The sequence below is a fragment of the Lepeophtheirus salmonis genome, chromosome 1 (assembly GCF_016086655.4).
Source record: "Lepeophtheirus salmonis chromosome 1, UVic_Lsal_1.4, whole genome shotgun sequence".
In the NCBI taxonomy this organism is placed as follows: domain Eukaryota; kingdom Metazoa; phylum Arthropoda; class Copepoda; order Siphonostomatoida; family Caligidae; genus Lepeophtheirus; species Lepeophtheirus salmonis.
Genome location: NC_052131.2, coordinates 39,697,716 through 39,769,804, shown reverse-complemented (window position 1 = coordinate 39,769,804; position 72,089 = coordinate 39,697,716). Strand labels below are relative to the sequence as shown.

The following is a 72,089-nucleotide window of genomic DNA, read 5'->3' as shown; positions in this document are numbered from 1 at the left end:
TCTTACCTGATACGCTTAAAGATATGGTTAAGCAAATAAGTAAGATACAAAAACAATCCATTCTTCGATCTCAAAAGACGCCGAGTGACAAAGTTTCACAATACACTGTTCAACTATTGGAGTTCAATTATTTCTAAATTGACTATTATTTTAAGTCAATCTTTACATGAGTCGAATGAGTCCTAACAATAACTTTCATCAACTCTCCAATCAAACAATATTAATAGGTCCATCAAATTCGATAGAATGAAGCTTATTTGATTTATGATGAATGACCACAAACAGGGTCCATAAAAAATTTGTAAGCATTCAATATGTTTAGAGCTCCATAATTAGAAATACAATAGCTATAATCCATAGATAAAATATTAGTTCTAATGTTGTCATGCTTTTATTGATGCAATTTCTGCCGAATTGTTTGATCCCACATTAAATCCAACGAAAAACTTTTTTTTACATAAAATTGTCGATGGCAGTTTTTTTGGATTTAGGGTTCAGTTTCTGAAGAATCTGGATTTTATACAGTTTCTGACAGGCCATGCGACAGAACTGATAAAAATAATTGGTCGAGTGGCACGAGGGTGTAGGATATCCTATGTCATTTTTCTTCCCTCGCTCTGGAGTGCAACAACATTTGATTTTTCTCATTTAATTATATCATATTTATATTATTGTCATAAAAATTAGAGATATTGACATTTCCGTAAAGGTCTTAAAAATGTATGTTTTTGCAGAATATCTACGAATAAAATGAAGCACCTTTAGCATATTCCACTATTTTAGAGTTTGCTAATAACACCAAATCATATGATACAATTTAAGCTCTCTATCCCTCTCAGTTCTTGAGTTATTACGCTCCAAAGATATTTCAAAATTCAAAACTTACCATATTCTAAATATTTATTTTTTAGTAAAATTATACTAATCTTCATATTAGATCTCATGATTAAGAATATGATTCCTAATTTGATTTCCAAAATCAATAAATCATAAATCTCAATTTATGGCTAGAAAGCAATATTTTAAGACTTGATGCTCCCTGAATTTCTTGATTTGATTAATTTTAGATACTATGAAAAATGCAAAATATCATTCTACACCAAAGTTTGTTGAATTACAAAAGTTTGTATTCATCTTATTGATGCAAAATGTTAAAATTGGTCTCGTAGTTATTTTTATGAATTTCAGATATATTGTTGTCACTATGAAGAATGGAAAATGTATTTTGTCTGGTCGAGCTATGAAGTGCACAGGTTTAATTTGTATCATGATATATCTTTTGATATAAAATTATACCAGGAATTATAAAACTCGAGGAAAATGCTTTTAAATCAAATGCAGATTATTGTGACTGAAATTTGGTAAGAATAATATGTATGTGTATCTAGAAGTATAAAACTTATTTTATGACATAAACCCTGCATCAAAGAAGAGGGCCTCTCATTCCAACCAAAGTGCGAATATTTGTTAAAATCTTCAGTTCAGAGTAAATATTTTGCCTATGATTAAAAATACGCTACATAGTTTATAAAATAGAAGGTCAATTCTGTGATTTTATAACAGGGTTGTCTCTCAGATCAGTCTATGCTTATCTTACATAGTTCTAGGACAATATTATATATTCCTATTACAAATTTAAGTTTAAAATATTCAAAAATTGATAAATACTTTTCGTAATTTTCATTCACTCTTTAGATGTGTTTATTGTTGAGTGAGTCCTTAATTATCCGATGCAGTTCAGTCTTAGGACTGGTCTTGTCACTTATACAACTGATAAAATAAGTTGAGTAACGTCATAAAGTATCGAACTTAGTAATTTTAAGGAATGAACTGGACTGCAGTCTTCAGTCCTAAATAAGGACCTACACCATGGGCAACAGAAGTGTGTGGGAAGGGGCAAGGGATGAATAACTAATAATAATTTAAAAAATAGGATTTGTATCAAAATGACAAATTTATGTCGATCAAATGATAACTAAAGATGACTTCAGATCCTATCATCATTTCAAGTCATATATAAATATATTATGTATTCACATTATAAGCTTAAGACTTTTAATTTAGAATTTGCGATTATAATTGAAAAGTTTGATTTGAAGCCTATAAAGATTTCTTCCTCTCTTATAAGATAGAAACTCAAATACAAAAAGAAAAAAAGAGAGAGGACTTCTTGAGCCGAATCATATTAATGAGAATTGTATCATTCGAATGAGATACACAAATAATAGTTTTTTCGAATAAAAAGGGGGAAGTTGTTAAATTGTGAACTCCAAACCTAATGGAAGAACCTTTCAGTACTTTATTTTATTCTTTATATTAAGGGAGGCCCCTGATTAATTTTTTTAATAACTTTAAAATTTAGAATCCTTTATTTATAAAACAATCGAGGCGAGACGTTCTTATTTATGAATGAGCCTATCATGGGCTGAGATATATTTTGAATCACATTTTTGTTATCACAGAGTTCGCTTTTAGGATATCGTCTGAATATATGTATGTAAATGTTTGATTTTCCTGTAATTGTCTTGTATCCCTCAAGTCCAGCAGTTCCCAACCTGTGGGTTACAACCCCAACTGGGGTCGCCTAAGTGATAATGAATCATGAGATGCAGCAAATTGTTCTCAGTTACTGGTTTATGAATGCGATTTCAACGATGTTTTTTTTTTAACTACTTGAAATTATATTTACGTAAGTCAGTTTTTCCAGAGACGATGTTTTAAAACGTACTTTTGATCTTCGTGATGTATTAAAACATTTATGAATTAAAGTTCTAAGCCACAGTTTTGAATCACTTTTCGGGGGGACTTAACAAAATTGTTTACTTTGATGATATCTTTGCAATTTTAAATGAATTAATTTTGTCCCTCAAAGGAAAAATGTATCCGAGCATTCCATTTGAAACTTTAACATTGGCAAAAAAAAAAGAAGGTAAAAATAAAATTTAGATGAGGAAAATGATATGGAATAGGAAACAATTCATGGAACAATAATTTCTTTCAAAGAACATCAAAAATTATTGAAGAATTAATTTCATGATATTTTCTTAATTTACCTGACATACTATTTGCCGTTACTAGAAGCCCATTCACCTCAAGAGTTGTATTTTTTCTTGAGCATGCATAAGAGGAGTTCATTGACCTTATTACCAGCGATGTAGGAAAAAATGATTTCTCTTCAATCCTAATTATCAAAGTTTGGATTAAGAATTTGCAGTCATTTCCTTGCTCCGGATTATTCCTCTCCAACAACATACTTTTTGGTTTCGCAATTTGAACTGTTTTGTAGTTGGAATATAAAAATATGATGTTGTGTCGATAAAAATTATTAACATACAATTATTGAAATTTTCAAATAAAAACATTTTGCCAAAAAAATTTCAGATATTTATAGGTCACATTTAATATATAAAGTGTTATGCCATGCCCCTCTAATAAGAAATGGCTGTCTTCGGGCTGATCAGAAGCAAGAGTCAGATAAAAATTGTATATTTTTAATCCTTCTTTAGAGTAACGACTCTGAAGTAGGTTCCAATTAGCTATATGGTGGAAGAATTAAATCTGATGACTCATTAAGAAAGTGCTCCAGGTCTTCTTACAAACAATCCTAATGTTGATCTATAGAAATTGGTGAAATATAATGGATTCTGATTATTTTTTGTATCTTTGAGAGTAGGATTGTTATCTATCAATTTGGCAATACATAATATAAAATAAGGATAACCACGTCTTTTTTAACGCACTTGATCAAACATTATAATAAAAAAAAGGAAAACAGCAATAGTAAATAATATATTTTAGGCCTGAGTTTGTAGAAATAAAAGAAAATATGTAGAACTGCTCTGTCTTCCTTTTAGTTGTTTTAGGTCATTCGAACATAATAAGTAAAATATGTTTAGTAGGATTATCAGAACAAGAGTATGTTAACATGAGTTATTATCTTAAAAATTAAACATTTAGACAAAAACATTCGAGTAGATGGAGAGACAGATTTTAATTTGCTTATATTAATTTTCATTCATTAAAGACTTTCATGTTCTCTAAGAATTAGAACAAAAGAAGTCATGATAATCTTGTCTGGGTATTACTTCTACAAGCTAAGTATATTGCCAAAAAGTATTTTCCTGTAAATTTCACCGTATCATTTTTATCTTGTTCTTAATTTTGAAAAGTGAATACCTACATTTTGTTAGGTATAGGTTCGTAGCTTTTGAATAAGTAATCCAAAAAAACTGTTGATGCTCATAAATACTTAATTAATATATATTTAAATTATACATTATGGATAAGTATGATTTACATGGATGATGCCGTGTATCAATATAATATAGCGAACAAAAATTAAGATTCAATTAAGTATGAAAAACTCATTTGAATATTATGTACATATATAGAGAGAGAGAGAAGTGAGTTACTTAGCAACAGCAAAGAAGAATTATGAATGAACAAGGCTGGGCACAGCATTAATCCGTGAGCCCTGATCGTTTTCTCATGTTATGTCGAAGATCATTCATACCAATCATTTTTTCTGAAAAACCATCTGCTGAACCCTTTCCTTGGATTGAAGAACATGCATGCGACTCTCAGAGCATTGAACAAGTTGTGTCCGCTGAGTACCATTTTTTCATTTCTTTTGACTCTTCTCTGCTCAGAGTATCCTGCCATACTATGAATTCTATCCATCAAATCCATCTATTTATCACTCTCAAAATCTGACCAGGAGAATGATACTTCCAGAGTCATGGAGAGGAGAAGACAAAGGAAAGACGCAATGTAGTGCTTGTTCGACATTCTAATGATTAAATCAAACTTGGGTATAAGCTGCAATGAATTTGGAGACTAATTGTGTACGACTGACGTATGGTTCAAATGTTTTAGAGGCTTTTATATATGTAGAAAATTAGTTTTTATTGTTGATGATCATTCATTGACACAAACACTTAAATTCACCTTCATAATTGTTTTTCCCAAAAATAAAGAATTCTTTAATACACATGTTTTTCACTTTTATTTTTCAAACTTTAATTTCACATCCTTGAACGTAATTGTTTTTTTTCAATAATTTGTGTAGTTGAAATTACGTCAAATTAGAAAACATATGTTTGGAAAAATGTGTGAAAAATTACCAAAATTATCATACGTGAACTTAATTTAGATCAATCTAATCAGTGTTTCATGAAGCGTATGTTAATTTTCATGGTTATTAAAGCATCTCTTTGAAAGAATTTAAAAGTCCAATTTTAACACTACATTTATTCACCCCAAAGACAGAAACATTCTTGTAATGCATTATGGGTAGCATATTTTTGTGCCGCCTTCTTTGATTAGTAAATTCTTGATTTATCATATACTTTATTTGTTTCTGTCTTATTAACAAATTCTGGAATTAATTATTATCAAGGTTTCAATGATTTTTTTTTTTTTTGTGTGTGTGTTCATATTATTTATCTGATTTAACAAGGAATAAGAAAAAGGGTGATCGTGAAGGAAGATTGGTGGATGTTTTATTCTGCATATAACTTTTTTTTTAAATGTATGTATATTAAAAGTTATAACAGTTATTTTTGATTTAAAAAATAACAATGTAGTCATACTAATGAAGTGTCTGCAGGCTTTTTGCCCGTAGCATCGAACATGTGTAGCTCATCATTCATAAAGTAATTAATTATTATTCTTTTTCTCCAAGTTTAAAAAAAAAATTTTTTTTTACTATTAAACGCCTTAAAGGATAGTTCCACCTACTCCTAAAGCCACGAAAACCCCAATTAAATGTGGCAACCCGTGTAACATGTACCCTTAAGACTGGGATATATTTTCATAAACTAAAATCACATCTTTTACAACAAAAATTTATTAAACCAAAACAAGGTGCTAAAGCAGTCTATAAAAATGACAACAACGATTTAGAAAACGTCATTCAAATAGCACGTCTTCTTAACGGCTTCAATGTAGAGTAAAATTTATTTTTATTAGGCCGAGTCTTTGATATTTCCCTCCTCATACTCTCCAGGGCATCACACTCTACCCATAAATAAATTGGAGTCTCAGTTGTATCTCCACACAATCACCATGATGCATTTTCCAACATCCCCATGACCTTTACATGCTTCCTTTAGGGAATATACCCTGTAATGAAGCCAATTATAATGTTTATAGATTTCTCATATTTTTACAAGGTTCCATTCCGAACTAGGCCCCTCAAAAAAGAAATTTGCTTGTCGCCACGCCTTCTATCCATTCCCGTTTCCATGTTTTCCTTATGTACTTATTTATCTCGTACATAACTACATTTATAGGGAACTTCCACTTCCGATTCTTCTTCAATAGTTCCACCATTCTTGGCAAACATATCTGCATATTCATTTCCTGTATAATCCCAATGACCTTTTATCCATGTTATTTTCACATTCCTTTTCAAACACTTTATTTCTTCTATCGCCCTAACTTGTAGACCTGTGAAGAAGCCTTCATTTTTAGCTATAGAAATAATAACAGCTGAACTGATCAGGAAAATTTTGATAGGCATTTGAACGAACTTTTCCATACTATTGAGAGCACGTAATGTCTTTAAAATACCCTCCAGTTCTGCTTAAAAAGCAGTGTTGTACCATTTTAAGTTGCCACAGCCTTCCATGATACAAGTATCTTCATAAGTTATACACCAGCCATATCCAAGTTTGTCATCGATTTTTGAACCATCTGTATAAACGTTGAGAAATTTTGAAGAAATCCTTCCATCTTGCTTTTCTACTTCAAGTGAAATATTACGCGATTTTTTTCTCAGTAACCTCTAATGGTGCTTCAAAGATATTTAAAATTGAGTTCAACTCTTTTTGCATCAGCCAAGCCCCTCCATTGGTTTTTACTTATAGGGATCCAAGTTATACTAACGTCTTCTTCTATTCTCCTACGGGTTGCTAGTGCTCGTCGTTTTATACTTAGGTGTAAAGGTATGACATTGAGCAAGATTTCCATAGCTCTAGTTGATGTAGATCTCATCACACTACAAAACAGTAGGCATGCTAATCCATTTATTCTTCTCAACCTCTCAATCTGGAAATCCTTCTTTATTATATGCAGTGCCCATATTCCTACTCTGTAAGTCAAAATCGATTCGACATAGGCCTTACGTATCCATTTAGCATATATTGTTTTTAAACTCCATTGGGTCCCAATCATTTTATAGGTAGAGAATAAATACCTTTTTTAGCCTTTTGATAATGTGATCCAAATGCACTTTCCCATTCAATCTTCCGTCGGTAACTAAACCAAGATACTTATATTTGCTTACCCATTTTATAATTGTTCCTTTCATATGCAATATCGTTGTATTCACTTTGTGAGACCAAGTGTATAACATTGCATTGGTTTTATTCCCACTAAACTTAAGACCAAACTTTTCCACAGATCTGTTTATTTCATTCACCCTTTTTTGTAGATTAGAACCCAATGTTGCCATATCTATTCAAGTCATTATCACGGCTATATCATCTGCAAATCCAACTGTCTATATTGGTCCAGGCTTAGGCAGAATTATATGCTGAATGGAACAGTTCCACACAAATGGGGATAAATTTTCCCCTTGCGGACATCCTTTTGTTGGAATAAATGAGACTTTACATTCTTGTTGAGAACATTCAAGCCTTCCATTTTTCAAAAAGTACCATTTGTTTGTACAATCATCAATGCCAAACTTAACAAAATGGAAGATTATCAAAAGCTATGTCAAATACACTATTATGGCATGTTTTTTTCGAAAAAACACGCTTTCAGCCTTATTAGCCTTTTCTTATCGCCGAGTCTGTGGACTTTCCTTTTAGAAATCAAAAATTGATTTATCATAGAAACGTTCAACTACAGGGACTTCATATGCCAATAAATTCCTCTCTCAATTCCTTTTAATATAGCATTTGTTAGTGGGATTGATATATATGCTTTTGAAACACTGTAGTTAATTTTATTAAGATTTGGTAGAAAAATTACCCGAGCATTACTCCAGATTTTTGGTGCAAACAAGAATCTAATTGATAATTTATACAACAAAGGAATTTTTTCATAATACTCATTTTGTAAATTTTGGATAACTACAGGGGCAAGTGCATCAGGTCCAGCTTTTTTTAAACTTTTGAACGATTTAAAACCATTCCAAATCAAAGGAACAGTTATATCCATTTGGTGTTAATGTTTTCAAGCAAAAAAAAATCGGACTTCCTTCTTCATATATTTAATTTGACCCATTATAATTAAGTCAAAAAAATGTTCCCTCACTAAATCATTTAAGCCATTCATTGCCTAAATTATGACTATTTTGTCGTTTTATTACAGGTGATATTGCTGGATAAGAATCCAACTCCATGCATCTCTCCCTCCAATGCCTTTGTCTCTCCAGTTCGATTACCCTCATATATTCTGTTTTATATTTATAATAGTCAACTCTATCGTTACTCTATTAGGTTTTCCCTATTCTACGCTCAGCTCTCTTAGTTTCATTTCTCAATCTTGTCAGTTCTTCTGTTCACCATGGTGTAACTCGTTTATATTTTTTTGTATGCAGTAGTGCCAATTCATTTAGAGCTTCGACGAGTGAACTCGTATATTCGGTAGCTAGATTACCTTCACATTTATCTTGTTTTCTAATCCAGTTGTAGCAATCTTTTTCAGTGGACGCAGCTTTTTATTATACTCTTGCCATTTGATTGACCTTAGATTCCTGCATAATACGGGTTATGTTTCAATTTCAAGTTTAAACATCAAATATTTATCGCCAGACATTGATTGTTTTTTGGAAACACCCCACAAAGAGACATTGGGAACATGTAGTCGTTGATGAAGGTTACATCTATAATCGAAGAACCTTTTCCTCCTACAAATGTAAACTCTCTCCCTTCGTTGCATATGTTCAATTCAAGTCCTGAACACATCTCTTCTATTTGTTCACCTCTCTTATATACGTATGTAGTTTCAGAACTCCGTAATGTGCTACGTGCATTAGTATCCATACCTATCAAAATTGGTGTGCGCTCTTCTTTACACTTTTTTATCAATTTTTCAAATAATGGAAAGTCGTATTCTTACGTTATATCTGTACAATATGATACCACAACAATCCGATTTTCTTCAGCTTCAATTTTATTGTCAGCATATCTCCATTATGCTAAATCAACTAAACTCACCGCTTTTAAACATTTCAAAACTATAATACCTTTTCTTACACTCGATCTTGTGGAACATTGATGTAAAACATTATCATAACAGGAATGCCTATGGACCAAACGCCTATTTTTGTTAGGTGGCTCCGTAAGAAGTGTCATTTTGATTCTATTTTCATATATCATATTACACAGTTCGCAATCTGGAAGCGATATTTTAACCATATTTATCTGTACACAATGAGATTTGAAGCTTGTCTATATTATAGTGGAATAATTATAATCATTATAAATAGAACGTAGTATTACTCCATATTATTTGCGCTTTTAATTCGTTTCTTCTCTCCTCTAATCGTAGAATTTTGTTTAAATGATTCATAATTTCCTCTGTTTTGTTTTCCTCTATTTTTTTCCGTCCATTACTTTCCTCCCCCACAGTTTCTTCATCCATTTGAGAGTTACATTCTTCATCGTTCCTGTTCTCTTCCCCAGCAATCATCTTGTTTGATTCATTAGTCATAATCTCTGTTGATAAGTTGTCTGTAGCTTTATTTATTTTAATTCGTTGACTCGTAACTTCTTTTTCAAATCTCCTTTTTTTTCTGCTTGGTTTTGGAATTTTTTAAAAATAGCTGTTAAATAGTTAAATTTTTTGGAAAAAAAAATCCAAAATCCTCCGCTGACCACAATAAAATAAAATAAAATATAATATTAATTTTTGTATCCAAAAAATTCAAAATCCACAGATATTCACAGAAAAATACTTTTTTTTGGAATTTTGATATAGAGGGGCACGGTGTTACTTAATTTTGCCTTTAACTATTTTGTCTTAGGACATAGTTCATTATGACTTTTTTCCTTTGAGCCATTTTGCTTCAAAGAAAAATTTCGCCTTAATATATAAATAAATGAGATTAATACATCGTTTTTGTATATTTTTGGTTGAAATTGAAGTTTCCATTGAATCCTTAAACTACGATTTTCTAGGGATTGTATGATCGTATATAACATATAAGCACATAATTGAAATCAAAGTAAAATTTTGCCGAAGAAGAAATTAACTCCTTTGTGGATTTTTTTTTCTTTAACAATAGTTTACCAAACTTATAAATAAGGGTAAAAATACTCAAAAAAATTCAAATCGAAAATTCATGAAAACCAGAATTGACGCGGAAAAACTAATCACAGATTCGTGCGACAATTAATTTTATAATTAAATATGGAATATCATTTTTTTTTATCTTGACTTGTTTTATTAATTCTTTAGCGAGCCCTTCATATAGTTTTATCAAAATTCAAAACTTATTCTTTGAGGAGAAATTTGAGATCTGGTAACGCTCAGTATAAAAAGGTCAGCTGCAAAAAGCGTCTCAATTCTATTCGCAGCGTTGATTCTTAATCAAAGAAATCATGTTTGTTAGTCTAGAATTGACTTGAAGAGGGATGTGAAGTGAATTTGTCTGCTCTATAATACTAAACAATGATCTATTATATAAATCTTATTATAATTTCATTGTCTATACTACATATAATTGATCCCCTTGAAATCTCTAGTTATTTATTCATCAAAAATATTATATAGTCTAATTTTCTTAATTTCATCCTCAAGTTCAATTTTTTTTTAAAGAATATTAAACACCTTTATTCTAGTAAATTATTCCTCTAAAATATAATTTGTATGTATATTTTTTTATTATAAAGTATTTTTATTTAATTTGGACCAAGCTACAATAACTTAATACATCATTATAACAATTTTAAAATTAAAAGACATTTAGGTAAAATAGTAAAAAATAAATAAGCAAAAAACTAGAGGTAGAACTGTGTTTTTACAAAGCTAGTGCGAGTTTGTAAAATAAATAATAAAAGAAGAAAAACAAAGTGCATCAGAGAAGAGTCAAAAATCATATTAATGTAATTTAACAATGTTTTTAGTAAGGGAGGCGTGGGGCTTCCACTGCTCTGTTAATGTTAATAAATTGATAGCAGAAAATCTGTTATTATGCAATCCAACTTCATATTTTCATCCGGTCCATCATTATGAGCCAGCTGCTCTCTGAGATCATCACTCCAAAAGCACTGAACACTAAACTTTTTACTGCGTTACGGAGGGGGACCAGCCTAAAGCAACTATAGAATAGATGTTGAGAGGACTCAACTTCGATATGACAAAAGATACAATATTTATCGAGTGGGCTTATGGACTTATTATTTGTAAATGAATTTCTTGCTAATTTATAGTGAAACCACTTTTGTTTTTAGTTTGTGAAGGGATTTTGCAGAATACATTCTGCATTATTTAAAATAGGATGGTTGGGGTGACACTTAACTGATTCAGACGTCTTTTTATTCAATCTCTCGAGTTATTTTCAAGGACTCATCCAAAAACGGCTCTCCAAACTCTGCTGATGCTCAAAGTGGACAAAGCAATAATATCCAAAGTATATGATCCCAATTTCAGGTAGCCCGATGTGTTTCACGTCGTTGCTTAGAAGAGGGGGATGGGGGCATAAAAAGAAAAATTGCACGATCAATTTTCTTCTCGAAAAAAAAAATTTAAAAAGCAAAAAGTCTTAAATTTGGGGGATAAAGGATAAGTAAACAATAGAGTATTACAATATTGCTCCATCTGACCTAGGAATCTTCTTTGAAGTCCAAGAAAAAGTAGGTTTCCTTCTCTATGAACGACCATAGAACCCATTGAGTTCGAGAGAATAAATTAGCGATTAGTTGGTATTGGACGTCTAATTTATATAGACAAGAAAAATTGGATCATGGACTAGCCCAGTTACTCCAGGAAAGATCCCTACCTCCCTCAATGAGGTTCCGCTGGTCGACCGGACTAAGTTTCTAGCCTCAGCGATGGTGCTGAGAAATATGAAGAGGACCCCTTGGTATTGGTTCCGGAAAGGCCTGTGATATTCTATATAGTTACCTGTATTTTTATTTCTAACATTTTCACCCTTTACATTTTTTCCGCCTTCATTTTTTCCGCTGGTAAGTTTTCCTCGAGGAGATTTTGTTGCATGACATCTTCGCCGTCTTTTTATGTTTTTCCATTATTGGTTCGAACTTTACGGCTGTATCTCGATCAGATTAATTATATAGATAGGAAAAGAAGAAAAAAGGAATAATGATAAAGAAGTTATCTGTAATCTTGTACTGTTATATTAATAAGGGTGATAATTTTGGTAAGAATAGAAAAGCGTGCGAGGAGAAAAGAAGAATTACTTATGGCATCATTGATTAAATAATATACATCTTCTTCTATCAATCATGAACGTTATCATTCCCGCCTTTATTATTCAATATTAATATAATATGAGATGGTGATAGTCGATAGAGAACTGAATAAAATCCCCAAAATGACGTCGCCTTCTGTCTGGATTTATGAAAATGGAGGCCCAGGAATTTGGAAAATACTTACCGGATGAGAAACAGATGGTTTGTCGGATTTGTCGATATAAATGTGCCTTTAGTCCCCTGTCTAGAATTACACGCCACTCATTATCCTCATCTCATAACAAGAGTATGGATATTCATCTATAAAATCAATTTGACGATGAATACATCAAGTCAGACTTTAACTTTGATCTCACAACGATGCTTATTGCATGTAATATAACCTTATCCATTGCTAATCATCTACGTTCAAAAAATTTCTGGAGAAATACAAGGGTAAACATATCCCTTCCCGAGGAACCATCATTAAATTAATGGAGGATGTTGGTACTGATGTCATATATAGAAATACATATAAAAATGTTTTGAGTCATCCACACCAAATGATGATCAAGTTATCAGTAAAAAGTATTTACGAATATCGAAATGGAACTCTGAATTTTGTACTATCTCACAGTAAGTATTCAATTTTTTTTTAAATCTAACCATAAAATATGATTCTATTTTAGCTAAACATATCAAGAATTATGATACACAACTCAGTAAAGGGCAAAAACAACTGCTTAAATGGTCACAACAACGGGGGTAGTAGCTTTGGATGGTTTGCAACTAGTTTGTCTGAGACTACTTACTTCGCTTTAAGACTTGGGTATGATAATTAGGTTTTCCAATATTACATAGTCAATAAATATTACTTTTTTATCACTAAAGGCTTAGCTATGGTTGATGGGCTCCAAGAAATGGTGTTCAGAAAACTCATAAAAGGCAAAAACAACTGTTTAAATGGTCACAACAACGAGGGTAGTTACATTGGGTGTTGCATTATAATTAACAATTGTGTATATCCATCATGATAATAGTATGTTGTTATATAAGCATACCTAAATAACGGGGAAAATCTTTTTGATGCTCTTAATAGGGAGTAATATCGCTGGACATTACTACATAATTAGCTTTTGCTCTAAATCTTTACGATGAATTTATTTATAAAATTTTTTTATTAGTATATTTATTGTCTAATTTTATGATTTTGACATTTACTTTATTATTAATAATTAGTTAGATCTCATCGGTAGAGATATATCTATCCTGTGCACAATTGTATATAGCAACTTCCACATGAAGAAGAGGGGTGATTATCTTTTTGATTAAACTCCACGTCTCGCTTGTGTATTGCAACCTAAAGTTATGACATATTTAACTGAATTCCGATGTCAGAACAAGAAAATATTATTTGGATCAATCTATTATTTCAATATTCTGTATTTATAATTTATTATTATTAATAGTTATATGATTTTAATTGTTTAATTTTGTATATTTAACTTAAATGTTTAATGGTTTATTTTTTAGTAGGTAGATTATATTTAATTAAAGCCTTCTTTTTTAAACTTTGAGCTTCAAATATATTTCAAATACTCTACTTTGTCGTTTCATTAGCTATTATTCTGAGAATAAGGTTCATAATGAATTACAATTTCATGGAGTGTGACGTTTTCAAATCTACTGTAACGGATAAAAAACGTCGAAGTCAATTATACGTAGTATATCTTCATTAAACATTTTGCTAATAAATACATTAGTTATACCCTCAAAAATCATAATAAAGCAGGCAGATGATAATCACATCAGTATTTTAAACAATGATACCATATGTCTTTTTTCCCCCTCCTCCTCGCACGCGTTTTTCTCTACAATATTATCAACTATAGTTATATATTATTATAACTAAGGAGAAGGAGTTGGGGATTTCCAACTTGAGAGGGAAATGGAAACAAAATAAAAGAATCAGTAACAATATCGTAATAACTAATATTAATAAAATATATTACACAATGTGATAAGAATAAGACCAAGTGAAATGAATCCAAGAAAAGAGATGCACTTTTGTGAGCTATTTATTCTCTTTGATAGTACAAGTAGATAAGGTAGAGAAATAAGAGGCTACTCTACTTTCTTCGAACAAGAGCTATTATTCCGGAACAAGCACCCTACCCCCAACAAACTACTTTCCGGCCTTCTAACTACACCTCGTCCTTTAACACCCAACCATCTATCCCCTGGACCCTTTACTCCCCATCATTATTATTCAGACGTACAGTTAGTAAATGATAGAGGGTCAAAGTAATGAATGTTATGGTTGTTTCGAACGGTTGTAGAGCAATGAAACTTTCAAGTTCGAATCGGAAAGTAATTATGAGTTCTATTAATCATCAAAATTTTAATACTGAAATATAAACATTTTTAAATTGAAATAGATACTTAGCCTGATTATTTCGCTATATGCATGACATATAAGATACAATAAATATTTCGAATAATTCCTAATCAAATTTCCTTAATCCCATGAAAAAAATTGCTAAAACTTTGAGTTTTAGTACGTTATTTATATGATGAATTTAAGGATCGATTATATTGAACGAGTATGTACATGATGTTATAATAAATATTTGAGAAGGGATTTTTGGCTAACTCCTTTAGTTACAGTGAAATAGAGTCATTCATATCCAAAATAAATAGGTTAATTATATCAAATTTTTAATATTTATATTGCAAAATTACAAAAGTCAAATAAAATCACCACCAGTCTTCTCAAGTACTATCCACGGCATATTTGTAATGTAAAGTTTGATGATAACTTTTACTTGGTAAATTCAAATAAATTTTGTACCATTATAAGATTACAATATTTGGTGTAGTTGGTATTTTGTCACAATATCACGTGGTATTTTAAGCAACTATTCCATTTTTTTATATCTAATTCGTTTGAGTTAATAATTAGGGCTGATGAGTTATTTACTCACGGAGTCGGTTTAGAACACAGAAAATACGCATATTTATCATTGATTTGGAGTCGCCAATTTTGAAATACCTGCAGATTTAGAGCTAGGATCTCTAAATATGAAATTTCAACCTCAAGAAACTATTGGAATCATACTCTAGAAATTAAATATAACTTTTTAGTCCTTAAAATAATAAATCAATTTAAACAAGTTTATTAGAAATACACACATCTATTTATAAATTATTCTTAACTTATAGTTTATAATAATATTATGTTATCTTGGTTTTGAATCCCTAAATTTCAATGATGCAACTCTAAATCCATTTGACTAATTGCGCAAATATACTGACTTTATGAATTAATCACATTAGTATTAAAATATCAATCGAATAATAATATTTCGTAATAATTAGTTATTTGAATGAAACTTACTACATAATAATAATTCATTTCAATAAAAATAATATTTCACTCTCAATACAGAAATGAAATGCACATTTACTTACTACAAAATTATAGATATAATTATAATATTTAATATAATAGTTTTTGGATTTAGACACATACAACGAATTCCAGATACATTTGACAGTTCATTCACTCTTCTATTTGCTCCAGGATCACTATGTCTTTTACGTTTTTTATTTTCTTGCACATTAGCAGAGGGACTTTTTATTTATGAAATTTGATGTTTTCTAAGCTATTAATTCAATCAATTTAAAAATCCTAGTATTATTTTACTACGCACATAGCATTTAAAAACAAGGTCCATTGTATATATTAGTCTTCCTCCACCCTTATTCATGATGAAGAGCAAAATTTGCAAATTTTAACTTGTTGGTATACGAGACATTAGAAGAAATCAATTCCTCAATTTTCGTAATCATCTTTTTTGGTTCCAAATAGTCTTTCTACCTTTAAAATAAGCTATGACGTTATGAATTGTATCAACAATGTTAACTTTATTTAACCTCACAATATACAAAAGCTTTGAAACTGGAACCTTCTTATGAAAAAGTAAGCTCCTGCTCTAAAATCAATCTAAATTGGATATCTGACAAATTATTGAGTTGTTTGAATGAGTGAAACGCGTTTATTTGTTCATTTAATAATTCCAATGATTTCCTGTGTCTTGCTTCTGAAGATACCCAATTCGTATTTCACCTTTAGACAGATTATGGAGTGTATTTCGGGTACAAATATTGATGGAACTACAATATATCTTTTTTAGTTTGCTTCTTTTTATTGGTTCATGTAAAACGATATAAGTTGTTTTTGAATAGGTTCTTCTTCAAAGTCCTTATTCAAAAATGTTATGAGCCCACACTTGAATTCTAGTAGGTGTCTAATCATTTCTACGTATATCTTTACCTCATAAGTTCCAAAGATTTCTGAATGTCGTTTCCACTTCTGCAGCTTACGACACAGCATTAATCAGAGTTGAGACAAAGTCCTTATACTTTAAGTCCACGTAAAATATCAAGTCATGTGCAAGTCCTTTATCGAATCCTCAGATTTCATTCAAGCTCATTTCAAGTTTATAACAATAATACGGGGTCCATACTGTTAAGGCTTTTCTCAAGAGCACAATATACTAGCTTTGGAGTCCAGTCTAGTTGCAAGATCTAGCTATGGGGTCTAAGTCAAGTCTCCAGTCTTCAATTGTGAGATGGTCTTCAAAATATGGACTCAACTCCACGTGGAGTTGCAAGCCTTAATTCCAAGTTCCCACCTCTGGCAATAATTCAACATTTTATCTTAAATTATACATATATTATTATACTATTAATTATTATAATAACAATTAATAAACCATGAATAAATGTATAGCTAATTGAAAACTCCTCTTTAATTTTCAAGAGGTGACAGGTGATCAGGTCAAGAGAAGTCCAAAACATCACTAATACTTACGTCATTAAGATAAATTAATGAATTTAATTAATAATTACGTTTTGTATCGTTGTTAAAAGATTAAATGTTTGGTCGTATTGTTGCTATGTATTGTATAGGGGGTAAAATGCTGGGAGGTAGATGATTCAAGGAGTAGATGGCTCAGGAGTTAATTGCTAGGAGGTAATGGGGGGGGGGGTTTAAGGGAGGGGGGTAAGAGCACTAGAACCATATGATTCATCAATAAATATTCCTTTCTTTCGGAGTCAGGAGAGTTCACATTCGGAAAATTTGTATAGGGAATGTTTAATTGCATTCATTTTTATTTTTTTTAATAAATGTAAATATATATTTAAACACTATTGAAACTAACTGCCATCCGAGTAATCGATCCAAACCCAAAATGTACGTAGAAAAAGCAAATTTTAAATCCCCAAGCTCTGACTTCACAATTATCCTCGCGCATTGTTAATTGGACCAATGTCATCCAAGTTGGACAAAAAAACTCTATCATTTATGTCCAATTCATTGCATTTGGCTCGTAGCATTCGAGACTGGAGACAGTAAGTAAATCAAGCTCCTTCAATCCCTATTGGAAGGTGTGGATATTCAATTCCCCATGACTACAGATTCTTGAAAAACGGAAAACAATTTTTACAATATGATAGTAGTGAACACGATGCTAAAAGAATATTTCTTTTTGGATCTGAGGGTTCATTAGAGGATCTCGCTTCATGTAAAGATTGGCCCTCTGACTGAACATTAAAATGCTGCCCTGGAAATCTTTAGCGACTTTTTACTTTGTACATAATTCTTGAATATGCATCGGTGCCAAGATTATTTATCTTACTTCCAAATAATTATGAAGCTACATACAACAAACTGTTTACTACTTTGAAGTATCAAAAAAATTAATTAAGCCCTCAAACATTAATGATGAATTTTGAAACGTCAATTCTGAATGCCTTTGGAAATGTGTTTCCTGAAACAAACATTACGGGATGTTCATTCCATATATATAAAAATATCTACAGGCACATTGTAAACTTAAGTTGAAAATGTTATTGTTGGATTTGTCGAGCTTGCCGATGATTGTGATTTAGACCAAGAGTTGGTTTCTTATTTTGAGACGCATTACATCGGTGGTACACGAGGCCAGGGAGAAGGAAGAAGGAAAGTGACGATAATAAACATCCAAATCTTTGGAAATTGATAGATTATTTAAAAATAAAAGTAGGTTTGGCATGAAAAAAAGTGATTTAGAACGTGGCAATATTGTACCAATGAAAAGTGTTAACAAAACTCGTAATCTAAGAATGCAAGAAGTAATGGCACAATATAATCCCAATGAAAAATTAAAATTTTTGAAAGCAATATCTTGGAACTTACATTATTTTTAAATATTTAATATTATATTATAGGTATATATGCAGGGAAGATTAAGGTAGTCATGGCCCCAAGGCTATTTTTTCTCTGGGCCCCTTTATGAATCATGTTCTCCCAGAAAAAAGTAATTTAACACTCATTTACTGTAACAGCCTTTATTTGTAACAAAAATACTACAGAAAGTCAATTAAAGTACATCAACATGCTTAACAAACATTAAGCATTCTGAACCAAGACAGGCCTGCTGCAGCAGCAGCACAGACCACCTTGCACAAATCAAGCAGTGGGGCAGAGTGATACGATTTCAAGAAAAAACCTAAACAGCAGCAGAAAACCTGTCTGTGTGTGTGGCAGCAATGTAACAGAACTGCAGCACATTAAATAGACACAACTTATTTTCCCAGGGATCGCTTTCTTGTTTTCCTAGATGTGAAGTCTTTGATGAGGCTGGTAAAATACCGTTTTCTAAGAATATCACTCTCAATGTTCATCAGACAGGTGATTGAGTCTGTTTTGGCCCATTGTGGATCTCACTATATTCTTTACAAGTCTAAGTTTTGAAAATGAACGCTCCCCAGTGGCATTGGTAACAGGTAAAGTCAAAAAGCGTCTCAATGTTATATCAACATTCGGAAACACTGACTGTAGTCTCCGTCCTCTTATATGACTCAGAAGTAACCTATCTGAGGTTCATGCTGCCCTTAACGATTTCTCTGAACTGTCCAATTTGTTCCACAAAATCTTCTTCTAGATCACCTGAATATTTCCTCTGGAGATCAGGTGCTCCTGAACAGAGGTCTTGTGTGGAGATAGATGGAATGTTGTTTAGAAGTCCAAATGTGTGCTAAACATGTTTTTAGGAGTGATACCTCCGATCCATTTCAGCAAGGAGACTATCTATGGTAGCAATGAACACTGTCACTCTGAACCTGTCACGGGCCAACTGCTCACAGTCCGGTTCAGTTGCATCATCTGCTTGTTTCTTTCTTCTTCTGTATCTGTGTGTGTCCGCTGTATATTGCTTGGACACTGTCGGAGACATGTTTTTTGCTTCACTCTCAAAGTTCTCAAAATTATCACGTAATACACCTTGCCTCAAATATTTTTCGAACGGATGACCATTCTCGCATTGTCGGCCAAGCAAAAAACTAGACTCCTTTTTTAAGTACTGAATGAAACTTTCAACAAAGAGATTTCGTTGGTTTAAATGATTGAAAAGTATTCTTTTATGTTCAATAGATTGAAAAATAGATACATAACATTTCCAGGCTTCCTGAATAAATATAAATAGTTCATCTGATGGTTCTATTAAAGATCCTCTCGAGATATTTCTGATAAAATCCTTATGTTATTCAAGGGTGTGGTTATTGATTTCGTCAAACAGAGATAGCATTGAAAGGTTACATTGCGAGTTGTCCTCTTCACTTATTAAATGACCAATCTCATTTTGCTAAACTTGAAGTGAAGTGAAGATTATCGTACATATTTTTCTGTTTAGAGGAACTGCCCCACACTCGTGTAATAGTTGCATCCACTACTATATCGATAGAAACCAAACTTTCGTTCCAATGGGCCTGACTGAATTTGTCCAGTTAAAACATGACTAAAAATTTTATTGAAAATTAAATATTGAGTCAAGTGCATCATAGCAGAAGTTGTTTGGATTCATGTTAAAAATGTCTCACCACTCAAACAAATTTCTTTTGATGAGTTAGTCGAAAAAAATTCAAACAATTAATAATTTTTTGCAAAGAATTCTTTAGTTCAAAATTAAATGGTGTTATTGGTTCACGATTGGGATCTTTCTTTTTCAAAGGCATGTAGTTGAATAAATTCCACCAGCGCCTAATAAGCTTAACAAAGTTTGCTGTTGTTTGGAATTCAGGGTAACCATTCTTTGCATAAAATTCAAGACCATAAATGGTACTCTCATGGAAGAAGGCATCTGGAAGGTTAGACGATGTTTTATTTTTTTTTTTTTTTTCAATCGGGTTATGGTTAAGAACTTTGTCATTCAATTTGTGTGCATACTTCACAGGTCGAGGTTTTGTTTCCTCTAGATGAAACTCGAACTTATTTAAATGGATAAATTCAACAATAATTTCTTCACCATAAAACGAAGGGCATTTTAAAAACTTTCTTCCCAATAAGTTGTTGTATATGCTCTGAATCAGATAGCAAAAATAACTTTTTTTCACTATTACAAGGGTTGACTATATCCATATCAAATGTGCTGTTGCAAAGCTCTTGAGTGTAGAATTTTCTGTTTCCTGAATTACTTTTACAACTTAGTAATAATCTTCTCATAATTTTACAATCTAATTTTGTCAAAGGTACCATTGCAATAGTGTCTTCATATTTGTTACTTAAGCTCTTGATCATCACACAAGCTAAAGTCTGGGTTGTTGTATCCCCTCCTTGTTCAATGCCGTCAAATTCCCCTCCTGTATACTCAAAAACTTTTGGCCTGAAATGAAAAAGCTATAAATTTGGTATTGAAGTGCCTTGAATTTCTTGCAGCTTACCCATATATTTCATCCATAATAATGGTTACAATTTTTTCTCAATCGTTGAGATTATTGACTTTGTTCTCATATTTGACGGTTTGATGACTAAGTCCTGTATCGACTGAAAAGCAGCTTGAGAGCTTTGTTAACCATTGAATAGATTAATTTCGCTCTATATAAGTTTGTACAAAGATGTTGATGGCATTTTCCAAATAAGAGCCATTGCTGAAAATTAAAAGCGTTACTTAAAATTAACACATTAAATTAACAACAATATTTACCAAGCGTGCTTTGGGAGTATTTCCTATGTTCTCTTTTGAATTTACAAAATTCAATCTGCTCAGCCAAAAAAAGTAACGATGGAATCTGCTATCGATATTTTCCACAATAACCTTCAGTCAATAAGTCAATGGAATTCTCAATGATGGATCAATATCAATCATATCTGTTTCCAACATAGTGATTTAGTCTTGGAGATCAAATTGCATAACTGACTCGTTGATGTAATGATAGCCCGTAGAGCCAACTCAGAAAAATGTCTTATAACCAGAGGACTTCCATTTCAAATGAGGAGAAGGGACAATCGCAAGGGCGTAGAACATGACGGATTCTTCTTCCTATTGAATCAATATATATATATAAATCAAAAGGTAAAGACATTCCATCGATAAGACTTTTTAGCTTTAAAAAGTATTGGATTCGCTCTGCTTGAAAAAAATCACATATGCGATTTTCTAGCCCATATAGTTTATATTCAAACCTGAAAAATTGGATGGTATCGCATCGGATTTCAGTCTTTCTTGGAGTCGACGGTAGAAATAATTTTTCCGCCTCGTATTGGTCCCTGAGAAGTAACTTCATAGTTAGAGGGATTGAAATGAATTTAGCAAACTCTCTCATGTGACTTGGCTTTCAACTAGACCGTGGAATTGCTTGAGTCCATTCATGACGAATATCTTCTTTCTTCGTGAATACATGAAGAATAACTTATTACTGAATAACCCCTGGATCCTTCCCTTCATTATTATATCTTGTTTTACACCCAGGGACACAACATATTTTAGGCATTGTATTACACCAGCGGAACTCAAGAGGATACGAGACTCGATATTATTTCTGCGAAGTAGGTATTAAAAAGAAGGGAATTCAAAATACTACTGATGAAGCAGTTTAAAATTTAGCCGAAGAAGAAAACCGAACCAAACTAAGCTTCATACTAGAGTAGAGTCGACTTTTTCCTTTTGTGGGAATCTCTCCATCCATATAGAACAATGAATATATTCAACGGTTGAAACTATGACGGGATCCATTTGCTTTCATATAAAATGCTGTATATGTTAAATATATTATTAATAATTTGTTAATTAGGTACTGCAACAGTGTGAAAATATAACTATAAAACTAAAATATACTACAATTTGAAATTGAAATGCAATTTTACTTAGACAATTTTTAAAGCCTACAATCATTCTTCATTCATAAATCCCTGAAGATGTGGACTTTTTAGTTTTCCATGAATTAGGGAAAAAGGAAGATACTTCTAACTTGATCAACCATCTCAAGAGATGTTCTTAGTCTTGCTCAGAATTCCGTATTCTAAGAGGGGCGACGTGATGAATATTCCTCCAAGAAAACTACAAGGCTTTATAAGAGAGAAGAGTGGACTCCCTTCTTCGGAAAGGGGATTCCAGGATAGAAACGAGACAATGAAGAGATCCATTCATGATGAGTAGATAATTTTAATATTCAAAATATACCTAATAGTAATTAATAATTATATTATTTGAATTCGAGCGAAGCGCGGTATTAGTTATATTATGTTATGATTTTATTTATCACGGGGTATGAGGACATTGGAATCGTACACAATATACTATAATGCTACATATTTGCTTGTTCCTCCCCCTAAAAAATGGGATCACTCAAAAAATACCAAATCGAACTAAAGTCCTTGGAGATCCTTATTTTTTAAATAGGTATTTTTAAAATAAAAGATAAAATATTTTTCTATAATATGAGCTATGTTACTCCTTATCAGTATTAATGATATAATGGTCTCAAGAAGAGTGTCGTTTTTCATCCTTTTTCAGCTTAAAAATGGAAATATGAAAAGTTCAGAATAGAATTCAGAATTTAAAAAAAAAACAATTTTATAATCATAAAACATCTTTTTACATCAGTTTTATTCATCATACTTCCATTTGGTGATTGTCTTAATGATGAAAAATTTCTCTGAACGAGAATAGTCTCGAATTACTATAATCTCAAATATTCCTGAAACCTGACGACCCAGAGAAAAACTGAGATCCGTTTTAAATTTTGCCCTCAAATGTAAATTATATTCTAATCTTAATTTAATTGCTGAAAATTTGGTGTTCCCCTGTGTAATTGATGTATTTATGGAAGAAACACACTATACACAACGTAAGAGCACCTTTTCAAATTCATATTTTGACTTTTTTCAGACTTTTACGTCCAAATACATAGCAATAGTTCATTTCATTTGTTTCCTTAATATTCAAGATAAAAGGATTTTCATCACTATGTATTTGCTCTATGGTACTCCAGATAACTTTATGCATAACTTTTCCTCGTGGAGTAAACCATTCTCGAGAATTTTAAGGAAAATTTATAGAGACATCATCCTTTCTTCTAGGATAAATATTATCTAAAGTGTCAGAAAAAAGGTGTTACTTGGTAAAGCTAATGTTTTGATTCTCACTCTATGAAAAACAAACGATATAAGCTAGGGTTTAAATTTTGAAATTGTTTCTTTTTATAGGATCTTATTGGAAATTGCATAATCTACCTATCTAAATTATGCATATGCATGCATTGCTAGATATAATCAATTGTGTAACGTGTATTTTTATTCTATGTATGGATGTATCCATTCCAAAATTGTATTGAATTCATCAAGAAGTAACAAACAAAATAAATTATCCCTAACTTTAAGAAATAAAGTTTAGGTTTAAGCGTAATTTCAACTATTTTTTTAAATATGTTTCTGAAGGAAAATGTCTGTGAACCCATAAGTCTAACTACTAACTTTTAAAAAAAAATGCGGAAATATTTTATTTTTATTTAAGAGTATTTATTGCGGAAAGGGGCATTTATTTAAATATCTTACTTGAACTTCATTATTTAATGCTGATTAATTAGCAAGGGATGAAGTGTTACAATCAATGATTAATATTAACAGGCAGAGATAGGTATAATTTCGAAAATATGGACTCGATTTAAAATAACTTCGCAATTCACGAGTACATATTTTATAGGCTTGTGACTTGAAATTATTACACAATGATAGACTCGCGACTAGAAAACAAAAGTTAAGGCTCAATAATTTATAACATAACACATGTATGACTGATGTTGGACTTCCACCAAGTTTTTTAATAATGGCGACATAGAATATAAAAGGTCGCGTGCTTTGTCAATTTCTTCTCTTTTACCACCCAGCAAATTGAAAATTCTAGCAATAGTGACGTCATAAAATTGAATTGGTCGCGTGTTTTGTCAAAATCGGTATGTCTTGTCCAGCATTCGGTAAAATTCAACAAATTGAAAATTGTTGCAAGCCCGATTACATTATGGCCTAAACTTGTATTTCTATTAATCTTGATTGCAACTATATATATATATATATATATATTAGTGTATTGTACATAGCTATATATGCCTATTGGTATATACTAAATCATGTATTTATACAAATCTGATATCCTCATAAAATGTCAAATTTTATATCAATTCTTATATTATTACAGAATAAAATTTGAAAAAAATAAAATTATAATTTATAGAAAAGGAAATGAAATGAAAAATATGAATAAAAAGTCAATTTTAAAATATCTTGTACGAGAAAAACTATTGATATGTGTATTCTCGTTCAAAGGCTATAAATCTCATGAATGTGATTCGGCTCAAGGAGTCCTCTTTTTTGTTTCATATTTGATCCAATGAGCGAGGAATAAACCTTAATAAACCAAATAAAACTATTCAGTTATAATTACAAATGAAGAAACTTAAAAATATGCTTGACTGTTTAAAAACAAATAATGAACATTCATTGTACATTTATAAATATTTTTGAGTGTTGATAGGATCTGAAGACTTTTTTGTATTTAAAAATATCTATAGTAATAATATTATTTACATGAATTCGTCATTTTGATACCAAATCTAACTTTTAATTAAGCTTACATCTCATAATTAAAACTCAAAAATTTTGGAACTTTCAAAATTTATGATATGTAGAATATATTTAAGTCAAATGTTATGAAAAAAAGACATGTAAGTTTTTAAATTTTTTATAATGTTACACTTTTTTTGACAAATCAAATCAAAATTATTTCAATAGGTACTCGTCCATCTTTTCTAACTCATTTACCTTTACTCCAATTTATATTGTATTGTCATGTTCATACTTAATAATTTTGTAATGTTTGTTGTAATGTCAAATATGTATCTATATAAGAAAGAAGTTTGGTTTAGTCATAAAATTATAAGTATAAGTTTGTACAGGTAGGATAATTGATAATAATCCAATCTCCAATTTTTGGATATTTTAGTATAATATGAAGTCTAAGACTCGATCAATGGTGACTGTTTAAAACTTTTCCAAAATATAGGCAAGGGTACTAACCATAGAGCTATTATCAAGATAGAGTAACTACTACCGCTGTTGTAGCAGTAATATTACAAGTAGCTGTATACTGTAGTAAATATTCTCCCTAGATCATTAAGGTCAAATTTCTTTGTATATTTAACAAGTTTAACTTGATCTAAATAAGTCATAATGTTGTTTCTTACAGATGACTCCTCATACGATTGGAAGTTCCGTGAAGATTTAATAGATTATGTTAGTTGTTTGAGGATTATATAGCATTTGGTGATGGAGAGGGGAAGGTCAAAATGTTTTAATCTCATTTGTTTCTGCACATACACTGTCTCAACTGTAAATTTAAAAGCGGATTGCGTTTGACGTCTCATTTGGAAATTCCATTTATTCGATTAATTTATTTTATATGTTTGTTTGTGCGTGTTTCAATTGACACCAATTTTGTTCAAGTTTTTTCCAATTTCGGAATATATATTTTATATTTTCAAACCTTTGATTTTCTAGAAAATAAGATACTTATTTTGGCCATCAATTTTATTGATCTTTTTCATTAAATACATATATAAGTTTTAATGATAAGAAAGTTTTGAATGATTAGAAAATTTTATTTTTTTAATTGATTTTATTTTTTTATATATAATTTTTTTAGTTCTCAGCAAACGTCGTCGTCTTATTTCGTTTTCCATGGTCTATTAACTTAAAAATAGTATACAAGAATTACACACTCTCTGAAGTGTTCCAAATTGATCTTGATTCCCCATTAGCATTTTAAAATAGGCTAAGTTAGCTTTCTGATCTAAAGAATTTATATCACTCCTCTGACCTATAAATGATATTAATATAAATAACACAATAAGATCCCGTTTACATCATTGCAATTTAGAACTGTTTTCAATAAATGTACGATATTTTTATCATTATATATTCAACCTAATACTGTAAAAAAAATATTGCTTTTGGGATTTATATAATTTCTATAAAATATGAAATACCATATTATTGAAACGGTTGGAACAACATCACGCTTTTGACATTCTTTTTGGCTTTTGGTCATGTTCTTGGAAAATACATTTATTGTACAAAATGTGGAAAATGTAAGATAAATAACAGAGTGGCGTCGTAGAAGAAGCAACATTTTGCGAACATATATTAAAAATATTGACGATACTATTTCCTCAAGCTAAGGGTCGCGTTGTATTGGTTTCATGCTTTAATCTAATCTACAGAGAATGTACAACTTACAAGAGTTTGGGTATTTGACATAAAAGTATGCTCTATTTATTTATTTATATCCATATCAAACATTGTTGTGTATGTTGTCAATTTTAACTATTTTTTCTTGCTACCATTGTCTCTTGTCCAATTTCTGTTAAACTAAAATTGCATCATAATAGACATTGAACATTTTAAAAATTTGAATACTCAAGCCTTTCTATCTTAAAGCATAATTGGATTGTAGTTATAGGTAAGGGTGATAATTTTGGTAAGAATAGAAAAGCGTGCGAGGAGAAGAGAAGAAATACTTATGACATCATTGATTAAATAATATACATCTTCTTCTATCAATCATGAACGTTATCATTCCCGCCTTTATTATTCAATATTAATATAATATTAGATGGGGATAGTCGATAGAGAACTGAATAAAATGCAAAAAATAACGTCGCCTTCTGTCTGGATTTCTGAAAATGGAGGCCTAGGAATTTGGAAAATACTTACCGGATGAGAAACAGATGGTTTGTCGGATTTGTCGATATAAATGTGCCTTTAGTCCCCTGTCTAGAATTACGCAACACCCATTATCCTCATCTCATATCAAGAGCATGGATATTCATCTAAAAAATCAAGTTAATGATGAATACATCAAGTCAGACTTTAACTCTGATCTCACAAAGATGCTTATTGCATGTAATATAACCTTATCCATTGCTAATCATCTACGTTCAAAAAATTTATGGAGAAATACACGGGTAAACCTATCCCTTCCCGAGGAACCATCATTAAATTAATGGAGGATGTTGGTACTGATGTCATTTATAGAAATACATATAAAAATGTTTTGAGTCATCCACACCAAATGACGATCAAGTTATCAGTAAAAAGTATTTACTAATATCGAAATGGAACTCTGAATTTTGTACTATCTCACAGTAAGTATTCAATTTTTTTCAAATCTAACCCTAAAATATGATTCTATTTTAGCTAAACATATCAAGAATTACGATACACAACTCATTAAATGGCAAAAACAACTGCTTAAATGGTCACAACAACGGGGGTAGTAGCTTTGGATGGTTCGCAACTAGTTTGTCTGAGACTAATAACTTCACTTAAAAACTTAGGTATGATAATTAGGTTTTCCAATATCACATACTCAATAAATATTACTTTTTTTATCACTTAGCTATGGTTGATAGGCTCCAAGAAATGGTGTTCAGAAAACTCATAAAAGGCAAAAACAATTGCTTAAATGGTCACAACAAAGGGGGTAGTTACATTGGGTGTAGCATTATAATTAGCAATTGTGTATATCCTTCATGATAATAGTATGCTATTATAAAAGCATAAATAACGGAGGGAAATCTTTTTTGATGCCCTTAATAAGGAGTAATATCGCCGGACATTACTACATAATTAGCTTTTGCTCTAAATCTTTAAGATGGATTTATTTCTAACATGTTTTTTATTAGTATATTTATTGTCTAATTTTATGATTTTGACATTTACTTTATTATAAATAATTAGTTAGATTTCATCGGTAGATATATATCTATCCTGTGCACAATTGTATATAGCAACTTCCACATAAAGAAGAGGGGTGATTATCTTTTTGACTAAACTCCACGTCTTGCTTGTGTTTTGCAACCTAAAGTTATGATATATTTAACTGGATTCCGGTGTCAGAACAAGAAAATATTATTTGGATCAATCTATTATTTCAATATTCTGTATGTATATATAATTTATTGTTATTAGTTATATGATTCCAATTGTTTAATTTTGTATATTTAACATAAATGTATGATAGTATATTTTTTATTATGTAGATTATATTTAATTAAAGCTTTCTTTTTTTAAACTTTGAACTTCAAATATATTTCAAAATACTCTATTTTGTCGTTTCATTAGCTATTATTCAGAGAATAAGGTTAATAATGAATTACAATTTCATGGAGTGTGATGATATAAAATCTATTGTAACGGATAAAAAACGTCTAAGTCAATTATACGTAGTATATCTTCATTAAACATTTTTCTAATAAATACTTACGTTATACCCTCAAAAATCATAATAAAGCAGGCAGATGATAATCACATCAGTATTTTAAACAATGATACCATATGTATTTTTCCCCCCTCCTACTTGCACGCGTTTTTCTCTACAATATTATCAACTTTAGTTACAGGGTAAGCCAAATGTTTCAGTGACGTAACCAGAAGAACAATCATCAAATCTTCTGTTCCCAGAACGAGGATCGCAAATAGATGACCTCCAATCTTCTTTATCGTCAAAAAAGAAATTGTATTTTTGATGGGAGACTAAATTTTCCCAAAGAATCGAAATATATCTATCTAGATCTAGTCGCTTCTTCTCATGATTCATCCGGAGTTTGTGAAGCTTTTGAATGATGACAACATATTCCTCCTAATATAGAAGAAATGAAATGGCATACCCATTAATTGGTAACACTACATGTATATCTGTCGTAACTGGCTAAATTCAAAGGATATTCCCCTTGACCAGGTTAACTCTGAGATCTGCAACGCAACTTATTTCATCTGCAGACATTCTTATATGAGATGTTTCATCTCTTTTTCTAGGAAACCATCGTACGCATTTTTTATTTTCTAAAACCTTGACGGGATTTCGAACAAGATATTTCTCCCACTGCGAAAAATAATCGGCCACTATATAAGGAACATAGTCGTTCTTCAATTTTTTTTTTTCGTGTGAATGTTTCGATTATTGATTGCTTCTCTATCATATTTTGTCCATACTGTTGTTCAAAAAGGGGTGTTCATGTCTTGGATCACTGTTTTAAATCACAATAGAATTACATTTTCATTAGCAAAGATGAACATTGAAAGGATGACGCACGCTGATCTAGCACATATGTGTCCGATGGTTAATACCCAAAATAGATATCAGCATTCTCTGAATCTCTCATTGACTTCTCAAACTGTGAATAATATAAGAGAATACCTATACCTGTCTTGTGCTTGATTTTTATGATAAAATTCTAAATTGGACATCTCTTTGAGTTTATTCTACAATTTAGTCATACATTATATTTGCATAAATGTGTGAAAGGTCAGGTGTGTCCGTGGGAAATATATATATATATATATTTCTTTCTTTTTTTTTTGGGGGGTGTAATTTTTCCTCGATGAGATTTTGTAGCATTACATCTTCGCCACCTTTTTGTATTTTTCTATTATCGGTTCGAACTTTACTGTTGTATCTCGATCAGATTAATTATACAGTTATTATATAGGAGAAGAAGAAAAAAGGAATAATGATAAAGAAGTAATCTGTAATCCTATGCTGTTTATTTATATATCTAATATTATAAGGAAAATTAGTAAGGAATCAAATATCTGGGATGCTGAGGCTTGAAGAAATGGAACAAAATTCCATCGATAGAATTAAAGGAATATTTATTGATGGATCATATGTTTTGTCTGAAGATGGTGGGTAGCCTCTTATTTCTCTAAAGCATTTACTTTTACTGTCAACGAGATTAAATTACTCAAGGAGGTTCATCTCATTTTCATTCTTGTCCATTAAATGTGAGCTTTTCGTCACTTTGTTCCAGCTCTCAGACCTTCATGTTTCTGTAATAAGCGCAGTTCATTGATAAAGCTCCAACGAATCTCCTCTCCTTTTTGATTTTTCATAACACCGAAGGATGCAAATGTATTCCTCACGAGCTTCATCATATGGAAAATATCAAATATATCTGCTATCTGGATTTCAGGATTGAAAGTATGAGGAAACGTTGTTTCCAAATTATTTTGCCAGAAAACAGCTCCAAGGGCGTTAAACATAGCAAAGTTGCAAGAGAATACATCATATGTAATACTAGGAATGATAATACACGTATATATAATTAAAACATTCAGTTATTATGTCAACATTATTACATTTTAATGTACATAATATACACATTAATCTAAGCCGTAAGAACCAAATTGCCTTTTCTCTTCCAGATAATCTATGGATCATAAAGTTTCCAACGGGTATTTTCGAGTTTGTAATAGATTTTTTCGCCGTTGGCACTTTTTTGTTCCTGAGCTCATATTCTTAATGCTTCAAATGATTCTAGAGTAAAGGCAGGAGAACCATCAATCTATCCACACCAGGTTCTAATGACATAACGATGTGGCTATGCCATGTTGAAAGTCCTTTTGGCATAATCATAACCCTTCTGAGAGAGAAACTGTAAAGTCAATGCAAATTGCTTTAATTCCTCTGAGTATATTTTTCTTGTTGTAATTCCTATTTTTTTTACTATGGATCATATGATGAACGAGCTCCTTTAGAAACTTAGATGATATAGCAGAAAGAACTTCTTCACTTAATCCAGAAACCATATTTTTTTTAATTAAATCTTTAGCATTGGTTATCCGCTTCTGAAGCCTTCGTTTGCTTTTACAAGTAATTTAATTTCTAAAGGATTTAAATGTTTTAAAAGAAGTTCATTTTTTTGGAAATAATCATAATATATCTTTTTGCTCTTTTTGTCACCTCCCCAAGGATTCCATAGTACTAGGTAGAGCATATGTATGATCAATGACTATATTTACAATTGACCTTTTTTCAATCATGCCATCAGAATTCTTTTTTATAGTAATGTCATCTTCATGGGTTCTTCGCTTTAAAATTCGCCAATGGGACTCTACTTTTTTTAAGTGCATTGGCAATTCGAAAATTGAGGGCACTGCGTGCACTTAACTTTGTGCTTGATGATGTCAGAGTATTTAGAACAAATTTTTGACCATTTGGTTAGGTTCCAATCTTGGCGACGGCAGTTTACTATCCATTGCTTTAGAAGCTCTGGATTTTCAGGAAAAATGAAAGTAGATGGTTACTTATAATACATATGGAATATTAAATGAACTAACAAGGATCCCAAAAAATATGATTGTTTAATAAAGTTATGAAAATACTTACTGTAAAAAGCTTATTTTGACATTATTGTAGATTTCACATTTTTCAACAATTTACTAGCAAGATCGTGCTCTGGGGATCTAGAAAAAGCTGCCGTTCTTGAAGTACAATTGAATGCAATACAAGCAGGCATTGAACTCAACGAAGAAAAAAATAAGAATGCATCAAGTTCCAATGATATCCACTAAGATAAACTTACTTAATACCAAACTAATTTTGTAAAAATTAAAGGTTTATTTTATCACTAATTATAATTTATTAAGATTTTAAGAGATGTTATTGATAACTGAAAGAATAATGTTGACATAATAACTGAATGTTTTAATCCTTATGTTGTTCAGCTGAACCCTTGAATAAATTGCCCTCATCATTCTAGAGAGTAAGCACTCTATACTTTATATCTCTATGATCTCGATCAGATTAATTATATAGCTCTAGGAGAAGAAAAAAAAGGAACAATGATAAAGAAGTAATCTGTTATCTTGCCCAGTTTATATTATTCAATATTATAAGAAGAAGAGGTAAGGATTCACGGATCTGGGATGTTGAGTCTATTTCGAAAGGACTCATTGACTTGTGGTACATAAATAAATGAATCATAGTCGTGGCCTTAATTGAGACTTGAAGAAATGGAAAAATCTCAATCGATAGAAAGGAAGGAATATTTATTGATGGATCATAAGTTTTGTCTAAAGATGGTGGGTAGCCTCTTATTCTTTACCGTATCTACTTTTACTATCAACGAGATTAAATAGCTCAAAAAGATGCTATTGGAGTGCTTTTCTTGGATTCATCACACTTGGTCTTAGTCTTATACCATTGTTTAATATATTTTATTAATATTAGTTATAAGTTCAGTTGTATTTGGATTTACGAACAACGAAGAAAAACTGCCTGAAGGATCACAAACGTTGTACAATGTGTTTGTATTTATTTAAGATAATTTTGAGTCTTTTTAGCGTATTTGAAATGTATAGGATGAAGACGGATTTTATTTCTAAGTGTTAGCCATGAATTTTTGATTACTCATTGTTTAACATATCGTAATAGCTACTTTAAGTGAAGTAATTTAGGAGATCTCAATGTTAATAGATCTATAATATGTAAAAAGAAAGTTATTTTGGTGAGTTTCACGAAGTAAATGAAGTATTCCTCCTGAATTTGAAAGTTTCGACTACTTTTTATAGTAACTGTTCTAGCATAATTTGAAATATCCAAGATTCTCATTTCCATAGTAGAATCAAGTGATATTCTATCCTCCAAAACTGTAACTTTAATCAATAGAATATGTATCGCTCCTCCTTTTTACACGCACTTGCTCCATGTCCATCCCTAGTCATAAGTTATAACTTATATAAAATAGATTTTAATAATAAATTGTGGATTAATTCATCTATACTTTCATATAGGATTAAGAGAAGATCGATATGATTGAATCACAACGGAAATAGCTATTCTACTTCTGTGAAAATAAAATATAGTTATTTTTAGTCGGATATTAGTGTTTTGAACTTGAGTCTCACTAATTTTTTTTATTATCTCCATAGACATTTTAGAAAAAAAAGCTTTGGTACCCCAGACATAGATCAAAGAGTTCTCGCTTTTCTACATTCAATTTAATTTAGCAATTTCATTTGGAGTATCCGACTTTTTTATGCCTCAAAAACTCTATAGCTTCATTTAACGAACGCGCTAGTGTATGTATTTATACTGTACAAACCTGATACTACCATATAATTGGAACGTTGGATTTATCGGATCGTCATTGTATGTGTTTTATCTATGCTTGGAACTATAGGTTATAAAAATATATAATTCAACATTTAGATTGGGTTCATTTTGTAATTGCATCTGAAGAGAATTTCTTACTATCCAAAGCTTTCATCATTTTTCTTTTATTTTGAAGTGAGACAATAAGAATATAGTAATCACGAAAGACAAAGAGTAAAATTAAGCATTTGTTTTGGAGTCATAAGTGTAAGTCCGTGTTGGACTTGGATGAGAATTGAGGATCGACACCGTTGTAATTTCTCCCTATATCATTGCCAGATACGGAGGAGGATTTGTGTTACTTCTCTTATTTCAAAGTTCTTTATAGCTAATCTAAGTAAAGGTAATTGAGTTATGCTGCTCTCTTCCCAGACATTCTTCAAATTAATTATCTGGGTGACTTTTGTGTTATTATAATTTTTTTAATATACTGACATTTCATATTATTTGAAACAATGTTTGGACTATATCTAGAGAGAATAGCCAAAATCACATGGCAAAAGAGGCTTATTCAAGGAATGATATTATTTTCTTTTGGAACAATTCACATATATTGAACTTGATATTTATTCTATTCAAGATAAGTGACTAATTAAGATCTTTTTTATAGGTAGTTTATGCTTTTTTACATGGCCATTTCATTTTTTATACATAATGTCCACTCATTTTTAATATTTCATTAATTTATTCCCTATACCTATGCTTTTTTTATTATAGAAAAATACTCTTAAAAGAGTGAGAAGCACTTGTTCAAAGTTAGAGTGTAATTAATAGAAGTATATTATATGAATAAACCAAAAGAAGTATAAACATAGTTATGTACATTTGTAGGTAAATTTACTTTTTTATATTAATCTCTGCAAGCTTATAGTATGAAAACAAGATGTAAATCTCAATTTACATAGTACCATTATCATAAATTATGACCTGCCTGTATGAAAAATAATCCAGTGATGTGCCACGAGCAAAACTCGTAAATTGCTACTCGAGTTTTATGAAGTAAATAAAAAACGACACAAAAAACTCGGCTCGTATGGATAAAAAGCCGAGTTTTACTCGGCACTCGTCTAAAGCTCGGATCCCGTCAAAATCTTGGATCTCTTTAAAACTTGGGATTATCTGTTTTTCTTTTTCAATCCCATTATAACATGTAAATCTTCCTAGATTGACTTCCTTTCTCTGGGAAATTTAGAATTTATGTTTTCCCACAGGCAACACTATGTATAAACAGGTTGACTTTTTTGCAATGTGTACTCTTAATCCCATTTCGTTTGAAAAATAATCTTTGTTTGATTTTTTTTTTTAGACTAGCGGGAGAAATCGACATTGCTTGGAATTACGCAGTTTATTAAGAACACACTCAAAGAGTAATCCTCAGACCAATATACATACGACAAACTTGGCTGCATTAATATAGATTAATGAATATTTCTAAACACATGAGGGAAGGTCCACTATTAAACATAAATTTTAATGGTCAAATTTGATTTTCAATCTACTAGCAACTAATTCGTTTAGCATATCCCCTGAGATTTAAGCTTAAATATAATCCCAATTCCTCTAGCACTTGCAGTATTTCATTATCTTTTTTTTTAAATAGTAGTTACATCTTAGAGTAAACTAATTAAATTAATTTTTAAGAGAATCTTGGAAAATTAATTACAAAAACAATTTTAAATTACAAGTTTTAATAATTCTTTAACAATATGATTTGGGAGATATTATTCTCTTGAACTCAATGTGCGTTTGATCCCAGGTGATTCCTAGAGAAAGAAATATATAATACATACTTTATGTATGTATATGGATTTCACAAAAAGATTCCTAGTTTAGATGGAGTAATTGTAATACTATAATGTTTACTTATACTTAATCAGTGCAACTCCATCTAACCAATTAAAGGAAAATAAAAATAAATAACGAGTAAAGCTCGTAATTCCTCGAATATTTTTTTAGAAACTCGAAAATACCCATGTAGAAAAATATAGCTCGGGGCACATCACTAAAAATAATGAGGTCCATAATAATTCGAAATTGATAGAAAAAAAACTGATAAACAACATTAATAGAAAAACATTATATTAAATATTAATAGACTTGTCTTTCATGTCAAAACTATTTAAATCAAAGTTACATAGCCGAACATTATTATTATTACAGAGTGTATTTTCTTAGCAATTATTCTTTACATTGGTATGGAAAATTTGACCAAATTTTGTAATCTTCTTAGATATTATTCCATCTATATTTACGGAGTAGTGGTAGTAACAAATAAAGAAAATGATTTCAAATACTAAAAAAAACTATTTTTTAGTATTTGATTTCTAAAAAATACTAATCAGTAATACCTAACTTACTCTAATTGACTTTTTACAATGAGCTAGGGAATTTAACAGTTTAGAACAATGATTCCCAACCTTTTCATCACTGCAAAGCTATATATTATTTTGCAAGAAATAAAATATACTCAAGCAAATCTTTTATTTATTTTTATGTAATCTATTAAAAGTCACAATAATTGTTGTGAGTATTTCGCAAATTCAATAATTATAAAATCCTATCCAAAATATCGAATACTGCCGGATAAATATCTTATGCATAACTTATAAGATACTTGTAAAACAGGTTTGAGGACTTGGACTTGCATTTAAAAGTATCACTTCAGATTTGACTCCAATTCAAAGTTAAAAAACTTGTGACTTGATTTGGACTCAAAGTTTTAAAAAAATCAAACGGTGTTATCCCACAAGCATAAAAGTTTACATTGTGCTATTTGTGTTATTTTATAATTACTAGTACATTTCTGTCTTTTCTACTACTCATCCCGTTGTTTGTCTTTTAAGGGTTGATTGGTTGGACACTCAAAACAACTCTTGTTCAGCTATATTAACAATTCCATACTTTTCACCAAATAATAGTTAAACAGTAGGGAAGTATTGGCTAACCGTATCGATTGATTTTGGGTGGTTTTTATCTCTCTAATGTTGTAGAATGTAATAAATGTACTTGATGTTAAAATATTCAAAGTTGAGCATGACTCTCCAATATTCTATATTACATCAGGATTGGAATTTGAACGGAAAAATGAGCGGCATTCACGCTTTCCGTTCATTTTTCAACGAATGCACGATTAATGGGGAATTTTTCTACGAAATGTCTCACAGCACACCATTTTCAAATAACTGGAGAAGGGTAATGCATGAAATAGGTATTCTGAAGTTTGGTTAGAGTGCAATATTCTACATACCCATTCATTTCTAATTTTTTTTTGCAAAATTTGAATTTTATTTATTACAAAATGGTGAATCTAGAGTAAAATCCAACACATTTTTGGGGATGCTTGTAAATATTTCAGATAGCAATTTTTTGGTATGTCAAAAGTGATTAGTCTAAGATTAAGTATCACCAGGACAGTGATATTAAGACCAACCTTAATACTTGATTTGGCTGAGCTGATTCATGTTTTTCCAAATAGTAAAAATAGGTAAAAAACTTAATCTATATCCTACCTAACGAATTTTATAAACCTTTTTTTACTTGATAATTTATTTGGCATCAGTGATAGCTTATATAAGGTGATTTTTTTTAACAAGGGAGCCCGAATCAGTGAAAAAGTTGAAGTTACAGCAGTTTCCTCTTTAGTAATTATATTCATTGGTATTATTACAAAAGTACCTTATTATTAGGGATTAATACCATTTCATCAAACATATCATATAAATTTAAACTATCAATAACTGCACTTGAGGAAAGATTGCCTTTCTTACCAGTCTAACCATAGTAGAAAATCTGACACAAGATTTGAAGGAAGAGCCATTCAAGACCAAGTTAAAAGAAGTGCTTCAAAAGAATCCTGCCTACACAAAACTAAAGGATCTCTCAACAAGTGAAAATCTTGTATACAAAAATACTCCAATTGTCAATTGTGATGCTGAGATAGTCTTTAGTATGATTAATATCATCAATACGAAAAGGAGATCCAAACCAAGCAATAAGAAATTGAGGGAATTGTTGATCACCCAATGGAATGAATATTTTGTTATCATTTAATTGTCAGCACGTAACTATTAGCAATATTTTTTAAATAATTTGTAACTTTATTAACTCATTTCTATTCTTTCGATTTCGTGCCAAAGTTATCTATTCATCCTTTATGGTCAGTGGTCACTAAAAAGTTACGAGTACACTTCCTGTAATAATGGGTTTGATGTTCTCTAACTAACAATATATTTTGTCTTGCATAAATTTACAGAATATAATATACATTTATAAAGTTATTTATATGGAAGTTATATATCAATAATATACAACAATCTCTCTTCCTTCATGTGTAAATAAATAAATAGTTTAATTTAAAGATATATTTTAAACGGTACTCTTTTAATTGGGTTGGAATCGATATTTACTTTGAACTCTTGATCCAGCAACAGATACAATTGCACCACTGTCATATATAGCTATTATATTATTGAAGTAATTTCCATGGACATTCAATGCATCGATGGGTAATTTATTTAGTTCAAATTTTTAAATAGAGTTGATGATCGAAATAAAGCTTTCTTTTGTACTCCTGCATAGTGGCCTCTCTTACCACATCTTGTGCATTCGACGCTTTTTGCTTTTTTTTCTTATAATTTATTATCATTATATAAAAACCGAATATACCGGGGAATATACCGCACCATGCAAGGAGTCAGAATAATTCCATACACCGCATTATAAAAAATCCTTAATATTTGGAAACAGGTTATGGGTATATTGTATTGTCAAGCTCTGATTTTACTGGATTTGTTACCTTGTCGTAGGAACATTAGTTTTTATCTATCCAACAAAATATTATACTTCCATGTTTGTTTCTTTTTCACAGTTCAAAAATGAACGAATTAACAGAAAAAAGTGAACGAATGAACGACGAACGAAAACTTTCCGAAAATGAACGAATTAACAGAAAAAAGTGAACGAATGAACGACGAACGAAAACTTTCCGAAAATGAACGAATGAACAGAAAAAAGGTGAATGGGTCCAATTCTGCAAATTGCCATGATAATTTATGTACCATTTATTTTCTTATAGGATTTATGAAAACTGAATCCGCTGAACCTGGGACTCATAGACCCCAGAACTCGGATTATAGTCCTACTTAAGTTTTATTCATCTGCGACTTTAGACTCACAGCTCCATTTGAACGCGAGCTCGAAGAATTGTGACAAGACTTGCACTCATGAATAGCTACGATGTCAACTCATGACTTCAGCAATGTAATTTTTCATATCCTATTATTTAATACATACCAAATGTCACCTTCGACTTCATTGTTGTGAACATGTTTTTGTACATCTTCGATCACCACTTGATGATTCCTTATTGGCTATTGCATAACCTATTACTAGGAGCGCATGAATGGAGCATCCATTATCATTCTAATAATGATATGAAAGAAAGATGAAATGTATCATGGGATAATAAATTATTATTGCTTTAACAGCAACTATGTGTCTTGTGAGATTATTCATGTCTTTTTGTTATCATATAATGTATATCATATAAGTAATGCTGTCTGTCTGCAAAGCACATACGTGCCAAAAATAAAGCTTTGATAAGTTTGCAATATATAAATCAATAAAACATTTATAATCCTTACGCAATAAAAGATTCATAAAGAGTCTTTATTGAAGACAGGAGTATCGTATTGAGATTGTTGCCAAACTCCTTCAAATAATTTCCATCACTAATGCATCAGCCCTTTTATTACAAATATGTCATTTATTGTATGAATATTCTACATAACTATAATTTATGTATCCTCAAAAGAATTTATCCAATAGACTGTTTATTCTCATCTTTAGTTCTGAATGAACGATAAAAATAAAACTATTATTATCAGACATTAAAAGATTTAGTAATTAAATACGTTACCCTTGTTGAAAAATGTCAATTTAAGCTAGGGTGACCAGACTTCCTCTTTTCCCCGGACATATCCTCTTTTTGAGACCTACAAAATGCGTCCATAGTGATTCCAAAAACGTCAGGGATTTTCCTTTGTCGGATATTTGTGTTTCTCTGGGCCTTTCAAAAACTAGTTATTACGCCCTTACAGGTTTTGGAAATAGTATCTTCCTTCCAACTTCTTGCCAGAGCTCTGACTTTAGAGATAATTATGTATATTTGCTATGTGGCTATATAAAGTATTTATTATATAGAATTTTTTATTTGTTATCATTATTGCTTCAATATATGGACAAGACATATTAAAGAAGCTCTGTACTAAATGGCACAAAAAAGATTTGTTTTACATTTGCACTTTGTTGTTTTGTTAAAGTTCAATAAATAGATGTTTATATAGTCATTTGTGACATTTGTATGCAATTCACATGGTCATTTTACGGCATGCTATACAATACTGACACAACAATAACTGCAACTAATTAAAAGTCATTTATAGATGCATTGACTTAACAGATATTCTTCTACAATTAGAGACTGTTTAACAACTAGCACGACTTATCTCCAAATTCACGGTGCTTGTATCGCCGCAAAACTGAATATTTTTTTGAACGAAAATTATAGCTAAAAACATTATGAAATATGAAAATTACAAAATTGTAAAGTTTATATCTCAAGAAAATAATAATGCCTTTGAGAATTTTGAATTTTTTGAAACAAATTTGACTTACTTGATTGGATAGAGGGTGCCCTAATTACTATTATTGTGCATATAAAGCAGCTTTCATTATTCTATATTTCTGGGAGTCATAAGTTGGGACAAGCGACTTGGACTCGAAGTTAAACGATTTTTCTACCGAGATAAAGTCAGCTTTATTAAAGCTTGAAAAGAAGACTCGAGGCTTGAAACTCACAAACATCCTTGATTCGTAAAAATGACTCGTGAGCAACTTTTCATAAAACATAACGGTCATTTGTATATATAAACATAGCATTAAACAAGTGATTTCTTTTCCTTCTTTTTTGAAAAACGAAACTTTAAAGATTTTTCCACGGAATCTTTAAAATTAAATGATGTTTTTATGTAATGACCTATCTCATAACCCTCAAGTTATAATCACGATAAAATCTTAATAGTAATACTTATGTACATTTGGGTATTAAACAAAACTTCATATATTACTCAAGGACATAATAATCAATATATATATATATATACTAAGATATGATTTTATAGCCAAAAGAAAAACTTTTTACAAAATTTTATTTATCTTATAAGATTAATAAATAAGATAATTATATCCTAAATGTATAATGTTTACATTTTGTTTTCAGATGATGATGAATTGTAAGATTTATATTTGTGAAAAAAAAGGATGAGTAATCCTCTTATATGATAATACATTATATCAGGGAAATATTTGCAAAGGAACTCTTTATTAAAATTCCTTTAACTTCAAATTGAAGGGGAAGGTATGTATAAAAAATATTTCGGAACGAATACCTTTCTGCAAAGTCACTTAACCTATTTGAAAATTACTTTTTCAACTTTCGAATGTTATTCAAGGGCGTCTGTAAAATTATATACTGGGGAGTGGGGATGGCTTGGTTATTGGATTTTTGTCCAAGAAAAATTAAAAAAACTTTCAAATATTAAATTTTTCGGAAAAAAATTTAATATTGAAATACTTTTTTTTACTGAGGTTCCATGCTACAATTGTTAAAGATTAGTGTTCGGTTACTATGAAGCATATTCTTACGTCATGTACATGATTTTTATATACATAAATATATATATCCATTTTTAGAATACATATACATGTAGTATTAGGTACATTAACATGATAATTTAATCTATCTTCAGTGCTTTTGGAAAAAAAGTAGAATAATAAATTTTTAAAATCAACTGTTATTAACAAAATCTTAAATTCAAAAATCCACGTCTATTCAGAAAATATTAATTTTTTGGTTAAAAAAAATCAAAAATCCATAGCTGTTAACAAAAAAACAATTTTTTAAAATTTTAAATATTAAATTTTTTGGAGAAAAATTTCAAAAATCCACAACTATTAAGAAAAAAAATAATTTTTGGAAAAAAAATTGGAGAAATTAAATTTTTGGGAAAAAAATTAAATTAAATTTCAAATATTAATCTGTCTAGTAAAAAGTAGAAATCACTTTTGTTAGGTGAGGGCAACAGCTCCTACAGCCCACCCCCTGCTGTCGCAAGTGTTATTATAGAGTAACATTAAAACAACTGCAATATGTTGATTTAGTTGCATTGCCCATTTCATTAAATATTTTGGTGCATTTTTATAATAATATATATACCTTGGGGTCAAACGTCATTAACCAGTAGGTAGATAATGTTGTATTTTTCATCAAATAAATAAATACATAACTACAATTTCATTTCACCTTTGACCACATCAAATGAAAAGTTGATCACTAAAAATTTCTCGAAAGTTATGTGGAATCTTATGAAATAGTTCAACAGTCTGTGATTAAGCAATCCATGGACATTCTTCTGTTTATATGTAATAACTGTGTATGCAATGAATATGATTTCACTAATTGAAATCTTCGAAAAGGGAGCGGAATTTTTTTCTTTATTTTTACTAAAGTCTTTATAAGCCTTCATCAGGGGCGTTCGTAGGATTATATTTTGGGGAGGGCTTGGTTTTTGAAAATTACAAAAATTAAATTGTTTAGACAAAAAAATTCAAAAATCAATAGCTATTCACAAACTTTTTTCAAAATTTCAAATATTAATTTTTTTGGAAAAAATTAAAAAGATCTTTATTTTTTTAGGGGGGGGGGAAGCTACAGCCTCTGCTTAATCCATCATTTATGTACATAAACAACTGGCGATAAAGTTGCATGAAAATAAAATGAACTAAAGACTAAGAGAGATGCATGCAGCAACAGCTGTTCAAAATATTTCGTTATATGCAGAAAGTTTTTTTTTTGTTTTCAGGGTCGTTCACGAAAGGGTCAAATGATGATAGTATCAGGATTTTACTTCTTCTTCAAACATAGGTAATAATAATACTTATTTTAATAGGCCTATCACTGGCTCACATTCCAAAGATGTTTGTCAATATTTTTTCCCAAAGGAAAAAAAGAATTATATACTTATATAAGAAACTTTTAAGATTAGTCTCTCCGTCATTACTACATTATAATCCCACATTTGGACCAAATAAATTTATATAATTTAAGATATGATATACACTATATAGGTAGTAGTTACAATCAAGGAGAATCATTACATGTAAGAGATCAAGGTTCAGGCCTCTTGAGTAGTACGTTGCCAAAATACAACAACAATTCATTTCATATTTAAAGTCCAATTAATCCTCATTGAAATATAAGGATCCATTCCAATTATATCAAAACATATTTAAGTCTAGTTAAAAGCGAAAAACTCCGTCTTTAACGCTTTTTGATTGATCTTTAGACTCTTTTAAGGAGGATAATTAAGGATTGAATCAACAAAATTCAAAGAACTTTGTCTTTTCATAAGTGTTACTCAAATTATATTTTAATTGTTTCGTTTAGTGAAATATATAGTGTTAATCATTATCGAGTAGAGTTGTAATAAATATGATCTAAAACAAGTGTGTGATTTTTTGTAGTTATAATCTGAACAATGTGTGATATGATTATAACATGTTAAAATTGTCTAAATCCTCGTGAGTCTTCAATAAAAGAAAAATATAGAAGGTATTTCCGCAACTTTGAAAGACAGCTGACAGAGATCACAATAACCATAATTATAGTTTTTATTAGCGAGCAAGGAGTACTATAATAATGCTCCTTGCTCGCTTATACATTTGATTTTTTAAAATAGGGAGAAATAATTCATAAGAGCAATAATATCTTGAAGATTACCAAGATATTATACTTTTAGTAATAAATCTATGCCACGAGGATTGCATCAATTTTCACATTTCTTGGGTTTGGTATTTATTTATCGTATTATGTCAATATTTGTTTTAATTTGTCTTACCCAAAAAACTTCTATTCGTTAAAGTTTAGTGTCTTTCCAAACAAAATTTAATCTAAACCTTAATTTTTTTTTTCTCTCTAATGACAAAATCCTAGTGCCTGCAATTATAAAATGGTGACATCATCAAGAGCGTCTGCAGTTATACAAAAAAGTTAAAAAAATCTTTTTCATTATATTAATTTTTTTAGACAAGTCCATGTTTTTGTATGACGATAGCGATATAATTTCTCAAAAGTTGTAGGACAATGGCTTCTATAGTTCTGCCGTCACTAGTTGATCCTTAATTCTACTTGGAGTCCAACGAATTCCTCTGTGATACTCTTCATACTCTCACGCATTTTCTACTAAGATGCTCCCTACTTAAGAATTAAAGAATAATGGCATCAGCTTTTGGAAAAAATAAACCAACCACTATTCAAGTATAGATATCTAGAAATTCCATGGCTTATGATTGCCAGAGTGTAACACTCATGATTTATTATAGGATAGTTATAAGTGTAAGCCCTTGTTTGACAATGTCCTTCTTGGATACAGAGTTGGGCTTTTATTTATTTCCTTCCTCTCATAGCTGATTATAGCTAATCTAAATAAACGTCATGACATCTAACCTGCTCTCATCCAAAACATCTTACAATTCGTCTGGGTTACCAGGTTAATTATCGGTTTTTTTAACATACTAGCAGAAAATATTATTTACAACTGTTGATCATTAAGATGCAAGTACATAGTATAAGAGTTTAGTACATTAGAAGGAGATTCAATACATTATATAGCAGGTACGCTAAAATATGTAGATATTTATAGAGAAACATATCACATACTATCCTACTAGTATGTAGACATAAAGTGTACCCCTTTCAAATCTGTATTGTAAGGTCAAAAATATTATATTCTTTTACAAATACAATAATTCGTAATCAGTCTGGGTCAATGAAAGGAGATGTCCTTAACATTTTGATTTAATCTATAAATAAAATGACTTATTTACTGAGGTATTATAGATTTTTTCACTGAGGTTCTATGCTAAATTTGTTAAAGATTAGTGTTCGCTTACTATGAAACATATTCTTACGTCATGTACATGATTTTCATATGCTTAAATATATTTAAAATACATGTCATGTACAGGGTATTAGGTATATCAACATTATATTTTTCCATCTATCTTCAGAATTATATATGTATATATATTTTTTTTTTTATGGGGGAAAAGGCTTGGTTTTTGGATTTTTTTTTTTCAAAATAAAATCCAAACATTAAAATTTTTTGGAAGAAAATTTCAAAAATTAAATTTCAAATATTCCATTGTTCCAGTTGATCCACATAGCTGAGACTCAAGAGATAGCGAAGGAACGTATTGGATATATTGTGTATGAATATTTAGACATGCAGAAGCTGTGTGAATGTGGGATGCCACAATCACAATGGATTAAAAGCAACAATATGTTCATGATTTGGAGCAATTTTTTGCATAGTTTAACCGTAATAAATGCGAGCTTTTTAGACGATATGTAATTATAGATGAAACGTGGGTCCACCACAACGCTCTCAGCCGAGTGAACTGCACGTGATTAACCTAATCCCATGCGTAAAAAGATACAAGAGTTGGTTGGCAAGGTTATACTATCATTATTCTGGGATAATATCAGTTAATTACTTCGAAAAAGGTCAGACTATAAACATCTATTATCATTTAGGATTGTCAGAGTGCATAAAATAAGAAATCTCGAAAGGAGGTGCTGGTTCGTCAAAAGAATACACCGTGTCATAAATCATTGATAGCGATGGGAAAATTGTATGGATTAGTCTACAAATTATTTCCCCATCCACTGTATTAACAAAATTACACCCTAGTTACTTATTCTTCTTATATTGCCATTATTCCCTAAATAAACATCATTCATGGAAATAAGCATACGATTCTGTAAAAAAGGTCATTAGAAAAAATAAAACATCAATTTTACATAAGAAGCGATATAGATTAAAAAAATATTTAAAAAGAAAAAGAAAATGTTGCGATGTTTTTTTGCTCTTTTAATAAATTCAAGATCTGAAATTCATCTTAAGAATGAGCTAATTTAAAACAAACAAAAAGAGAGATTTACGTAAATCTGTACGTATGGGTGCTAACATTTACATCAGCTATGAAAAATGTGCCACGGTACAATTGGAGATGATAGCATTTAATAATTGGAAAAAATGAATAACTTTTTGAGATTCCACTTCATTAATGTTTATGAATTTTCGAATCCATACGATAAATAAACATAATAATATTATTTATGGTCTATCATTAAAAAGTATTTTTTGAGGAGTGTTTAATGGGTCAGAGATATACGGTATTGTTTCTCACTCATCAACCTCACACATTGATGATGATTTTTTTGTTATTTCTTTCTTCGTAATAGATGAAGACTCATCAAATAAATACTTATGTTTAAGCACTCATTCACTGAACAACAGACATGCTATTCTAATTCCTATTAATAAATACAATTACATAATTGATTGTTTTGCCTTCCCAACTAAAAAAACAAAAGCAGCAATTGATTAATAATAATTATTAGACCCATCTTTATAACGCAATTCGATTGAAGGGATACCTATAATATATGTATCATCTATATTAATAAAAGAAAAGGTCTGTCTCGATGTTTGGATATTTGAAAAATATCATCTTTAATTTTAACTACTTTATCTAAGAAATAAAAATGTAGCAACGAGCGTCCGCTTCATATTAAAAGATAAAAAAAGAGAGTACTTCACACAAAATTGACCTTATATTTAATACAACTCTGCTTATCTTCTAGCGCACATCTTATTAAAAAAGAAAAAAAACTAAAAAAACTAGAGTGCCTATTAATAAAGAATTGAAACCAAAGTTTGTCAGGATCTTTGGATGTTTATCAGTGCCACATTTTTGAGTATTTCTACTTGATTTAAAAAATAACAATACAGCACAGAGTGTGTGGAGCTATTGTTGAGCTCATCATATTAAATGGAAAAGCTGAGTACATACATTAAAGATTGTAAAACGGAAGCATATTCCAGCTTGGGTGTTTTGTTGTTATTATCAACCTCAAGAAAGTTAATTTTATTTTCTAAAGCTGTTATAATTATTTTTTATTCTTTAGGAGATAACATCTACATAAGTATTGAATGTAAGTGTGTTCATTTAGTGTTATTTGGGTCCTTATTTAGGACCAAAGACCGCGGTCTAGCTCAGCCCGGTTCCATCTAGTCCAACCCTACTTTTTTTCCCCTTATATAAGGTAAAATTGATCCCTCGTGACGTTATTGAGGGTGTTTTTCCTTCTTTTTTAAAATGATTTCGTTATATAATAGAATAAATTATATAACTAAGGAAAAATATAGTATGTTCGTATTATATTGCATTATTATGAAAACATATTTCTTTTTGAAAAGATGCTCATAATACATAATTATTTGGCTTAAAAACCACCGACATTTGTAGGAAAAAATCCATCGACGCACAGTTCTAAGGGATGGTCTTAAGACTGAACTGAACCGAATAAATGAGTACCGATACAGCAACAATACTCATTAAAATAATGGAGAGTAATACTGAGGATTTGTAAAATAGTTATTTTCTATACAGGCATGTAAGCGTTCCGTTCAATTTTCTTTTTTTTTGTTCAATATTCAGCGTTCGGCCATTACTTCTGTTCCGCGTTCCGTTCCTCGTTCCAATAATAAGGTAGTACCATATACATTGTACGACAGAAAATTCCGACTTCCACTTTGATAGTGTGAGCTAGGTTTCATTTGAGAACTAGGATTGAAGATTTTTAATGTAATAGTTTAACGAATATTAGCTTTCAAATTTGCTATAATTGACTAAAATTGGTTCATTCATTATCGAGATGGAGGCCAATAGACAAAGTATAGGCGATTTGATTCGGCCCCAGTACAGCAATAAAAACTGGACCGTGGACTCGTTGAGAAACTCAAAGTAAGACCGCTACCTCGCCTACGAGCGCGATAAGATTCTACTGGTCACCCAGACTAAGTTTTCAGCCTCTTCAATGATGCTGGGAATTATGACATCAGATATAAAGAGGTTCCCGAAAGGCCTGAAAATCGGGCCATGGAGTACCAAGACGTCCTCAAGGAGATGGTCTTGCCCTTGGTTACGTCCAACTACTCCAGGGGAAATTATGTGTTCCAGCAGGACACCGCCCGGGGCACAAGGCCAGGAAACAACTGCAATGGCTCAAGGAGAATTTGGCCAATTTCTGGAAAAACGATTTTTGGCTTCCCTCCTCCCCGATATGAATCCTCTCGACTTTGGCTATGGCAAAAGTAGGACCTGTTCCGTCCCAATCCCAGCATTGATGCAATAAAAAAAACTGCTGAGAGGCAGTGTGTGGTCATATCCCAGAGCCACGTCGTCCAGTTGTGCGCAGCCTTCAGGGATAGGTTCGAGGCCATTGTGGGAGAAGAGGGCGGATATTTTGAGTTATTTGTAACTATTGTTCTTTTGAATAAATACATGGGCCACTCGTTCAACACTATTTTGTTCTTGATGATATTGATTTTTCGTATCCTACGCTAAAAGGTCGCGTTTTGCTATCACACAATGTATATTAAAGAGAACCAAAAATATTTAAATATCAGAAGATTCCTAATTATTTTCACATATAACTCTTTTTATTTCATCAAGGGGTACTAAGGCATTATAAGTTGCCCATTTGCTGACATTCACGGCCAAATGATGAGCCTCGGCCCCATCATTCAGAATAATTGAACTGGTCAAGTTCATCTGTTCGAGTTAAGGTAGATTACAAGAAACTTTTATGTTCAAAAAGTGCCCCCTGTTCCACTGCCACAAAAGAGATCTCCTTAGTGTTCGTCTTTCCTTTATCAGCCCTTTAAATCATATTTAAAAAAGTGGTTAAAAATATAAACTTTGATTTCTTGAATTTTTTGTAGCTACTACATGAACAGAACGCTAAAATCTCATTTTTAGCGTTCAGCGTTAAAAAAAATCCGTTCTTCCGTTCATTGAACACACGGAACGCGTTCAATTTTGCGTTCCGTTCATAAGCTTGCTTCTATATTTATATAAATATATAAAGTAAAGTTTGTCGGCGCCTAATAACTTTTGGCAATACCGGCTACTACCGGCAGTATATTATGTAGAATAGGTAACAGAAACATGTATGAAAAACATAGGAATTTTATACATACCTACTTGACTGAACGGGATGAGTGAACTATCTTTTGTGAGCTAATATATATATATAATTATAAATTTATTATTGATGCTCAAATTCCAAATATGTTTTTATATTTGGGAGGTAGGGGGGAGGGAGGGGCTCGTCATATTTATATATCTACATAAAGGGATCACATCTCTTTCAAATATTTATGTATAAAGATACATTCAGGCCTTTCATAATTGATTTATTGCTACATTTTAATTAGATATCATGACTTGGTCATGCATAGACAATTCAATTATGTAGGGTAATTATTCATTATAAACTTAATAAGATCTACATTGTACATTCATGTGGCCATCAACATAATTACTCAATGATTCATGGTTCAACAGGAAAAGTCAATTTGATAGTTACCCTGCCCACAAAAAAAATTATTTTTTCATCTACGTGTACCTTGTAGAACCAAAGTATCTCCGAATTAATTCAAATAATTTTCAAATACTAGCATTACAAGTCAACATTACACAACCCCTATCGGAAACTGGGCCCCTAAAAAGGAAATTTTACAAATATATGATGGTACGTTGGAGCGAGTGTCTAAATAGGTAAGCACTATGGATCGTGGTTGCTAAGGAGTACATGAGCAAAGTGAAAATATGCCAAGACTTGATTGTTTCCTAAGGTATTTATGAATGTATTAGGGCACTCAAAACCATTCCTATAAGTGAATGTATTCTTTTAAAACATTTTATTTCTGATTACAAATGACTCTATAATATGTCTCTACTCTTTAAAGGTTAACATTTTTGAGAATTGAAATATTTATAATTAATCGTTTTTTAAGACTATGATTCTTTTTTCTTCTCTATTCAGGAACATTATCTACAATACATAATTTCTAAATTCTCTTCCTATATACATAAAAGTGTACATTGTACATAGATAGATTGTACCTACAATTATACGCTTGTATCAAAGAAGGAAGTAAATGTCAAGGGCCACTGATTCAGTTATGCATTTGTCTTTCATGAGCGTTGGATCATCAAACTTTAATCATATTATTCAACTTTCCTCCTAATATTTATCGTGAAGGGTCAACTATTATCAAGTTAAAAACCTTATGTAAATATATTGTATTTATATTTTTGATTAAAGTATAAAGTTATGAATAGCACATCTAAGGACTAAGGGTCATATTTGCTAATATGAGACCTAAAAGTAATATATGTATATATCTAAATGTTAATGTTAAATAAAAAGTAATCTAGAATGACAATACACTTTTCTCGATATGAGACCAACTAGTATTAGATAACTGGAAAAAGATTAACATAAATTCATTATTACCATGATTGAAACATGATTTGTCGTTTTTAAAACTTAAATCATTTAAAATTATTAGGTTCGAATATGCCTTTTACAAGAACTAAATTGATTTCTGATTTCCTTCTTACATACTTATTGTTACTGAGAGTCATTAATACAGTAAAATATTATAATATATTATTTCCATCCAACAAATTATAATTTTACTTGTCAGCATATTATTTAGTTAGAGGATGTATAATATTCTAATTAGGCGTCTAAAGTTCAATACTATAGCCCTCGAATGAGGAAATACAACACACAAGCAGCTAAATATTTTAAAATAAAAACTATCGCCCTATCAACTACCCAAACAACTACCATTTTTTACCCCTATACTAAAAAAACATTATGTTTGTCTATAAATATACAAACATAATGTATTCTTAGCTATATCATATACGTATACACATATTCATAATTTATTTATTTACTAAAACAGTTTTTAGATACATATGGCTTGCACGATGGACACGGTGACTTTGTTGGGAAACACTCACTGTTCAATTGTAACTTTATAATGAAGAATATATTAGTTGAAATTCATTCTGCACTGAGAAATCATTGCAAATTTGTTATGTTTGAGTTTCCTTAAAATCTGTAGGACTTTTAGAAACGGTTCTGGCTCATTGTGTTCTGAAATCAATGAGTGCCCACATTTTTCACCAAAGTTGTTCAATTGACAATTCATATTAGTCATATTAGACAAACCTAATACACCTCTGGAATACATAAGTCCAATATGTTTCTCAATTTCTCCTATTACTCCTGATATTCCGATCATTTATCACCTGTTTTCCTTCAACTATGGTACATTTTTGAAAATAACGAAGCATCTTCTAATCAATCATCATATTTAGAACTAAGGACTTTGAATTTAAGAAAATTTTCCTTACATGAGGTGGGCCAGATCCTGGTTTACATGAAAATAGGTTGTGCATTGAAGTACGAACAGATGCATAACTATTAGTTTCTTTTTTTGTCCAAACAATTCCATATTTGCCTGCTAGATTATCCGTGGAATTAATTGAAGATTCTTAAAAAATGTTCAGGTTATCTTGTTGACCTCCAACTCTGGAGGTACCGTCGGCAGAATCATCAACGTCATCACCTGAAGTTTTATCTACAACCGAATCCTGATATGGCATAAAAATCAATATAATTATCGATTCTTCATCTTTGGATTGATGTTCAGATAAGCTTTGTAAGAATTTCAAGGTTTTTTCAGGGGAAACTCTTTGTGATCCATTCCGATACATTTTAGGAGATAGTAATATACTATAATAATCACCAAAAAAATGTTTAAGACAAGACATTACAGTAAACTCAAAAAACTCTAAAAGTCAAAAATAAATGAATGTCATAAACTAGCGGTTCCCAACCTTTCTGGTGCTGCAACCCCTTGATAACATTTTCTAAGTTGAAGTGACCCCAAAGATAAAATTAGTTTGGTTGGCCATCCTTCATTGGATTTTTGGAGGTAACTAGTACTACGCTTTGGATTAAATTTGACTTCTAAATATATGAAAATCTATCAGTACAATGTTTTTTATTTACAATTTTTTAATAATTGAATGATAATAGTTTTATTAATACAACAATTTGCTATATTTTAACTAGATTTCGAATTGTGTAACCCTAAAAGCGTCATTGACAAGGCCAGATCTAAAATCCTTGGAGCAGTCTTTGCAAGAGAACAACGCAGATCATTTTCTGCAACAAGTCTGCTCCTGTATTTAGATGTGATAACCAACAAGCTTGAAAAGCCTGTTTCACAAAGTCATGTTGTTGTTAAAGGAAGAATCAGACGTAATGCGATCTCAGGCAGAACAGGAAATCATTAAAAATTATTGATGCAAAATTTGGTAACTGGAATTGAAGAGAAATCAATTTTTGTTGCATCGCTGGTAAATAAATCATTGAATTCCTCTTGTTCATTCTCATGAACATCTTGAACTCTGACGCGGTGGCTTCTGGTATGGGCAATTGGTGCCAGGGAAATTTAGAAAATATTTTGAAATTTATTCTTCAATAATTTTTAAGTATTCTTTGAGAAAAAGTATTGTTCTATTCATAGTTCCGGTCCAATATCATTTTCTTAAAGAAATCTGACAAGTTGGACAACCGGTAAATTTCATTTTCATCTTTTTTTGAAGAAACTGGAATACTTGGATCTTTTCTGATAAATCTAGACATGTTACAATTGGTCCTTGGAGAGACAAATTTAACTCATTTAAGATTGCAAAGATATCAACCAAATAAGCAATTTCATGAAGTTGTTTTTATTGCAGAAAAGTTCTTCAAACTGTGGTTTAGTTTTGATTCATTTTTTTTTCTTTCATCACGAATATCCAAAACATTTTTTAAATCTTTCCCTCTCAACTTTAAATTAAAAGAACATTATTGGAGGCATCCAACTCACTACAAAGTTTTAAAAATAAGTGGCTGCTTGAAGCACTAGCTTTAGAAGAGACACTTTTCATTATATCTTGAGATTTTTGTGGCAAATTCTGCATTGTTAACAGTTGTCAATGAATTATAGATTGAGTTCGGATGGCTTTCGGTCATACATTAATTACTAAACGTAGAAATCCAGACGTGCAACCGCCACAAACATTTCCGCAAGGAATTTTATGAATTTGCAGAAATGAACCAACTGTGTTTAAGACATCACTTGCAATTGTTGTCATTTCAATTGTTTTGCATAAAAGATACTCATATTTGAAATTTCCTCTATAAATATTCCAATTTTATTATAAAATATTGTTCTATAGTATAGGGCGGCCCAAAAATGACCCCGTGGTAGTTCTTGGGTTTGTTGCAAATACTTCATGGATGGTTAGAGCTAGAAATATGAAATTTTGATATCTTACGAAACTACTAGCTTTAGGAAGCTACACAAAAAAAAGTGTTGTCAAATTCCAACTAAGAAATCAACTTACAAAGTTCAAAATAGGTAATAAATAACCCATTAGTAGTTTAAGTCTGTGGCTATATGTAGATAAATCCCAAGTACACGAGTAATAGATCAAGAGTCTTTTAGTAATTAATAAACTAAAAAGTGTCAAAACCATACAAGAACATGCCTTAAATCCTAATCGGAAAGTATCACACAAATAATTATGTGCTAGTCCAAATGAAAGTAGCTAGCCTGTAAAATGTAATTTATTAAATGATCAATTATCGATCAAAAACGATTAAATGACCAAATTACGTCATCTACATTGTCTTACGATTACCAATAAATTCAAAGAGTTTTAGCTTATATTAATACTATTAACTAGATTTGGGACAACCTAAATAATATGTGTATTCATAAAATAATCACGTTGTAGAATCGATCATTCTTCCATCTAATAAATAAATTTAATTTAATTTATTATTAATGTGCTCTTTAGCAAAGTTCAAAAATTAATCCACTTAATATTTTTATCGTATTTGAATACTTATTACAAATAATGTAACGAAAATGTTTTACGTTAATAATAAGAATAATAACGAAGCGTCTGCGGCGTTGAGAAATACAACTACATTAAGAAGGGGTTTTTACTTCTCTCTTGTATTCTTCTTCTTTTTCTTCTTTTTTTTTTTTTTTTTTGACAGAAAAATGTTGTATTTTTTTTGGTTACTTCAGTTAACTTCAAGAGCCCCTATAATATAGAAGTGGAGGAGAACAGACAAATCCATTATTTATCAGATAACTTTATATATGTATACCTATTAATCAATTGCTAGTTCATAACCAAATAAAGTTAAAGAAAGAGCCAAACCATCGAACGGAGTATGTGAGAAATATTTTGTATTATTAAATTATTTTTATGTATAAAATCTTAAAGGAATTTATGCCATTTGTGATAATATCAATGTATTATTGTGAAATAATTATTTAATGTAGGAATAAGGGATTATCTGGAGATTTGGGACTCCAAAATATTTTCTTTTTTACGTATATATAAATACACATAAAGTGACAAAATTCAGTGTTGGTCATAGATCTGATTAATAATAGTCAATACTATTAAATTTATTATTGGAACAAAGAAGTGTATTGATAATTTATAGATTTCAAGAAATATATTTGTGAGACAAAGGTTCAAACAACGTCTAAATACAGTTAAACCTTAACTAACAAGCTCCGCTTTAAACATTGGACTACATCAAGCGTCCATGTCGATTTTTTAAATGTAGAATGGCTACACAATAGGGTTTAAGAGGTCAGATATACTAAGAGGTTGCTTTTTCCGTTTCTCTGGCCTGACCACTTAATATAAGTTCTGCTGTATTTCAATATCACTATTGAATGATTGATCCATGTACAAAATATGTCTGCGTAGATTTATAGTATTATAAGTAACATTATAGAGTACACAATTTATATATGAACAAATTAAATAAATTACTCGAGAATAATTGAGAGCCAAGACCTTGGGATTTAAGAATTAGGCATCCAAATTGTAATATAAACAAGTATGTAATGGTATTATAATATTTAGAAAACAGACTTGATCATTTTGTTATAGTACCATCATCATTCCACTCATAAGAAAACGAATATTCAAAGTCCTTATTTCTTGCGTATTGTAACATATGCCGGAGCCACTTACTAACTATTAAATGAGACTGCACTTAGTGTTTATTGAGAGAATTAGAACTGCATTTTTTTACCAAATGATTTATGAATCGAGTGAAGTCAATCACAAAGTATTTTTTTGCATAGCTGATTTTTTTTTTTTACATTTTGTTCTCGTTTACTCTGAGTTGCATATAGTATATGTATTTGCAAAATGAAGCTTCCAATAAAATGTGTGCTTTTACAAGTTACGTTGTGTCTTTTGATTATTTTTCCACATATACATTAAGGATCCTTGAGTTGTTTAAATTGTTGTGAATAATTATACCTATATGTATATAATGACTGATGTGAGTGTCAAAGACCCTTCAATTTTATTTTTAAAGAAAAATTGAACCCATCACTCAATTGCATTGGGAGTTCCGGTCTGGATTATGTCATTTTTGAAAAGTAATGATGTGTCATTAAGTGTGTGGATGCATCTTGACTTTGTAGTCAAAGAATTATGGTGTACAGAGATCCTTCGGGTCAAGGTCTAAAGAGAAGAATTTGCCATAGTAATTTCTTCTTCAAATTATATTAACAATTAGTCCTTCTTTCCCTCTCAACAATTTTTGCATTGTTTTGTTTTGTTGATTTTATATAATACCAACTAGATAAGTTATAATATTATTTTGTGATTTAACGTGTTTATTTACTTGATATTCCAGGATGATGGTCACGAAACAAATGTTGCTACTCCTAGTGCCATTACTTATAGATTTAGTTTCTGCAGAGAACTCTGACTATTGCTCATTCACACGAAGACATACTGCCTGCAGAGCTAAGGTAAGATGAAATACATTAATTAAAAAGCCTTGAGGAATACATATAACGATAAATGTCTTCTTCTTTTTGTACTTTTTCAACACATTACTTACTTCCATGATTAGACGATAGTGGTAATGTGCAGTAAGGAACTGAAAATATCTTTGTTTTTAAAGAAACATTTGTGTTTATCTATCTATTTATACACCTTTTTTTAAATTATCCTGGTCGTGAATGTTCTATATATATAACTTCTCTTTGTCATTTTCCGATATATCTACATATATCAATTATTACCTACAATCTTTATTTGCGGTGAAACCTTTTTGTTAAAGAATAAACAAACTCTATAATTATTTCATTGAAAACTCTGATGAATGAAATATACGACATTGATTGGGATGAGATGATATCTCTATTACATTTAAGTATCTTTGTGTATATAGACAACCTTGCGCATTGAGTTGTTAATTGGCTATAATTATCAAGATTAGTACAGCAAACAAATTACTACTCTTATTCATTTATTTTCCTTATTTAAAAAACAAAATGGTAGACGGAGAGAAAACCGCAGGGCTTTGCAAAATTAATGTGGAATTAGTTATATATTTAGATTAGAGATTACTCGAAATTGGATTTGATCTTGTATACTATTTTCTACCACTCTTATTCAAATATTGGTGGGGATGGAACATTGAAGAAGTTTCTTTCAAATATATTTATATATACATATATTCCTAGTACATAAATTTATGTTTAAAGCATTCTTTCTTAAAATCTGATATGGGTTTTTATATATTTTTACTCTAAACAATAACTTTTCGAAATTATTATTTTGCTATTTTTTTTTTTTTTTTAATTAAAAAGGGATTTGGAAAAAAATGTGGCAAGGTAATCAATAGTGGCCTTGATGAAAATGAAATCCGTGAAATCCTTCACGCTCATAATAAGTTAAGAGCCTTGGTTGCAAATGGACAAGAGAAGCGTGGAAAACCCGGTCCACAGCCCTCTTCATCAGACATGATGGAGCTAGTAAGTATTTATTTATAATATAAAGTATAGCCGCAAGTTGTTCGCAGGTTCTTCATAATTGGTATCATGATTAGCAATATTTTTCTGCATTGTTTTTTCTTTTCTTCATATATTGTCTTTATTGATGAATACTATTGTTAAGTATAAACTTCATACGGACATTGATTTTGAAAGTGATGGAACAATAATGTGTTGAGCCTTGAATTTCCCTTTCTAAAAATCATTAAATTGTATCACATTTTGTGCGTGTCTTCTCCTTTAATCAGGGGGGAAAAAACTTAAGCAAACCTCCTGAGACGTTTTTTGTTATTGATATTTTTTTCAATTCCCAATTCTATTTCGGATTGGAGTCACTATATATATAATTAAATATCAAATACGCAATTGATTTCCTATTCCATGACGATTTATTCCTATTTATGTCAGACCTGGGAGGAATTAGTTGTTATAATTATCAATCCTTTTATATTCCTTATGATGAGGAAATTTCCCTGGTTATATGTTATTTCCTATATAATGAATTAATACATCAACCCAAATATTTTTTTAGTTGGTCAAGTATGCCCTGATACCCTTTGACATTTGCAAGCCTTATATTTTACTAAAAAAATCTTGTTTCTTCTTTCAATATCAAATATATTAACCTTTGTGTCTCAGCTTTCTCTCTGATTTTTTCTTGGTTTTAATATTAGGTACAATTTACGAGCATCGATGGAGTAATTCTTGGATTTTTGTTATTGTTGATACGATGGAAATTTCAATTCATCAATACATACCCCATCATGTCTAATTACTTTTCAATCTATGCTTTCCATGTATTGTACAGATTACATATATATTTGAGACCTTGAAGGTGGCTCCTATTTGACCTTTGACTATTCATTTGTTTGTTTTTTACTCTATGAATCAAGTATGAAAAATCTGGCCATCCATTCCAATTCATTGAGTAAAATTTACATCTTAACTGACGGTTTTGCTTTTAAAGTGTTTATGTATGTTAAGGCCTCCAGTAAAAAAGGTACATTCACCATTAACCTACAAAAATATTTTTTTTACGTTTGTTGTTGCAAAAGCAAGTTTCAAGTTCAGAAAATTTTATAACTAAGGGGATTATTTTGGTTCATAAAAATAAGAGTGTGACAATTTATATTGTGAAAAAGTAATATTGGTTTTTCTACAAATTTTTGGATCCTTTTGTAGTAGGGGATCCAAATATTAGGAAAGTTAAAAAAAGTAGCAAATTGTATAGCCAAAATTGCATACATTTTGTGTCAAAAATTCTAAATTCCCGTGTGTATACACTTAAAAAAGTATGTGCTGGTAACCTACAAGATATTAGTGCTCTTAATATTAATTATTTCTCTGATTTTGAAAATTCAAACCTATTAGGGAGTAAGGAGCAGACGATACTTTATTTAGTGACCTTTTTCGGTAGATATGTTGTTTATCAAAGTTACCAATATATACTTTTCAGTTGGATTTACACTCACGATGATTAAGACTATTTTTCCATATTTGAGAATAACACAACTGTCTCATATGTCAAACGAACCTAGTTTGCATGAATTGGGACCAATTATCCGTTCGGACAGCATAAACACTGTATTAATCTGTCGGTAGAACAATTTACCCGTCCTGATCGGTCGGAAATCGATTAATGTAAATCCCTGATCACTAGAAAAAAACACTTTGTAGGTTAAAAGTAGATTTTTGAGAATAATTATTTTTGTAGTAATATGTGTAGTTCTTCATTGTTGTTCCTCTAAGATGCATCGTTTGAATTATTGATTGTTTTGCCATTAGTCGATGTAGTTTTTTTAAGAGCTGTTTTTTTTTTTTTTTTAATTCTAAATAATTTAATTTTAGAAATTTTTTTCCAAAACATTTAATTTTTCAAATTTGTTTTCAAAGAAGTTTCAAAAACTAAGCCGGGGAAACAACATATATATATATAAATAATTTTGCGGACACCCCTGATAATATGTATCATTGTTATCAGCTATAATACATTGAAATTCTATATTTGCACACTTGTTAAGGTTTAGTTATTTGTTCATCAAAAAATATCCTTTTGTCTAATTCTGAATTTCTTATTCAAATTTTATATTTTTTAAACTTTTGCAACCGTTCCTGACTGTGAAGACAGTTGTAACACTGGGAAAAAAATATTGACTGGTATAAACTTCAAATGTATTCAATCAATAGCAAACATACGTATGTAGGTATTTGTGTTCAAATTGGGCTAGTCTAAGCTTCGGGCTAATTGAGCCAAAGACAAAAAGTGTTGCTATTATCACTGCCCCCCCCCCCTTATTGATTTGCTTAAGTCGTCAAACTCTTAATGTTACTCACAACTTGTCCTCTATGTGAGAGAAGAAAAAAAAGTTTATGACCCAATAAAGTCTTTTTATTTATTGATAGGATCTTTACACAATATTTGCAGATGTGGTTAGTATTTGTATTTTTGCTTTTATTATTATCGTTCTACTGATAATTGAATTCTCAAATAGTAAGGCTATTACTTCATGGACTCTTTTTTGCGATAAAATATTTCTTAAGTTTTTCATATTTATGACCTTTCTCTCTCTCTCTCTCGCTAATTTAATTAATCTGCTACCCTCTCATATCATCATAAACATATGGGTATTTCTCATTGAAAAATCTTTTGATACATCTTTGGAGGTCACATACTAACCAATTGCAGCAGGTTTTTTAAAGCTCTTGTTTGAATCCCTTCATTCTTTCTATCTTGTGAGTCATTATCTCCATTCATAGTACATAGAAAACATGACTTCTCCATTAAAGAACTTAATAATTTACCCTTTTTTTTTGTTCATAAAATGACTCCGGCCATTCAAATGATCGTGTTAGTAATGATACTAAGTGGTTGTAAATATGACTATTTACAGCTTTTCAGAATAATACATAATACATGTTTGTTTAACTTTACTTTCACACCATAGGAATGGGATGAGGAGTTGGCCTTTGTGGCACAGAAACACGCAGATCAGTGTACCTTTGCACACGATTGCAACAATTGTCGAAAAGTTGGTGCGTTCTCTATTATAGGGTTTATCATATTTCATGATAATATTTTATTAATAACATTATGATTTATCTAGAGAGATTTGGTGTTGGACAGAATCTATACATCAGTCGGCAAACTTTGAGGAGTCCTAAAACAGATTGGAGTTTAGGAATACAGAAGTGGTTTGATGAAGTTACACTTTTCTCAAGGAATGATGTTAAGCCCTTTCGGTAATAACTTTAATGTACACGTATTTTCTTTTATAAATAAATACAAAATGGACGTGTCCTTAGAGACAGCTAGTTCTGTCCAGGATGAATGCAGAACTGAATCCTTTATTTATACATACATACATAACATTTTTTTGTCTTGGGGCAAAATGTGGGTGCGTAGATTGATTAATTTTATTAGGTGAGGATGCACGTTTATGTTTTTGAAATTAATCATTTTTTTAAACGTATGTATGTAGTGCCATACCCTTACTCTTTCTTGATCTCCTCCTTGATTACATATCTACCTATGTGTTAACTTATAAAAAATTTCTATAATCAGATTTTCAGCTGACATTGGTCACTACTCTGCCATGATTTGGTCCTCTACGAATAAAATTGGGTGTGGAAAGAGTGAGTACCTCTCTGGTAAATGGTATACAAAACTCTACACCTGTAATTATGGTCCTTCTGGTAATCTTATTGGAGGATCTGCCTATACGATTGGTTCACCTTGTTCCGAGTGTAAGGACAGCGTCTGCTCAACAAAGTATCCTGGACTATGTCGTAAGTATTCTACATATGTACATTGTACACTTACAAATGAACATACTACACATGGTTAAATTCATGTTGTCGGTCATTGCAGAATCTAATAGTGCAAGGAACTCCACATTGCTTACAAATAGTATTGATACAACCACAAAGAAGTTTAAACTACCTACGACAACGACAACTACCACAACAACTACAACTACCACATCGACAACAACTACCACAACAACGATAACTACTACAACGACTACAAGAAGACCCACTACTACGACTTCAAAAGCCACAACAAGAACCACGACGACGACTACTACCACAAAATCCACCACAAAGAGAAGAAGACCATCAACAACTCCATCCACCACAACAACCAAGAAAGCAGAGAGCTCCACTGTCAAACGTGAGACAACTCCTCAGCAGTTCCTATCAAACAATCAATTGTCTGGAAGTGAAGAAGAAAAGGAATCCTGTGAAACAGAGGCTCATGCTCGAGAATTATTCTCTTGCAACTTTGTTCGCAATGTATCTCTGGAATCAACTCCTTGTGATACCAAATTCTCCGGAAAGGAATGGCTCTTGACAACCCTAGCAAACGCTCAAGGGGAGCCCACAGATTCCTTCTACGAAGTCAAACTCTCAGAAGGGGAAAAAACAGAGCTCTACTTTGATAGAATCATTCAGCCACCTCGAGGAGGTGTAGCCTGTTTATCATTTAGATACAAGAAAAAAGGTGAGGCGAGACAAACGGTAATATCTAATGCATATAAGTAACTAATCCGTATATAAACAACCATTTCAGGTGCTAATAGTCTTCCATTGAAAGTCCTTGCATGGCCTTATAAAAGTCGTCCTGGAGTTGTGTCTATTGTACGAAATTCCACATCTAGTCGATGGATCCGTGCTCAAATAACCTTTAGAAAAATCTTAAATTTCTTCATTATCACGTTTAAGGCCAATGGATTTGGCCTAACCTCTACTTATTTAGCCATCGACGACGTAATTCTTCGTGATGGAGAATGTGCCTAAGATTTAGAATAATAAAATATATTTTTATCCCTCAAAAAAAAAAAAAAAAAAACCATTGTTTCTTGGCCAGGACATGTCCTAAAGTTATTTTTAATAATTATTTTTTTAAATTCAAAGCGTCATCATACTTTGTTTTGTCTCCTCTTTGGTGCTATGGATCTCTTAGTTTTACTCAAACTTGGCCATGAATAGTTGGCCCTACAAAAGTTTTATTTTTGTATTAACAATTATCTAATATGTAATGTATCTATATGAATATAATTTGTTTATTTGTGCTACTTGTATACTTTTGTTTGTCTTTGAAAATAAATCACGAAAAAGTTTTATTTGAATACATATCAAATAACCATTTTTCCTATCCGAAAAAATTAAAATTTTTATTGCATACATATTACTATTTTATATTTCCAGGAAACTCTTCTTTGACAAATTAAAAAAATTATTTTCAAAATATAGGGATATGAAGTTGTCTCATCGTGACATGACGTTCAAAATACATACACATTCACAGCCCTTCATTGTGATACTAAATAGACAATCTTTTTAAATTCCACAAATCAAGGATAAGTTAGCACTTGATAACAGCAAGGGAGGAGGTAAAAATAATAATACCGAGGGAGAAAGAGAGAGCCCAAGGCTTCTTCATGATTTTTTGGTGTTGGATTTGTATACATATATGTGAGGTAGTTGCAGAATCATTTTAAAGTAGTTTGCAATTACATGTAATTACACATGATTATTTTTATTCTTCATGTAAAATATTTGCTCCTGTAATTTGATAAAGTATTAACGTAGTTAATATATTTACATATGTAAATATATAGACCTACATATACCGAGGATATCGTTTTATTACTCTTCTCATTTCACTTCATTCCCGGAATTCAAATTCATTAAATTATTATCTTCAGATTAGTAGAATCTCTGGTCCATCCTCATTTCATAAAATATTATTTTAATTTGATTTTATTAGTGTAGATGGGTCTAACTAAAAAGACTGCAGTCCTATCCATTCAGTCTAAATAAAGTTATTCTGTCCGAGAATCGGTCCTTATCGGGTTTTTATAACTGCAACAGCTGAAGTGACGTAGTTAGTAACTGCAGTCTTTTAGCTGTTCAGCATAACCTCTTTTAATGAGATAATATACCTCAAGTTTAAAGTAAGATGTATGTGGCTAGAACGTATGATATTCTAGTAGTCCTGGATCGGTCTAAAAAACTAAAAAGAGTGCAGTCAAATCATCCGATCCTAATAAATTTGGCAATCCCAGTTCTGGTCCTTATCGGTCTTTTATGGCAATTGCAACAACTAATAACTATATCATTTCAATTGTTAAAGTTACCTCATAACCTCTTTTAAAAATACAAGATACCAGAAGTTTAAGGTAGGAGGTGTGTGGCTAGAACTTCTCATTATACGTTCTAGTAATCATTTATTATTTTCTTCCTAGGAGGAGTGAAGAAAATAAAAAGCTAGCTGGGACCGTAATACTGAAGACCAACTAATCGGTCCTTGGTATTGTAGTATGGTTAAAAATATCGGACCGATAAAAAAAGAGATGAGGGGGGGGGGGCTGATAAGGAAATCTGTCGTAGGAACTATACAGCACTAGTATTTATTGATCAGTGTCAATATTGTAATAACATAAAAAAATTAATCACACCAAAAGTAATTTGCCCGCAAAATTTGAAAAGTCACCTTAGTTTTTGAAAAACACTTCATATGTATATGCATATCAATATACAACAACTAATTTGTGTAAGTATTATAACTAATTACTTAGTTTATTTATCTAAATATATATACATATATGACACAGGCATGACGTATCAAGTGAAACAAGGGAATTGACAGTTGACAACAAAAAGATAGAGTATTTTTGTATAAGCAAGGTACAGGAGTGTCCCCAAATGATCATTTTTTAGGAAAATAAATCCTTAAAAAAATTGTTATCTATATTTTTACGCAAAATTCATGGATTTTTTTTTTTTTTTTTTTTTTTGGGGGAGCTAGAAACTCCCCAACCGCTGTGGGAACTCCGTGACATATATCGATTTTTAATTAACTTGTTTCATGACTGGGATAGGAAAAAAATACATCCTTAAAAATATGCTGTTGGTATGTATAAGTAGATAATATGTCTTTATATGAAAAAAATCTAAGACCTTCAAAGCGGTAGCAAATTCAAACATGCCTCAAAGATTTATTACTATTGAATTGATTAAATAATCGTATATATATTGTACATAATACATATAGAGCTATAATATCAATGATCAACAAATACCTATGTGTCTTCTTCTTTTTTTATTTATGATTTCATCATTATTTAAGGTTGGGAAAGGATCAATTCATCGTTTTTATCAACGGTATTTAAATTGGGAGATGCAGATCCTTTGGGAGACGTGAGATTTATTCAAGGGGAGTATCAAACCAGGAAAAAGAATTGTAAATCTAAAACCAACAAAAGAAGAAGAAATGTGGAAATGGAGGTGATGTATGCGAGTATAGGGCACCAAATAAATTGTGAAACAAAGACCACGTGATCAATATTTGTACAATGTAGTGGTCCTCGCTTTTTTTGTCTGCCAAGAACTTGAATATTGCTCCAATAGAAATTATGCAAATCGTTTGTATTTTGGGGATGTTAAAAAGAAAAAGAAATCCACAATCAACATGGAAGCCCTGATAATTTGTTTTTTTTTTTTTTTTTTGAGAAGATCTGCTACGATCGACTTTGACAAGGGAGAAGGAAATAAACAAAGACTTTGGCAAGAATTACTCGGATGTTGATCCTCATTTCTACTCTGAGTCCACCAAAAACTCCACAATATAACTCTGCAACAAATCCTCAGGGTTACTCTTCGTCTTTTATGAGCACACACGAATGTTCAATCAGGTTTTGAATATAATTGAATGATGTATTAAAAGAAGTTAACTACTAAGTTAAATAATAATGACAACAGCTGAAGAAAAGTAAATTCATTCTTCAGATTACCAATTCCCCAAAAAAACGGGACAACTAAAAACATACTTTGCTTTAGAGCTATAACCAGAACTATCTCAAGAGGGGGGGGGGGCATTTTCATAATAATTATGTCATGTAATGATGAAAACTTAATCAGTAATCTTGCAACTTGTCATTGTTGTTGTATTTCGAAAACTAAATTTTAGTTAAGGGTTGTGTTGCACCCAACACCCAGGGGCACCAGTAATCTTTTCAAAAAAATACCGAACGTAGCTTTTTAAAATTCGAGGCTTTAAGAATAAGTAAATTATGATTTATTTTCTTATTTTTATTCTAGAAATTTCTGTATAAATTTACTAATGGTCGGCTACAAATAAAGCAGATTAATCATCAAGATAGTTTTCTATATGTTTCGGTGCATTTTTTCCATTGGTTTATGGTGCTGAAATACTGAAGTTTTGGAATACTTTAGGATCTAGTAACCCTAGCTTTGCAATTATCCCATTTCTATCAAAATCAAATATATTCTATATTTGATTGCATAGGTAGATCTACTAACAACTTTAAACAATCCTGTTTAAATTTTATAGCGTTAATTTCATCAAAAGTTTTATTCATCGAATGTGATGTTGCATTTCCTCTAATATAAACTTCATTCTTTACTTTATGGTTGCTTTGATCATTCAAATCAATTTCTGATAGTCTGAAATTTTTTTGTACGCCGATGTTATCATCATATAGAAGCCATGTGGTCTGAAATACTTTGACTGAAATTCAATATTTGGCTTGTTTATCTTTTTACAACAAATACACTGCAAAAACTGTAATGTAGGTTTAGTTCTATAATTGTTTAACGTTTTGAAAATTATGTTAACACCGTAATGAGTTAATATATTCGTTTTGTAAAGCAAAAGACTGTATCCACTAGTATATAGGCTTGAATCAAATAAGTAAATAAACAATTTTGTAATTGTTCTTTATTAGCTTAAATATGGAAAACCCCAAAACACAGTTTCTAAACTAAAACCCAAGAACACGAGATAATATGTAAAAACCAAGATCTGGGGAGGAACCCTAAACACTGGCAGTCCTGATCATATCCCCTTGTATTCACGGGCCTGGATGGCATGGTAATGGCTACTCTCTGATGGTACAAATTATTCTGACTGAACTCTTCTGTCATAGTAAATACAAATATGAACTTCTATAATTGGTCTTGTTTATCTCAATATACGATGTATGTCACCTTGCAGATGATTTATTCCTATAATAACGTCACTCTAGGACTCATGATTTTTCCATAATATGTACCTACTATTTAGAAAGAAACCAACCCTTTTCTATTGTCATTTCGTCTATTTTTGACAAAATATTTATTTATGTAGAACGTACAGTGACTTGTATATTTTCACTTCAAAGACACATCCCTTTTGAGAAGGTTATATATTATACTGCAATAAATGCAAATATCATGTCTTTACCAAGTTCTCAAATAGTGTGTGGTATTAATATATTGTTTAAGTACAAAGAACTACCTTAATTGAAAGGTTGGAACTACATATATATGCGCCTCATAAGTATACACACAGTACTGTACACCTATAAAGGTATTTATAAAGCTCCATGTTGACTTTATACATAAACGTACATATATATTTAAAATATGTAATAATAAAACAGATCATAAATATTCATGAAAAACAACACACGATTATCTCCCGAAGGATTTATCTATAATGAATGATATTACAAATAATGTCGGGCTATGTAACATACAATGAAAAAACTTTCGGTTGTATCCGAAAATAAGTAAACATATACCCAGTAGATCTATTCATTAGTAGGCTTGATACGGGATAGGATGGGAATTCGGGACAAAATGGGTACAGTCTGTGGTACAAATGTGGAATCTCATTTTAAGAAAAGACTCATCCTGAGTCTTATGTGGACTTTGGGCCATCCTTCTTTTTACAAAAAAAAATTCCAATTTACAAGTAATTTATTACCAGTCCTAGTTGAGTTGCGAGTCCGATTCGAGTCTAAAGTCGCAGTTTAATAAGAATTAAGTACGAGTGCTTAGCATGAACTCTGAATTATAATTCATAGTTGAGAAAATCTGTTATATTTTTTAGCTCGCCCCTTTTTTGAAATTGGTCATCTGAAGAATACATTTTCTTTTCGTTAGATATTGTCATTATTATGGAACTCCAAAGTAGTGAACTTTACTTTCTACTGTATTCTATTAAATTCAAAAACTGCTTGAACATTCGTGTGTACTCATGAAATACAGAGGGAGAGGGGCCTTTAAGGTTGGTTGAGGAGTTATAATTCTATGTCCTTGTTGGACTCAGAGTAGAATTGAGGATCGACATGGTAGTAATTCTTCCCTATGTCCTAGTTTATTTCCTCCCGCCCTCCTCATCCCTCGTCACAGCTGATCTAATGAAACGTCATTGCGGCTAAGCTGCTCTCCTTCAAATTGTCTGATTATCATGTGGATTTTTGTTTTCCTTTTTTTTAACAAACCCAAAATATAACCTATTTTTATCACTAATAATTCAGTCATCCTCAATTGATATAAGGAAGATAAGGAAAGTCGTTTAAATAATAATTATTATTTGAAGTGAAGTATATTTAATTATAAGTTTCAAGCTTTTAGTCTTCTCACGTCGTTATCTTTTTATATATTAAAGCCTATCATCTCAAAAAGAAAACAATAAAGGATCAAAATGAGTTGGTTGTTAGAAAATTCTTTCCAACTAAAGCTATGGATAAATCAAGTAAGAAAATGAAGACCAACTAGGCTATGTGGTAACTTTTTTTGTCTATAGAGGCGTTTCATTGAATACACTGTATAAATAAATATGCAACCTTCATAAATTCAACCTTTTCATTGAATTAACAAGGTGAATTCTGCAAAGGGAAGGAAAAAATGCATACATCAAGAGAAAAATAATAAAATAGTGTCATCTGCGTTCTCTCAAAAGATACATCTTGCAGGGAAAAAGATTTTTACGTACCGAAGGAAATATCTTGAGGCGAACAGACACGTGTCACTACTATGTTCTTCAGCTTTGTTTCCAAATATTGATTTTTTAAAAATAGTTCATATTGAATTTTTTACATCTTAACAAGAGCTAATTTGAATTAAACTGACCAACGTTCAGAACACAAATTTGGGGGAAAAAACAGAAAAATCCATAGTAGACGAATGAATACCCAGGGGCGTCTGCAGGATTATATATTCTCTTTTTTTTCGTGGAAGGCTTAATTTTCAGAATTTTTTGAAAAAAATTCTGAAAATTAATTTCAAATATAAAGTTATTTCTAAACTTATACTATACTTATATTTATATTTTCAAAAATCTATAATTAGTCTCAAAAAATATTTGTTTTGGAAAAAAAAAATCAAAAATTCTGAGTTGTTCACAAAAAATGAAATTTTCTGCAAAAAATTTCATAAATAAAATTCAAATATAAAATTTTTTGAAAGAAATTTCAAAAATCCAGAAATTTTTTTCAAATATTAAATTTTTAGTAAGAATAAAAATTCCTTATTTTTTTTTGCAGGGGAGGGGTGCTACAACCCCTCCAGTCCTCCCCTGCGGACGCCTCCCCCCTTACCTTGTAGATTTTTATGTTACTGAGTTAAAGACGTGCTCTTATTCAAAGCTTAATAATTTTAACTACGAGAATAAGTCGAGTCTAAAATCCCAATAATGAGCGCAGTATATCCCAGTAACTTAAAAATGTACAATCTATTCTTCAGTCAACTGTTCATATTTCTAAAACTCCACTTGCTCCTTATTAGAGTTCTGAACGTTGATTGTTTTAACCGGAATGAACTCATATTGAGAAGTTAGGATTTCAATACTATTAAATGAAGAATAACCCCAGCGGTGATGGACTAGTCACCATCTGATTTTGATGCTATATTTTTCCCCTTTCTAGAAGAAAGGTTGAGTGATAAAATAAAAATCCGATCGTGAGACACTTAATTCCTGCTCGGTTACAAGCCTTTAGCTCTGTAATTCCCTAATTACAACTTGACTCAAAGCTAGTTGTCAAATTGGTCGAAAAGATTTTTTATCTTTTTCATTTTTGTCACAAACTTGAAATTTGAACTTTTGCCTTCCTCTACAATAGGAACTTATGTCTTACCGTCCAAAAAAGTTTTTTTTAAATATATTTCCCAAAAAAATAGTTATAAGATCAAATATCCTCTTTTCCAAAAAAGTTATAACTCAAATTTTTCAAAAAAACCTTTTTTTAATTTGTCGATCCTAAAATAAAGCATATTCGGTTAAATTTGTTTTCTTTCTTCCAAAAAAAATTACCTCTGACAATTTTGAGAGAAACAACTTTTTTATAAATTGTAAAGATTTGTCAAAAAACCCAACACTTTCCCATTGATTATTCTTAGTTTGATATACATATGTATATTTCATCAACTCAATTCATCAATTAATTATGCAATTAATGCATACAACAAAGCGGTTAATTATATTTTACAAACAAAGAAAATAAATTTTTGAATAAATATCAAAATGCATTTGTTGTAATTGAGTCCATCTTATTATATGTAGATATTCGCCCATATTTGGTATTTCTTTAAAATAAGCTACTCAAATGAGTATGTTTTTGTATAATATTGTACATATACGACGTTCCATCCCATAAAAAATTAAATATTTTGTTGACTTCATGTCGGTGGTTTAAAATTCTTAGAATTTTTAATGTCCCCCCCCCCCCCGCATATACATACATTCAAAAAGTGCATCTCATTCTTCTTTTGGGTTTATTTGAAGACTTGCGTTAAAAATAACAAGGATGCATATTTGAGTCGTAGTTTCAGCAAACCATCCATCCAAAGAAAAATGAATAATAACAGCAATAGTTCAAAGTTATTGGGATCTGTGAGGTATATGGATAAGGATCACGATATGAAAAGGAGCTAAGAATGAATAGTTATAACTTATGAAGGATTCTTTGATTGGAAAAGGTTAGATAGTTAATCAAAATTTGGCATTGACATGGTATGAATGTATGTAGATATTTATGGCCCATAACTTGGGATTGAAAAGGAAGGAAGAGGATATTTGAAGGAGGTATAATACCTAGATAAAATGGGGACTAACATCCAATATAAAAACAATCTTGAACAAAAATCAAGAAAAAAAAAAAAAATCCCAATCATTTTTTTAAAATATTTATACTACTCTTGTATTTTTATTTTATTTCAAATTTAATTTTAATTCGATTCTCAAATAATTTTGTTGGAACATAAGTTCCCAAAGTATGTTGACAATATGAGCCATTTTTCGTTGTTGGTTTGTTTTTGCCAACTAAAATGGTTCGACATCTTTTGGCGTTCTCTGCAATTTCCTACCATTGAAATAATGGAAAGAAAATATCCATAGTTTTTTGTTTTTGTTTTGAAAGATTTTTTGTTCTTCTCAAATAGTTATTTTATACAATATGCTCAATTTTGAAAATTAAAGCGTCATTCAAAAGTTTTGAAGAATTGTCCTCTAAATTAATTTTTTCTTTCCATTTTTTCAATTTTAGAATATTGCCGAGCCCACCAAAAGACGCCTAATCTTTTTATCAGTAAAAAAAAAAAATTTAAAAGAAACTTATGGGATCATTTGAGATATTCAAGAATTTAACTAAATATTAGAACCTTTATTTATTTGCTTAGATATGTCCTTTCAACCATAAAATCTATTAATTTTGCCTTTTTTTATTGTGACAATTATGTTTAGATAATTGACGAAAAATTTGAAGTGCCTCCAAATGTTTCATAAGAATAATTTGTAGATAGAAATTGTTGATAACTTGTGGAAGAATACAAATGTAACCCACACTGAATTTTCAGAAAAATTCTTTTAGTTTATTTTTGTATTAAAGGAAAACATATGTTATATCCTGTATACACATTGTCTACAATGATTTGACTTAGAAGTCATAGCTTTAACCAATATGTAATGATAGACTCTCTATCGTCTCTTTTATGTATATACAAGGGTGTTCTGAAAAGTTTCCGACCTAACAAAGACAAAATACATTTTTTAAATAACTAAATCTCAATTATAACTCTACACACTTCTCCCGATTGATGTTCCCGTCTCTATAACCCGTCCAAATAGTACTCAGGGTTTTTTTAAGCAAAATAATTGTTCAGATGACACTTTTTGTCTTTGGCTCAATTACTCCTAGTTGGATTGACATTCAAATTTTAACACAGCAAACTTTAATATGTCTGATATTATTTGATACTCAATTTTGTACATTTTCTAGCTTTTATTTATGAGTGCTGCCATGTTCACGTTGAGGTCGGACACTTTTCAGACCACCCTCGTTCTATGTAGTTATGTACGTTTCTTTAAGACAATGGATTAACCTTACATGTGTAAAATGCATCGTCGTGATATCCAGTACATCAAACTTTACATACGCTGTAAATGCGTAAGAAACATGAATAAGCATGTACATAAATAAATTATTTAATTACTTTATTTATTTAAATCTTTCTTAAAGGTAAGAAGAACTAAAAAATTATTGCGGGTAAATAAAAAAAACTCTTTTGCAAAATAAAACCATTTAATTAATGCATTTTCTTCTGAGAAGAAGGTTGGTTTGAGTCAAGCTATAAGTAGATCCACAAGGTTGCTCATAAGTTAATGATTTATTGTTTTAAAATATCCATGGGTTTTATGTAAAGGAAGAAGTATGGATTATGTATATAGAACCTTGTTGCTAGCTGATGTGGAGAACTCGCTAAATCGAGTTCTCTAGTTTTATTTACAAGGTTGCAAACATTGGTGTCAATGAATTGGGTATGGCACCAGTCATACTTTAACTCCATTAAGTTGACGCAAAATTAATGTGTGCACTTTATCTATGTTCCTAGAATGTGGCGTACCCTTGCTTTGGCCAGAAGTGTTGACTTAGACTCTAGAATGTATTTTGAAGACTCGATACTTGACTTGTGTTGAGATTTTTATGAAACCTCAACACACAACGAAAAGTGACTTGATCTTCACAAAAAATTAAGAAAATATGTTAATCAACTTGATTGAACATTTTTATTGTTGTTGATACGCATACCCTAAATGTACACATTAAAACTTTTTGATCCTGTATTATAAAAAACAAAAAGACCCTTACATATTAGGAAGAATTGACCCACATCTTTAAAAATTCTACCATAAAATGTTTTTATAGTCGTCCCCCCAATGTACAAAAATAGAACTTTGCCGTGAACTTTAAACCCATAATACAAAATATATACATAGGTATATAATATACAAAGTTATTTAACTTTATAGTTTACACTAGAGTTAGCTTTCAGTCTGAAAATACTAGACCGGACCATAACCCTTATGATTTTTAATGCACCAAACGAATTCGGCTCTTGGAAGAAGTTTGAACCGTAGCAGTCCCAAAAGAACACATCGATCTAGACCAATTCTATTGATGAATTGTTGATAACATCATTTTTGTTTCAAAATTTTGAATATCAGCCTATGACAGGGATTTTCCCAGGGCGTGGGCTGGTAGAGCTGTAGGCCTCAAAAAAAAAAAAAAAAAAAATAAGCCATTTTTCCGTTTTAATACAAAATTTAATATTTGAAATTAAAGAATTCAATTTAACAAATTTTTTACCCAAAAAATTAATTTTTTGCAAACAATTGTGTATTTTTG

General features: G+C 30.7%; 1 protein-coding gene and 3 long non-coding RNA genes across 7 annotated transcripts; 2 read left to right on the top strand and 2 right to left on the bottom strand.

Moving 5' to 3' along the window:
* The first annotated feature begins 12,437 nt into the window (after positions 1-12,437).
* On the top strand, positions 12,438-13,971 carry LOC139906948 (uncharacterized). The gene is made up of 3 exons (XR_011783207.1): positions 12,438-13,004; positions 13,058-13,197; positions 13,260-13,971. It is a non-coding gene; the product is annotated as an uncharacterized lncRNA (long non-coding RNA).
* A 5,840-nt stretch (positions 13,972-19,811) lies between these two features.
* Positions 19,812-22,283, bottom strand: LOC121128111 (uncharacterized). Of its 3 annotated transcripts, none has more exons than XR_005868040.2 (4): positions 21,877-22,283; positions 21,398-21,733; positions 21,135-21,341; positions 19,812-21,076 (listed from the first exon to the last, which is right to left on the bottom strand). It is a non-coding gene; the product is annotated as an uncharacterized lncRNA (long non-coding RNA). The 3 variants fall into 3 exon arrangements; XR_011783117.1 differs by having other exon boundaries at positions 21,398-21,820; positions 21,877-22,015; XR_011783115.1 differs by lacking the exons at positions 21,398-21,733; positions 21,877-22,283 and having other exon boundaries at positions 21,135-21,391.
* Positions 22,284-39,426: 17,143 nt separating this feature from the next.
* Positions 39,427-40,015, bottom strand: LOC121128264 (uncharacterized). The gene is made up of 2 exons (XR_005868130.2): positions 39,600-40,015; positions 39,427-39,531 (listed from the first exon to the last, which is right to left on the bottom strand). It is a non-coding gene; the product is annotated as an uncharacterized lncRNA (long non-coding RNA).
* A 13,775-nt stretch (positions 40,016-53,790) lies between these two features.
* LOC121128119 (uncharacterized) lies at positions 53,791-61,736 on the top strand. 2 transcript variants are annotated; one of them, XM_040723698.2, is made up of 8 exons: positions 53,791-53,970; positions 55,470-55,587; positions 56,434-56,598; positions 59,562-59,649; positions 59,721-59,856; positions 60,179-60,402; positions 60,485-61,117; positions 61,187-61,736. In XM_040723698.2, exons 2-8 carry the CDS (start codon positions 55,471-55,473, stop codon positions 61,411-61,413), a joined length of 1,590 nt encoding a protein of 529 aa, XP_040579632.1. In that variant the 5' UTR covers positions 53,791-53,970; position 55,470; the 3' UTR covers positions 61,414-61,736. The 2 variants fall into 2 exon arrangements, with proteins under 2 accessions (XP_040579632.1, XP_040579625.1); XM_040723691.2 differs by having other exon boundaries at positions 53,822-53,974.
* Positions 61,737-72,089: the final 10,353 nt, after the last annotated feature.

Bases quoted from the DNA above. Each gene is read 5' to 3' on its own strand.
- LOC121128119 (XM_040723691.2), top strand. The intron at 56,599-59,561 runs GTAAGTATTTAT...TTCACACCATAG, and splicing joins CATCAGACATGATGGAGCTA to GAATGGGATGAGGAGTTGGC. The intron at 60,403-60,484 runs GTAAGTATTCTA...CGGTCATTGCAG, and splicing joins AAAGTATCCTGGACTATGTC to AATCTAATAGTGCAAGGAAC.